Source organism: Cibotium barometz, chromosome 62 (assembly GCF_041138505.1).
Source record: "Cibotium barometz isolate CiBa-2024 chromosome 62, ASM4113850v1, whole genome shotgun sequence".
Lineage (NCBI taxonomy): Eukaryota > Viridiplantae > Streptophyta > Polypodiopsida > Cyatheales > Cibotiaceae > Cibotium > Cibotium barometz.
In genome coordinates, this window is record NC_141107.1 from 26,257,376 (window position 1) to 26,318,323 (window position 60,948).

Here is a 60,948-nt window from a genome sequence, read left to right on the forward strand (position 1 = left end):
GTGGAATAAGTAATGTGGATTGCATGAGGATAATGTGGAAAAATGAGAGTTAATATAGAAATTGTATTTGTAAACTGTTTGTAAATGCTGTTTGTAAATGGCTGTTTTATGTCAAGAATGCTGGGAAAGCATTTTGACCGTCTTGTGATTAAGGTCGTGGAGACCTAACTGATAAAGTTGCAACTGCTGACGGAGAGTCAATGGAGGACGTCTCGCGTAGCAAGGTCGGCCGAGGTCTTGACCAGCCTCGGTTCGATTAAAATGGTGAGCTTCCGGTACGGTGGATGAGGGACCAAGGAAGCGGCCTATGAGTGAAGCGCTAGGTCACCTGCGAAGGATCCTAGAGGGTGCTGACCATACGGTGCTCGGGCTCTGGGTCGCCCAGGATACCCACGCGTGCGTCGAGGAAGATATTGGAACAAGGAGTAAGAGTTGTTTTCTGGAACCGGGCATGGATCTGGTTGACTGACCTTGCTGGTCCTCAACGGATGAGTCCATGGCTCTTTTATATGGATCTGTTGGTTGATCTTGCTGATCTTCAACGAGAGTCCATCTTGATAAGTGATTATATTGTTGAGTATTATGGGCTAGGAACTATTGAAACGGCCCCTGTGTGGACAGGTGGTGAGCGTTCTAGTTGCCAATGATGCCATAGATACTCTGATGAAGGAATGATGGGAAATTATGAATCAACTGGATAATTTGGGAGATTGTGATCAGTGGTACTATGGTTTTATTAAAGGATTGTTTTAAAGTTAGCTGATGCTAAGAAAAAGGCAATTTTCATATTGGGTGTGTAAGTGGTGTGGCTAGTTTTATGTTTGCATGAAATTCCGGCTAGGGGGCCTTGGAACTCTTTTCCTTGGTACCCGGGACAAAACCTAACCAAATTCCAAATTGGATCCCATCACTACAGTGGTTGGGCGGTTGGCTAACCCATGGGATCGGATGGGGTTAGGCTGGACTGATGGATCCGTAAATCGAGACTCAATTTCTGTTATTACGATAGATAAAGTAAATCCCGGATAGTAATTGTTCTATGGATAGGAATCAACGGCTGTGCCTCCTTGGTGGGGAAAAAAGCGTTGATCCCATAGATCCAAGTGCAAGTTTCTTCCTTGATCTGACCAAGTATCTTTATAGATGCAGTCGGATCTGTTTGATCAGTAAGAGTTTTGACTACGTTAGAGTAAAAATTATCCTGGTGGAATCGCCCGTGCTTTCCGGATAAGGGAAGTTTTTCCGGGTCTGGTTTTGGAAAAACCGACGGATTAGTCTTTTGTCCGGATATCCGTGGACGAGGCCCCGAGTGTGGGACCCTGCCTCGCGCAAGAAGTGCTACTTCCGCTGCTACTACCCCGAATCCGTTGCGCGGTGGGAACAGGGATCTCACAATCCTCTTTGCTAGTAGCTTGGCCTTGGGGCCAATCTACTAAAACAACACCAGGTAGATCATGTAGATTTGTTGATGGTAGCTTGGCACTCGCACCAAGCTACCAGAAACAAAGAGGATGTAGATTTGTTCTTGGTATTTTGGCCATAGGGCCAAGCTAGATTCTCTTGCAAGGGTCACTCTTGCCATGCACATGCATAAATGGGCCCAAGGGCCATTCTAACATGCAAACTTGAGAGAATGGCTCTAGGAAACGTAGGAGAATCTAGCTACTACAGATAAGAGAATCTAGCTTGGCACTAGGGACAAGCTACCATCAATGAAGCAACACCATCTTTGCTGGTATCATGGCCCTAGGGCTAAGCTAGAATGGCTCTAGGGAACACAAGAGAATCTAGCTACAGCACACAAGAGAATCCATCTTGGCCCTAGGGCCAAGCTACCAACAAAGATGATGTAGATTTGTTCATGGTAGATTGCCCCTAGGGCCAAGCTAGATTCTCTTGCAAGGGTCCCTCATGCCATGCACATGCATAGATGGGCCCAAGGGCCATTCTACCATGCAATCTTGAGAGAATGGCTCTAAGAAACAAAAAAAAAATCTAGCTACCACACACAAGAGAATCTAGCTTAGCCCTAGGGCTAAGCTACCAGCAAAGATGGGGTTTCTTTTTTATGGTAGCTTGGCCCTAGGGCCAAGACAATCGTGGTTTGTGTGTGTGTGTGTGTGTGTGTGTGTGTGTGTGTGTGTGTGTGTGTGTGTGAGAGAGAGAGAGAGAGAGAGAGAGAGAGAGAGAGAGAGCGAACCTCATTATCATAGCCAATCACTGCATCGTGTCTGATGTATCACATATCATGTGCAAATGTTATATGTATCATGTGTCACATGCTTTCTCAAGAACTCCAAACTTTGTAAATGGGCGTTTTCCTCATGGCCTAGCAACGTGACACCTCAGCAGCTACTAGAACATGAATTTCTATAGAATGAAATCATGGTGTTACCTTAGCACAGCAGTTGGAAGCAATAGGAGGAGGTCATCATTCACCTGCTGCTACTTGAGAAACACCTTCCCCATGGCCATGACGGATTGTTAAGGAAAGTATCTTGTGGTTACTAGCACCATTGAACATATGGAAAACCTTTGGGCATTGATCTTCCGTCATGGCCTAGCAACGTGACACCTCAGCAGCTAGAACATGAATTTCTATGGAATGAAATCATGGTGTGACACCTTAGCACAGCAGTTGGAAGCAATAGGAGGAGGTCATCATTCACCTGCTGCTACTTGAGAAACACCTTCCCCATGGCCATGACGGATTGTTAAGGAAAGTATCTTGTGGTTACTAGCACCATTGAACATAATGGAAAACCTTTGGGCATTGATCTTCCATAACCTGAAAAAAACAAAAAAAGCTTCATAAAAAAGGCATCATGAGATGGGTGAGATATATGGGACAGTAAAGGACCAGACTCGAATGGACTACATTGGAGTTTGCAATAGATCACATGCTCTTAGATAGAGGAGTATGCTCTCCTTTGAGCTTTCACAGACCCTATCTAGACAAAATGGCCCAGTTCTCCTATCGTCAATGATGCCAAACAGATGCACGACTAGATCAGTTCTCATATTGTCACAATGATGCCAAACAGATGCACAATTGGATCACCTACTACTAGCAGAGAGTCTTCAATCAAAACAAAAGCTAAAGACTAATGAGATGGAGGAAAACAATAAGTACTTGACATTTGAAATTGGAAGTAAATGGCACTCTAGGGATCCCCTTATTGCTTGGGTCAAGTGCACAGAGAGGTTATGGAAAGCTATAGGTATTGTCAAACTAAATCTCTTACTCTCAAAGGTCCACAAGGGGTAGAATTAGTAAATGGATGGAACTAAATTCATATTGCCCTTTATGTAATAGAACCAATGAAGAATGAATGCACCTCTTCTAGGAGTGTCAAGTGGTGAAGCCAACTTGGTCAAATGGTCAAGCCAACTTGGTCAAGTGGTGAAGCCAACTTGGTCAAATGGTCAAGCCAACATGGAATGGACTCAAAAAGTTATTAAATACCAATTGATTGTCTGAAAAAATAACGCGAAATGGTCCCTCCCAGGGAACCCACCACAAAAAAGTATGTATCGTTGGATTAGGGCAATGACCATTAAACAATAAGGGAAGACAGGAACAATCTCGTGATCAAAAAGAAATCAAGAATACACTTCAAATTGGAAGGCTTATGAGGATATTTGAAGAGCTAACAACAAACCTCCTCAAGAGGGATCCAAGGGGAAATAAATTCAAAAGGATACTCACTAAAGGACAACTATGAGTCCCTAATCTATAGAGGTTAAACCAATTGTGATGTAATTCTTCATATTCATAATAAATCAAATTTAGCTTTCCTCACAAAAAAAAAGAGCCTCTCCAGGTCTTTCCTAAAAAAAAAAGAGGCTCTCCTTGTTCTCCCGAAGATATCACATACCAATTCTAAAAAAACCAAAGGTGGAGCCTCATACAAGACTTTGCCTTCATTTAAAGTTTTCCTCATCATTGTATGCATAAGAGAAAACCCAACTTGATTGGTTCGTCTCTCCCCTTAGTCCTATTTTTAGCAAAGCTTACCTCTACTTATGCGACTTACAAAGATAATAAATTTTGTATGATTAATGGGCTAAGTCGTATGCAAGGCTCCACCCTAAAATATTTCAAAAAGAAATGATGTAGGATCCACCTTGCCAAGAAAATAATTTTAATCTATTGGACACTTTCTCGATGTCAAAAACCTCTTGTAGTGCTTTATATTAGACACTATTTGACACTTTCTCAATGATGCCAAAACCTCCTGCAATCCTTTATATGGGGAAACACTTCTAAAGCTTTACAAATTGTACAAAGTAGGATATTGAAGAATTGACAATATTATTGGTACTTATCACAACATCTATGGATTGATATTCTTAGAAAATGCATAGCTCTTTTGGGGCCACTTATGAGTTCCTATTGAATTGGGGCTCATTGCCATAAGCAAGGCTCACATGCAAAACCTTGCACGTCAAAGTTGTTTTGTAAGGGTAAAGTAAATATGGATGTGAAGTATAAGGAGATTTTCCTAGTGAAAGGTGAGACTTAGTAAACGACTGCGCATTTTTGTTCAATGGAAGGTGTACAAACACTCTTGTTAATATGAGAGAAGTTGTGAAAATAGAATGAGTATGTCTAAGTAGAAAGAAGGCACTACTGGATACAAAGTGAAAAAGAAAATTTGAATTAATTGCTAATAGTTATGATTAGCATTGCAAAAGATCCTTTGTCTCACTATATAATTATTCAACATTTTGTTACAATCCTTAGCATTTTAAATGACGATAATATAATAGTGTGCATACAAGTGTACTTGTGTGTGCATAAGTACATTTGTATGTGCATGCATGTAGGCACCACATTACAAGGTCAAAAAAGGAAAGGCCAATATTTAAGATGACACCATAGTTAATTTCTAGTACATCCATGAAAATATATACAAGAAAATGTTACTATTCCCAATCAAAACACTCAAAAAACCTTCTTAAAACACGCACCAAATTAGATCATCTACCATGGTGATACTTTATAAGAATCACAAACCTAATTAGTACCAAGCATTAATTAGATTGTTGAACACTCTAACTAACGTTGTCCATCACTTTTGTAAGATGCCCGCACCATTTTTTTAAATACTTTATTATTCTCTTATAGCATGACACTGTGACTAGTAAAGCTGCCTGTTGTTAATCCTAATGCCAATGAAAGCCAATATAATTCATTGTTGAACACTCTAACTAACGTTGTCCATCACTTTTGTAAGATGCCCGCACCATTTTTTTAAATACGTTATTATTCTCTTATAGCATGACACTGTGACTAGTAAAGCTACCTGTTGTTAATCCTAATGCCAATGAAAGCCAATATAATTCATTGTATCATAGAAAAGGAACTAGAGGATTTAGTTAAGGAAAATTGAGGACTATTTAAGCACAAGGGTTTCACTAAAATAAAGGTATGATATAATGTGTGTGTGCATGACATCATTTTTAAAGAAAGTCCATTTACAATGTTTAGATTTATAGGAGAAGTCCTATTCTATTAGGTACTAGTGTATTTAACATGCAATAAGTGTTTGAAACATTCATATGAATAAAATGTATACATTCTATTAGATTTATAGGAGAAGTCCTATTCTATTAGGTATTAGTTTCACTAAAAGAAAGGTATGATATAATGTGTGTGCACATGACATCATTTTTAAAGAAAGTCCATTTACAATGTTTAGATTTATAGGAGAAGTCCTATTCTATTAGAGGTACTAGTGTATTTAACATACAATAAGTGTTTGAAACATTCATATGAATAAAATGTATACATTTTTTAAATGTGAAAAAAGTGTGCATTTTTAGAAAAAATGTATGCATATAGGGATTGATGTGTATATTCCTAAAAACCATGTATACGTACCTATTTTTTACTACCCTCTAAATGTAGAGTGAGGCCCCTTGGATTTTGAGTTTTGGTTAGTCATTGTATGAAAGTTGCTCCATAGTATTTAAAATATAAAAAACAAATGAATTTTCCAACCAACCTAAGCTTACCCATAGTAGAATCTTGCAATAGTGTAGGAGTCCAAAGTGATTTATAGAGCCAAAAAAGCATGCCACCATAACATATAAATCACTAAAATAAATTTACTTAAAAAAGTTCTAAATCATGCACACCATAAACATAAATACAATAAAATTTACATATATTCTATAAAACATAATGCTCATTTGCATAGGTGCATGTTGTGTGCAATCTTGTTTGTCTTAGTTAAGGTTGATGACTTAAGGGGTACTAAAGGACTCTTGTAGGGGCATGCTTACATGAACTAAAAGGCTCATGTTTATAGGCTTCATTCACATCTCTTCATTGGCTTTTACATTACTGTCTTCAATTAGCTTAGATGTTATGACATTCACACGTGCTTCTATGATAATGTCATAGGGATCTCAAAGATTCACATACTTTTCACTAAGTTGTGCTTCATCAATTTTTTAATTCATTAGCAACAAAATCTTAAAAGTGTCGTACTTTATTAAACATATGAACATAGTGTTTAGACTGGGTTTTTGGTCAGAGTTCCTTGCCTAGATGAGTAAAAAGAGATTGTAATCATGTGCATTGATATGTGTAATGCTCATCAAAGGCTATTATATATGTAATGTCATGAGTAAGTGAGTGGTTTTAAGAGCATTAGTTGTAACTCCTATTCATGTGGGGTGTCTCCTACCTATGATTAAAGTGTCCTATAGCCAAATTGGTAGGTCAAGGTTAGTGTCTTTCATTCTGTTAGCATGTAATAGTTGGAGGCCTTAGGCTAGTCCTTCTTCATGTAATTGAGTTGCACGACCTATGTAAGGAGGGTTCTAGGATTACTAGTTCAAGGTGGAGTGTTGAAAAAGTGACCTTATTTATGAGGACCCCATCACCTAAATATAGATAGCATGTACGCGGATTGCCACTATGTAGAAACTCCTTACACTAGGAAATGCATGTGATCCTCCTGTACGTGTCCCCTCCATGATTCCCGCAAGTAAGAGGCGGTCGGTGGCTCCCCGAGGCTCAACCAATGTCTTACTCCTTGATCATGAAGGAGACAACCTCTATTCCTTTAGGACTGACTCAACTCTATATTCTAAAACCCATTTCTCTAAGTTTTTCTTCGAGTCCACCCTACCACCACTTTTTGATAGTGTATCTATTATCTACTTTTACTAGATCCATAGGCACAACCTGGACCCCATCCAGTCCCCTAGATCTAGCCTGCCACCCTCCACTAGGCCCATGGAGCTAGTGTGAACTCACGCACCCATAATATATATTCTTGATTCATTACACACCCACAACGGGGTAGAATACGCAAATAGAGCTCACACATGCATCCCGTGGGCATACATTTCTTTCCTAATATAAAAACATGGCTTTAAAATTTAACTAAAACAATATCCAAATGACCCATAATTGATATTATTGATTTTTTACACACCCACAACACAACAAAAGATGCAAATAGAGTTCACACATGCATCCCGTGGGCATACATTTCTTTCCTAATATAAAAACATGACTTTAAAATTTAACTGAAACAATATCCAAATGACCCATTTTTCAGTGAGGGAATGGTTGACCCATTAACCATTCCTTCTCTCTTCACACCCATTGTAGCATGGCATCATAAGCCAGCTAGAGTGAGTTGAAATACATCAAGCTAGAAGAAGAAGAGGAAGACCATTTTACATAGTGGCATACAATGCCTGAAAACTTGGACCAAAGAGAAAAGGAAGACCATTTTATATGGTAGTAACAAATGTCCAAAAACACAGACCAAAGCTGGAATCGAGCTCTAGTGAAGCCATGCCTGCACTACCTTTACTAATTTTCTAAGTGTGGAGAGGATCTCACAGTTATTAAATGGCATCATGGCTATCACTGGTGGTACAAGTCTCTCACAATATGTATTTCTTGCATTCTTAAAGATCACTAATGTTATGCGTTTACAAGAAGCCTTAAACAATGTACAGGGATGGAATAAACTATTTATGGGCACAATAGATTTTGTGAGAGATGCACCATGTAGTGGTACAGCCCAACTCTTCAGTGTGCTGGTTTTCTTAAGTAAGGAAGATGCTTTATGCCTTAGTAGGTCCTGTCTTGAACGTAGCTCTTTTAAATCAAGACTATGACAGAGTGAAAGGTTTAGATGCCATCACTTATTTGCGATACAACAAGGCCACTCTCATCAATCAGTGTATTAGGTTGTATTGTATGCAAGATCTCATGCTCATTGATGCTTTCAACAATAGTTTTGTGTCAGGATATGCACTCAAAGCAAAAAGAGATTTGATATGCTTGGTTGACAATGTAGAAGGAAGTGAAGAGGTGAAATCAATGCAAAAGAGAATTTGTTTTTTAACTTGGGTAGCCTAAGATGCTTGAACAAGAGCAAGCAAAGATAGTAGACCAAGTGGAAATATAAATAATTATGTCTCCGTGCAATAGGCAATTTGCCTATATATATATATCTCCAACGCAAGTAGAGTGTGTTACCATATTATAGTAGTGATGTGTGTGAACACACTTAGGACCGCCGGGGCACTTTTTCCCTCACTAGGAGGTTTTTTCCCCCGTGCATTGTATATACGCCCATTATCTTCTAGGGCTTGTTATCTTTCATTTTTGGCACTCATAATACACTACTGTGTTGTGCTCAAGCTTCCTCATCTTCTTGAAGTTGTGTGTGCATTCCTGCAACCCTAATTCTAACAATTGGTATCAGAGCAGGCTTCCTCCTCCCGGGCAGCATCACCGACACCTGCCGCTTCATCTCCTCCGATTGCGACGAGGTTTCACGAGCGTCTGCAGGTTAGTATATGCCATGGGAAAGCCCGTAGGGCTTGGTCGTTTCAAAATTTTGATCTGAGGTCATTTCGCCCTCCGTTTTTGCATTCCAAGTACTGCGCAGGCAAAATCGTCCTACTGTGCAGATTCTCTGTCAAGATTGAAATCTGCAGGACAGGTGCCCATTCGTCTGTTTTGGGCTGTGCTACATAGCACAGGTCGATTTTATACAGGTTTACCTCTTACAGACAGCATTTACATCTAGTAGTACAGTCATTGGCCATGGCTGACAACAATGATGTATTCCGCATGTTGGCTGCTGAGGATAAGTTGGATGGCACCAACTATCCATTGTGGGCATATATGATGCGACATGTATTGGTAGCAAAGGGGTTATGGAACATTGTGCAGGGTATTGATGCACGTCCTATTGTGGCTGGGAATGCTGCAAACACATCAGAAACAGGTACTGTTGATGATGGTGCAGGCATAAGTGCTGTAGCAGCTGTTCGAGAACCACCACTTTCAGCAGAGCAGATTCGTTGGGATGGTAGAGATGCGCAGGCTCATGCCTTGATTGCGCTGTCTGTCAAACGTACCATTATCCCACATATTCGCTCCTGCAGGACTTCTAAGGATGCTTGGGATGTACTTGCCACATTGTATCAGGCAAGAAATGAGGCTCGTGTTGCTTATCTCCGAAAACAGTTGGAGAGTGAGCATATGAACGAAGGTGATTCTATGGATAGCTTTTTGACAAAGATCAAGGATTTCAAAGAGCAGCTCATTTCTGCAGATGAAATCCTGTCTGACAGTTCACTTGTGCAGACTGTTTTGAATGGTCTACCAGATTCTTATCAGGGTTTTGCTTCCACTCTTCGCTTGATGATGAAAGGCAATCCCAATGCCTTATCATTTGAGGAGTTAGTTTCTGTTTTGCTGCAAGAAGACCAGTCAAGGCAAAACAGGAATATTATGCGTGTCGCAGATCAAGCTTTCGTTGCTAGTCAGAGAAGCGGGAAAGGTAAAGCTGGCTTTTCTTCTAGTAAGCAGAAATCTGCAAATGCTGCGCAACCAAAGAAGGAAGACAAAGATGAGAAGAAGGGTGACAAACAGAAGACATTTTGCAAGTACTGTAAGGGAAATGATCATGTCATCAAAGCGTGTCCTAAGCTGGCTGCGAAAGAGGCTAAGAAGAAAGAGGCTGGTATGGCTGTTGCAGATGCCTCTCCTTCTAACAATGAATCTGCTAATGTTGTGCTAGATACAGAATGGGCATTCAATGCGCAGTGCAGTTATGACCCATCTTTGCATGACACATGTATGTCTGCAGTAGATTCAGATGTATGGTACTTTGACAGTGGTGCCACTAAGCATATCACCTCGCAGCGCAGTTTATTCACTTTCCTTGAGTCTGCTCCCACAGGGAATACTGTCACTTGTGCCAATAACTCCTCTTATCCCGTTGAAGGAGTTGGACAGATTGTGCTGAATGTTGCAAATGGCAACACCTTTACACTTTTTGATGCATTGTATGTGCCAGGGATCAAAAAGAATCTGCTGTCAGTCTCCGCATTTGCCAAAACAGGTTTGGTTGTAAAATTTGTGGATGACAGATGTACTGTTCATGATCTCTCTTGTGGTGACATCATTGTAGCATCTGGTTCACTATGTCGAGGGCTGTATAAGCTCAATATGGATGGCAAATGTGTAGAGGATTCAGCATGTGCTATTATGGATACGCAGGCTATTTCAAATGCAAAACTGTGGCATGCACGTTTTGGTCATCTGAATTTTGCAAGTTTGCTGCGCCTGCAGAAATCTGAAATGGTGTCTTCTTTGCCTAAGCTTGAGGCACCTGTCAAGCATGTTTGTGAGGGCTGCATATTGGGTAAAATGCAGCGTGCTTCCTTTCCCAAAGATGGATCAGTGAGAGCTGAACGCAGATTGCAGCTTGTTCACAGTGATGTTTGTGGTCCCATGCAAACTCCATCATTTGGAAACTACCTTTACTTCGTGACTTTCATTGATGATTTTACCAGGCATGCATGGGTATATCCTTTGAAGGCAAAGTCCGAAGTGTTTTTGTGCTTCAAACAGTTTTTGGTTATGGCTGAAAATGTGTCAGAAAGTAAGATGGGCACCCTCCGTTCAGATCGAGGGGGGGAGTATATGTCTTCAGAATTTAATGCATTTCTGGCTGAGCGTGGGATAAAACACCAATGTACAGTGCCGTATACACCACAGCAAAATGGTGTGGCTGAGAGAAAAAACAGGTCTCTCATGGAAATGGCAAGATGTATGGTTAAGAGTCAAAGTCTACCACATGGTTTTTGGCTTGAGGCTGTCATGTGTGCCACTTATGTACTAAACAGGTGTCCCACCAAAGCATTACAGGTTGTCACTCCATATGAGGCTTGGCATGGCCGCAAGCCATCTGTTGGCCATTTACGTGTTTTTGGTTGCCTGGCATATGCATTAGTGCCTGTGCAACATCGCAGAAAATTGGATGACAAAGCTGTCAAATGTATTTTTGTTGGATATAGTGCTGAGAGCAAAGGCTATCGTTTGTATCATCCACAGACAAAGCGCATTTTGGTTAGCCGTGATGTTGTATTTGTGGAAGATGCAGTTCAGCCCTTGGTTTCATGTACTAAGGAGACAGATATCAGCTCACGTGATGTCTATGATACATTGTTGCCTCTTTTCAGTGGTGCACAGTCAAGTGCAATACCTCATGAGGCAGTTTTTCAGCCTATGCAGGTTTTAAATGATGGCACAGATCAGCCTATATCTGATGCAGATGTGCATGATGCACTTGAGGATGAGAGACAAGAGATTGAGGGCTCTAGGAACATGCCTAGATGGCTGGTGCAGACTTTGCGTGACAGCAAGTTGGATGCCCCTTTGTCTAGTCGCACTCGTTCTGGCTCTCATGGTGCCTCTTATGCGTCAGATTGTTATGCATTGGCTGTTTCTAGTATGTGCGATGAAAGTGAGCCTGCTTCATTTGATGAGGCACAAAGTTCAGAAAATTGGATGGCTGCTATGCAAGCAGAATACGATGCTATTATGAAGAATGGTACATGGTCTTTATGTGACTTGCCTCCTGGCAAGAAGGCCATTGGCACTAAGTGGGTATACAAATTGAAGCGTAAGCCTGATGGCACAGTGGATCGCCATAAGGCTAGGCTTGTTGCAAAAGGTTATGCTCAAGAGAAGGGCATTGATTTTGATGAGACTTTTGCTCCCACATGTCGTATGACCACTGTTCGTAGCATCTGTGCATTAGCAGCTCATAATGGTTGGAATGTACATCAGCTGGACATAAAGACTGCGTTCTTAAATGGAGATTTGCATGAGGAGGTGTATGTATCGCAGCCTCGTGGTTTTGTTCAAAGAGGGCAGGAAAACAAAGTGTGCAGGTTAAAAAAGGCTTTATATGGTTTAAAGCAAGCTCCACGAGCTTGGTATGAAAAAATACATGCATATTTGACTGCACATGGGTTTCAGAATAGTCCAACAGAAAGCACTTTGTATGCTAAACGTGTGGATGGTGTACATCTAATCATTGCTCTCTATGTCGATGACATGCTGCTCACAGGACCAAATGAGAGTCATATTGCTGATTTTAAGGCTGATTTAAATGCCTCTTTTGAGATGTCAGATTTGGGGCATTTGCATCATTATTTGGGGATACAATTTAAGCAGTGTGATGGAGGTATTGCTTTGTGTCAGACAAAGTATATTGAAACATTGTTGCGGAGATTTGGCCTTGAAGACTGCAAGCCTATTGCTACTCCAATGGAGACAGGTTTGAAGTTGAGTCTTCATGATGCTGGAGATCACTTTGATGTCACACTCTATCAGACAGCTGTTGGTTGCCTCATTTATGTATGCATTACGAGGCCAGACATTCAGTTTGCAGTCTCACAGGTGAGCAGATTTATGCATAGCCCAGGCATTAAGCATAGGCAGGCAGTGAAGCGTATCTTTCGCTATTTGAGTGGTACTCGGCATCTTGGGTTGTTTTATCCCAAGGGGGGATCATTGCCGCCAGATTTACATGCTTTTTCAGATTCTGACTGGGCTGGTTGTTATGACACACGCGTGTCCACGAGTGGTTTTTGCTTCATGCTTGGAAGCTCATGCATATCATGGTTGAGCAAGAAGCAGCCTACTGTGGCCACTTCTAGTTGTGAAGCTGAGTACAGGGCAGCTTTCACAGCTACGGTTGAGTGTGTGTGGCTCAGACGCCTCATGGCTGATTTGGGTGTTGGGCAGCCATCTGCCACCACCATCTTCACTGACAGTCAGAGCGCATTGGCAGTTGCGCGGAACCCAGTGTTCCATGCTCGTACGAAGCACATTGAGGTGCACTACCATTATGTCAGGGAGAGACTCTCTGCAGGAGAGATCAGTTTGGCTTATGTGCCAACACAGGATAACCTTGCAGACCTTTTCACAAAGGCTCTGCCTCGTGAGAAGTTCGAAGCTTTTCGCAAAGCTTTGGGCTTACTCCCTTTTGTGGATTCGTCCACATAGCTAGACACTTCCCTATACATGAGTGCTAGCTCTTGTTCACCGCATCACTCCAGGGGGGATTTGTTACCATATTATAGTAGTGATGTGTGTGAACACACTTAGGACCGCCGGGGCACTTTTTCCCTCACTAGGAGGTTTTTTCCCCCGTGCATTGTATATACGCCCATTATCTTCTAGGGCTTGTTATCTTTCATTTTTGGCACTCATAATACACTACTGTGTTGTGCTCAAGCTTCCTCATCTTCTTGAAGTTGTGTGTGCATTCCTGCAACCCTAATTCCAACAGAGTGCGGGCTCTATCTGGAGAACAGTGAAGAAAGCACGAGCTGAGAAACTTTCAAAAGTAGAAGTGGACGAGATCGCAGTCAATGTAGTTGTGGACTCTACTAGAACAACAAGGGACAGCTATGGTACTTGAGAAAATAGATCTGGCACAATCGTTTGCCCTCCAATGACGTGCGGCAGGAAGAGAAATGGGTTTAATGAAAGAGATATCTGCTGCACTTCCACTACTGTTTGGAAATGATATGGTGCTTGGCAAGACTATGCTTGATATGTCTCTCGCTCTTCTTTCTTTATTGCCAAACATGTTCTATGTTCTTTATTCCCGAACATGTTTTATAGTTTTATGTTTGTTATAAAGTATTTTTATGTGTTTAATACCTTAGTGTGTGCACATAAATAGTGTTCAATACCTTAGTGGCAAGGCTGGTTAGAAACTTTTCAATTATCAGACCATTGTGTTTGATTGTAGAGTAAGCTCTAGAGAGAGAATATATGACCTGAGAGCATATTCAAATGTAAATTATTTTAGTAATTTGACTATATTAATCTTTAAACATCAGAGAAATGTGCTTGCAAAGTAAAGAACTTCATTACAGTTGCTAATATTAGGCTTTTAGTAATTATTTTAGTAATTTGACTATATTAATCTTTAAACATCAGAGAAATGTGCTTGCAAAGTAAAGAACTTCATTACAGTTGCTAATATTAGGCTTTTAGAGAGGAAATTATAAGCCTCGCTAAGAGTATACATTGTTTCCTCTTTGCAACCAAGAGGTATCTACATGTATATAGTGTTGGTATATAGGGTCATAAAACATGTTGAAAGACTAAGATACAAAGAGATTTTGCATAGCCTAAAGATGTTTAATTTGGATTTCAGCAAATGGAGATCTTGAATGATAACAACGGCTCAAATGCCGTAGTGGACGCATGTGGACCTTCCAATTCTGATGTAACTTTGTCTACCCTGCTAGAGCTGATGAATGTCCATGCTACAAAACACCTTGCTTGGTCAAGGTCTCCATCAGGATAGCTAAGCGCTAAACGTCTGCAGACTATTATGGACATATGCGAGCGCACTGAGAAAAATCATGTTGTTTGCAAGGAGTTCGTAGATGCCATTTGGGATGAGGTCTGTGGAAGTGGCACTTAAAGAGGAGATATAATGAGAGATGAGTTGACACATCATTTTCATCGCGTTCTTCATAGTAGCGATCGCATAGAGGCCAACCAACTAGACATAATTTCCTTTATGAAAAATTTGCATACTGAAATCTGGGAGCGTCTATGTGGATGTCCTAGGGAATGTAAACAACAAGCTAATTCTTTAAAAGGGCAAGTACAGGCATTAGGCTCAAGAAGTGTTAAGTCTAAAGATATCCGTTAATCAACTCAATGCTATTATGAAGAAGATGAGCCATATGTTGGAAATCAGGGTAGTTGCCTAGAGATTTTGTGAGAGTATGATGTTTTTATCTAGGATAAAATTGTATTCAACTTTTATGCTTTGACTCTCTGGGCGATATTAATGAATTCTCCATTTCTCAAAGTCTTTATATCTCCCTTTCTATTTTATTCTCTCGCTCTTTCTTTCTTTATCTCTCAACATACTTTATAGTTCTATGTTTTTTTCTTGCTCTCTCTCTCTCTCTCTCTCTCTCTCTCTCTCTCTCTCTCTCTCTCTCTCTCTCTCTCTCTCTCTCTCTTTGATGTGCGGAGTCTATCCTTAAGAGTAGGGTCACAAAAAAGAAAGGTGAGAGACAGAGAGAGGTTATCAACTAATTAGTAATTGATTGTAATTTAATGGAGTACTTTAATGTAAATGAAATCAAAACTATTGGAAGGTTCAAAGATGAGCAACATAGAGAATTCTATTACCCGAATCCACTTGGATTCGGGTAATAGAGCAACTCCTACTGCTATGGTTATTCAAGCACCTATCAATGAACATCCGAATATTCAGGCATATAGAGATATGGCTGAAGGCCCTATTTTATTTGATTTAAATGAGCCACCTATAATTTGGAAATGTGAGGTGTCAAGAAAGCTTCGACAATATGTAGGAAAACATTGTTACTAAGTGGGAACATCTCTTTATTGTTGCCATTGAAAAATCTTCCTCCTATATTGGTTGATCTATTGCTTGGTAATAATAATGCCAGTAAGGAATACAAGAAGAATATATACTCTTATAACAATGCCTTAGCATTCATTTCACTGGGAGATATATATGTGAGGAATACGCTCTTAGCAAGTCTTAACATTCATTTCATTGGGTGCTCATTTAGATAATCAGTTCACTAGGAGGGAGGTGTATTTAAAATTTGAATCCATGGTACTACCTATCATCGTGTTGGCTCTGTAATACTTGATGAAACACAAGATGCAACTCCTCAATTTTCCCAATTGTATGTGTATGACACAGAGCATGTATTGGAGAATATACTTCATGGGATGCCTTCTTTAAATCATAATGTGCTCGAAAGGTTAAAAATAATGATGTATGAACACAATCCGTATGCATGTGCATTTCGTAGAATGAGAAAAATGCTACAGTCCAGTCCACATGCAGATTTGAGAATGGTCATCTCATTGCTATCATGCCAGGTCAAGGAGATGATTTTCATGTAGGTCATAGAGATATTCAAATAATGTCTCACAGAGGTGCTATAAAAAGAATATCTAACTTGCATCGTTCATATATGCCTCTATTATATGTTCTTTTGTTTCCTCGAAGAGAGGATGGTTGGCATTTTGGAATTCCACTCCATGGTAGGAATATTTAAGGTTCAAATGAGAAGTCAAAGGCAATATTATGCATATAAATTATAGATAAAGGAAGATACAAATCCCTGGCTTCTGGGCGGTGGTCGACTTTTGCAACAGTACATTGTTGATACATACCTTTACTTGCAATTTTAAGTGGGATGAAATAAGTAATGCTTTATTGCCGGGTCAGGCTACCCAAGATCGACCTGACTTGATGGCACGTGTGTTCTATGAGAAGCATAAGGATATAATGCACTTATTGGTGAAAAAAGAATTATTTGGAAGGGTACTGGGATTTGTTTCTATTATTGAATTTCAAAAAAGAGGCTTACCACATGCATATATCTTATTAATATTGGAAAGTGGATGTAAACCGATTAAGATTGCTCACTCTGATATTTTGGTATGTCTAAACTTCCAAATAAGGTGATGTTTTCTAAGTTGCACAACGTAAACAGTCATTGTACTGGTTATGGACCATGTGGGGAGCTAAATATGCACTCTCCTTACTGGTTATGGACCATGTGGGGAGCTAAACAGTCATTGTACTGGTTATGGACCATGTGGGGAGCTAAATATGCACTCTCCTTACATGGTTAACGAGAGTTGCAAACATCGTTATCCTCGAAAGTTTTTCGAGACTACTATCGTTTGATGACAATGGGTATCCAACTTACATGCGGCAAGACGATGGTAGTTTCATCCAAGTAAAGGATCATAGGGTGGATAGTCAATGGTTTGTTCCTTATAACCCTTTTCTCTCTATAAGATACAAAGTGCATATTAACATAGAATTATACTCTACCATTACAGCATTGAAGTATTTTGACGAGGTTAGTCAATATTTGGATGCACGATATGTGTCTACGTATGAGACATGCTGGCGCTTATACCAATATCTGGATGCACGATATGTGTCTGCGTATGAGACATGCTGGCGCTTATACCAATATCTAGATGCACGATACATGTCTACGTCTGAGGCATGCTAGCGCTTATACCAATATGATTTGCATAATGAAAAGCCTGATATACAAAGGTTGCGTGTTCATCTTCTGATGCAAAATAATGTGATATTCAATGACCATGATGATTTGTGTGATGTAACTAGTTGTGACAGAAACCAAAGAACGACCCTCACCGAATGGTTTAGAGCTAATGAGTTGCATGCAGATGCTAATAGCTTGCTATATGTTGATTTCCCTTGCAAGTGGGTGTGAAATTCAGCTCTTCGATCATGGACTAAAAGAAAAAGGAAAAATATGATTGAACGTATATATAATGTTAGCTCGAGTGCAGGTGAGCAATACTACCTACGCATGTTACTCACAATGTGTAAGGGCTGTAAATCTTTTGAGGATGTACAAACGATGGATAGACATTTGTATCCCTATTTTAAGGCTGCATGTGAAGCCAAAGGAAGGCTGGAGAGTGATGAGGAGTGGTATATGTGTCTTTAAGAAGTTGCATTTCATAAAACAAGATTCCAACTGTATCAACTATGTCATTATACTGGTTTTTTATGAGCCTTTATCCCCCATACAACTTTGGAACAAATGATTTTTTTCATGGCTTATACAGAGGGCGTGTACTGATGTTAGTGTTTGTCTTTATATAGTAAAGAATCAAGCTCTATTGCACATGCAAGAGCTCTTACAACAATATGGAAAATAGTTACATGATTTTGAAGGGTTGCCTATTCCTGATAGATCAAGTGTTGCTACTAGAAGAGATGATGTTTGATTCAGTTCAACAGGCTAATTTGTCTATATCCATGGTTGTCAATCAAGGATATTTGATACTATCCTTGAGGCTATTTCTTTAAACAATGGTGATGTTTTTTTCCTTATGGACCAAGTGGATCAGGCAAACCATATCTTTATAATGCCTTTCCATCTCGATTACGTGGAGAGAATCAAATTGCTTTGGCATGTGTATCGTCTAGAATAGCTGCATTGTTACTTTCAAATGGTCGTACAATACACTCATGTTTCAAAATCTCATTGGTTCTCAATACTTCTAACACATGTGGTATCAAAGGTAATAGCCCATTGGCTGAGGTGTTGAAGCTTGCAAGGTTGATCATTTGGGATGAGCCTCTAATGATGCATCGATATGCCTATGAAGCAGTGGATAGGACTTAAAAAGACATTATGCAAAGTGATATTGTGTTTGGCAGGAAAGTTATGCTCCTTGATCGTGACTTTAGGCAAATCTTACCCATTTGTGGCAAAGGGTTCATGTGAGGATATTGTTGATGCAACGTTGTGCCAGTCATATATTTGGAGACATGTGAATGTTTTAAAGCTCACCCAAAACATGTGGGTCAGACAGAGTGCTTATGATTGTAGAGAACAAGAATTTGTCAAATGGACTTTACAAATTAGAGATGGCTCTATAGGACATCCAAACAATCAAGGCAGAGTGGTAATTCCCACCAAAACATGTGGGTCGTCAGACAGAGTGCTTACGATTGTAGAGAACAAGAATTTGTCAAATGGACTTTACAAATTGGAGATGGCTCTATAGGCCATCCAAACAATCAAGGCGCAGAGTGGTAATTCCCACTAAACGAATGTTGATCCCTGGGAACTCCCTTTTGAGTTTAGTTGAATGGGTGTACAAAGATAATCAAAGAGTGGAGGATTATGCATGCTTCTTCAAAGACCATGCTATTCTTGCACCACGAAATCTAGAGGTCAATGAGATCAATGAACTAGCCTTGAGTGCATTACCCAGTCTTGAAAGAGAATACCTCAGTGTAGATACGGTTATTTCTTCTGAGAATAAGAGAATATTATATCCAATTGAGTACTTGAATAGTTTGAATTTAGGTGGTGGATACCCTCCTCACCGCTTGCTTGTAAAGATGAATGCTCCTATCATGCTGCTCCGTAATTTGGACCCTCCACGGGGACTTTGCAGTGGTACCAGACTGATATGCAAGAAATTTCACTCAAAGGTGATAGAAGTAGAAATTATTATAGGTACAAACATTGGAGACATGGTCTTTATTCCCAGGATAACATTCATACCAACTATGCTTTAATTGCCTTTTAACATGAGAAGGAGACAATGTGGTCTTTATTCCTAGGATAACATTCATACCAACTATGCTTCAATTGTCTTTTGACATGAGAAGGAGACAGTTTCTTGTGAGGATAGATTTTGGTATGTCAATAAATAAGTCCCAAGGAAAAACATTGAGTGTGTTGGGACTTTATTTAGCCACACAAGTATTCACACATGGACAATTATATGTTGTTATGTCACGTGTTAGATTATCTGATGCAGTGAAAGTGTGTAAAGGGTATTGTGGAACATGAAAGCAGCATAGAAAGTTCAAACGAAGTTTTCATAGTCAATTTTGTCCACAAAGAGGTATTGCAATTGCCATGAAGAAGAATGTAAATATATTCTACGCCCAAAAGGTAGAGAATGAGCTATTGATACAGCAGCCAAAAAATGCCAGAGACTACATTCGTAGATATCTTTGTATTAGTCAATTAAGCATTTGAAAGGAGAATGTTTGCAAAGATGTGACATATGCAATCTATGTTATGGAAAGTGTGCATGCTTTTCAAGTTGACTGATGTTTCTTTTAGAACAATAATTATTTTATTGTGATGCGAAGACATGAAGTTTAATAGGAGTTAGATGGTAAAATTTCTTTAATTTATCTCTCACACTAGCGCTACCCTTGGCGGCGGTGATATTGAATTGATATAGAGGTAAAGCCACCATACAGATCCACAATACGGAGTGTTCCATCTATTGCTCAAGGGATGGTTCAAATTGTTGAGATGGCTGTAGGGGCTTGGTGAGTTCGTGTTTGTTTTTTTAAACATTTGGATAAGCAACTATTTTTCTTTATTGACTCGAAATACTGAATGCACATAGAGAGAGAGAGAGAGAGAGAGAGAGAGAGAGAGAGAGAGAGAGCTCAAAATCTTATGTAAATGATTAGTGTAATGTAGTGTCGTATTTCATATCATGGGTATATTGCTTAGGATGGATGTGGCAAGGAGATTATTTACATTTATGTATGGTGATGAAAAAGATATTGAAGGTATTCTTCTCGACGTTTGCTATAATATAGTCATCATTGTTTACCATAATCTAATTAATTTTCATGGCTCAATTGTACACCCATTTTGGAAAGGATAAGCAACACAATCTCTAATGATCGAACTATAGTATAGAAACTTGCTTTTTATGTAGCTTTTGTGTTTTATGTAAATATAAATTATTATTGATTTTTGTGTTAAAAGGGAGTATCTTTATTTTTTGGAACCTAGAATATTGCTAGGTTTGTATGGTCGAGACACTTATAATGACAGCTTTGGGCTCCTTGAAATTTATCAGCTCAGATTGCAAAAGATTACGGATCAACTTCATGTACACGTAATGTTTGTAGACTATCAAAAGCCTAATAAGTTAGATTTTCAGTGCATAGGCATTGGACATTACAAAATTTTTTGATTTGCTATCTACAAGCCTGTTCAAACGCCATTCGTTCTCAAATATTGATCCATTGAATGAATTTTGTAAGGTTTTATCTTTTTACTTTTTTCTCGGCATAAATTATATCTTGCAATAGATAATGTTATTTTATCTTAAACATATTTTTTGGATAGATGGAGGCGAAGGGTATAGGCTCGAAGATTGTTTTAATGCTTGCTCAAGTGTGTAATATTATCACCACTATATTGGGTTGGAATTCTAGATGTTATGTCAAGTTTGGGTTTGGTGTGCTCATATTTAGGTTGCCAAGTTGAGGACCATGAGGCCCAAAATGGCTTGCAAATATAAGGCTTATCTCCTACTCTCCTCTGAAGACGAGTTTTTTTTTAAAAACGCATGCAAGAATACTCTTGGCGTTAGCCACTAGTATAATCAAGATACATACTAATTTTGAAACCTTGTAAAAAACCTGCTTACCTCAATCAAATAGGTTTTCCTCTATGCAGGACCATGAGGCCCAAAATGGGCTGCAAATATAAGGCTTATCTTCTCTACTCTTCTCCGAGGATGAGTTTTTTTGTTAATGCATGCATGCAAGAATACTCTTGCCCGTGATGAGGGACGGACGGGTCATGCCACTAGTATACTGAAGATACATACTAATTTTGAAACCTTGTAAAAAATCTTCTTACCTCAATCAAATAGGTTTCTCTGTATGCTAGCCTTTGACTGTTTTTTTCTAGCACTGCATTGTAGCATGGCATCATAAGCCAGCTAGAGTGAGTTGAAATACATCAAGCAGTTAGAAGAAGAAGAGGAAGACCATTTTACACGGTAGCAACAATGCCCAAAAACCCAGACCAAAGCTAGAATCGAACTCTTAGTAAAGCTATTCCTGCACTACCTTTTCTATTTTTCTATGCAAAAGAAAATTTCCTTTTTCTCTATAGGTGTCTGTTTCCACAATCATTTGCCCCTGCCAGGTGACTGTGATATAGTGCATGATTGGTTTCGAAGTTTGGTGCAAAGCCGACTCGGGATACATCTCAAGCTCCGAGGCTTGTCATGTAGCGGTCGTGTGTCTAGGTCACCAGCGAGACAACGCCTATTTCCACGTCGGCAATCCCTGGAGCTTTTCCACGTTGGCAATCACTTTGCGACCGTGAATTGTGACCGCATCGCTTCGTAATGAGACGGCACCACTTCAGGATACATTTCGTAATGAGAGGCTGAGAGGGGTCCATTGGGATAGTGGGATAGGCGCCTATTTCTCTACTGTGAGAGACAACAGCTAGTAGAGGGCAATACACAGGCAATCCACAGCAGCTAGCAGAGGGCAATACACAGGCAATACAATAGCTAGCAGTGGGGTAGGCACCTATCTTCTCTACTGTGGAGACTACTGTGTAGAGGGTAATACACATGCCCAACAAACAACGCCTTGTACATTAATACTTATACATTAGAAATCCTTTGTGAAACTTTATAAAAATAATCATGAGGTGTTGTAATAGATTTGTGAGAGTGAGGGTAAGAGAAAGATCCCCACGCTTCAGACACATATTATTATTTTTACTCATATTATATAATCTTGATCTTTTTGTGGTTGCTTTAGGGTGGTGTAGTACCTTTCCTTGTGTGGGGTGGTGCGGTGAATCTGAACCACCTTACCTGCTGCTATGAGTCTAGTTTCGCTTTTGAAGAGTCAACCTCTGACCTCACGTGCTCACAAGCTCAATGTTCAAACACCTCCACCTGGTCCGTTTGATAAAAAAAATCTTGTATTGTGTGGGGTGGTGTGGTGAATCCGAACCACCTTACCTGCTGCTATGAGTCTAGTTTCGCTTTTGAAGAGTCAACCTCCGACCTCACGTGCTCACAAGCTCAATGTTCAAACACCTCCACCTGGTCCGTTTGATAAAAAAAATCTTGTATGGGAAACCTCTTTGAATCCTCAATCAAAATTTGACATCCAACAAATAGCATACATTCCTTGGGATCGCATGGCCGACTTCAAGCATGGCGAGTCTATCAGATCAGATGCCCCCACAAATTTTTGAATACATTGGAAGAAAAGCAATGAGGCAGGCTTATTAAAATTTCCGACCAAAGATAGTTTCTTGTCATCGATCGGGTAAGTTTCAAATTAATGCATAACTACACAGTTGTGACTTTCTTGGTTTTAAAAGTACAAAATCCAACTTTGTTTTTTAATAACAACTGCACCATGTGTGTTTCTATTAGATATTGGTGTGTCTTCGGTCCCGTGGATGCTCGTGATGACGAACCGTCTATGAGAGCCCGAAAGCAAAGAGTGGAATCACAATCCTACGCAGTTGGCTGCCAATGTCATTTTGTTGTTTCACAATTGTACTTATGGCCATGGGTATGTCGCTTGAATTACATACAATACCAACATGTCGATTCAAAGGGTAATGTATGCCATGGCTCGCAATACACGGGACCTTCCTCAACAAGTTGTGTTTCGCTCCATGGCTATCTGCAACAATGGAATCATGGATTTGTGACATGCTACATAAAGGATTCACCCCCCAAGTGTTGCAGCATCATTACATTTGGTGAAAAGCAATGCAAAGGAAGGGAACCTTCGGGCAACTTGGGATACTTTCCTTACACTGCGAGACATCCTTAATGTTGCAAAAGCAAGTTGGAATGTATCACACTCCAAACTGATCAAGATGATGCACGCAGTGTACACAACTGGGTATTGGCAAATAAGAGTCAAACTTTTTTCTATCAATTGTTTGATGAATCCAAGAGACAACCATTTGTTTTGGGAGTCCAAAATAGTTGGCAACTTCACATGATGAACACCCATGGTCATGATGGTTTATTGGCCATGGACGCTACTTTCGGAAACGAATAAGTACAAGGTGTGTACTCATCGTTGGGATTACAGTAATGCATTTCATAATACTTCAAATTTTCGTATTATTATTAACAAATGTTTGTTGTAGTTCCATTTATATACCTTATTGGTATTCGATGCTCATCGAAATGGTGTTCCAGTTGCATGGGCCATCACGTCGTCTTGCTCCATGGTTGATATCAAAATTTGGTTAACTGTTTTGAGAAACCGGATTTTTGATGCCAATAAGTCTTGGCAATAAGTCTTGGCAACCGGATTTTTGATGCCAATAAGTCTTGGCAACCCAATGCTTTTATAGTGGATGATGCACAAGCGGAAATCCAAGCTATCAAGTGAGTTTGGACATGTGTTTTTCCACTGTTGCAACATGTCTCTTTAACATGTGTTTTTCCACTGTTGCAACATGTCTCTTTAACATGTGATTACACACGTTTTGAGTAATGCAACTTGCTCTTCGTATGTCATATTTGGTGCAGGGAGGTGTTTGGGACACTAATCTACCTATGTCTTTGGCATGTTCGACGATCGTGGTTGAAAAACCTGATCAAGAAAGTGTTAGGTGTTTCCACTTGAGCTGAAATGTTTAGATCATTGGGAGTAATCATGAACATGCAAAGAAAAACATGTGGCACACAAGCAAGTAGTGAGAAGGAGGCCATGGGACATCTAGAGACATTTTTGGAAACATACAAGGACCAAGCATTATTCATCAAATACTTCAAAGAACAGTGGATGAATTCCACAGGTAATATATCATGCTTCAAGTTGTTCTAATGAAATGTTTCACATTAAATATTCATGTACCACTGTGTTTGTGTTCTTTTTATAGGGATGTGGGTCCGAGCAAGTAGGAATTTACCTCATTCTAACCAAGAGACGAATGGGAGCATTGAGTAATATCATGGAGTTCTTAAAACTCGATTCTTAACTAGCCACATGGTCGACGAGTTGACTGGCTTTTACTACAGAAGTTGCTTGGCCCTTGCCACTCATAGTATTGGTATCATGACATGCTAAAAGAGGCAGGCTTCAAGAAGAATTTCATCATTATTGATGTTGTATCTAATTCAATGCAACGTGCAAAAGCCATTTTCCTGATGAAGATGTTAAGTTCATAGATGAAGAGCGCAAGCATGCCCTCATTACGAGCCAAAGCAGGCGAGAAATCTGGCACAAGGTAGACAATGCTGATTGTGATTGGGCATGCTGCTCTTGTGAGTGGGCGATGAGAGGAAACCTTTGCAAGCACCAAGCAAAGGTGTTGATGGCAAATGGACTACAATCGAACGTGATTGCTAGATCTATGGGATTGTATCGTAGCAGTCATGGGAATACTTCATGTGAGTGTTTTTTTAAATTTATTTTTTGATGTCTTACATTGGTGTGCGATCATTAAACTGTTATATTTTTCCACCAGGCCATGTTTTGTCAATGGGGATTGATAGTGCTACTGACATGGGTAATTCCAATTCGCCTCCTAGCCTTGGCAATGACAAAACTAATGGTATGTTATCCAACTTTCGTATGTGAAACCATGGGATTAAACTATTGTGCCTAATGTTATCTTCTTCTATAGGCAGACAATCATATCATGAGGATTTATCTAAAAGAATACAACAAATTATCAGTGAAACCCTCTTGATTTGTGGTATGTGTGGATGCTTTATCTGATCGACAGTCTCCATACATAACATATGAATGAACTAAACCCATGTGTGTTGTTTCAGATGGTGATAATGATCTTCTAGCATTAACTAAGCACTTGGCTCTTCAAATGCATGCGTCTGTGCAACAAGCCAAAGCATCAAGGGCCTTGTTGGTGACATACCCACCCCATGAGTTACGAGCTCGAGATGACGGGTTTGGGAATTCACTTACCCGTGCGAAGCCATTCTTTGAGGCTGGCCGTCGCAAGAAGGTTTGTAGAAGGAAAGAAGAGGTTAAAGCCTTGCCCAAATTCCCAAAGGGAGCAAAGAAAAAGAGGATGACGATGCAAGCGAAGCTTGACCATGCTTTGTATTATTTTTTAAAGATTAAAATTCTTCTTGGAAACACGCATTTTGAGTTACGAGAAATTAAGTGCTATGGCGAAGGTTAAGTGTCAATCATTAGGAGCAAATGTTCATTATATTGTATTTAATGTTGATTGTGATTGGGGTTGTTGCACATGTAAGTGGGCAATGAAGGGAAACATGTACAAACAGGTGCCCAAATAGGGCTACACATACTATGTTTCATAGTATTATTAAATAGAGTCCGCACACATGTTATCGTAGTAGGAAGTCCTATCTATGGATGGATCTATATTAATTGTGAATGGATTGTTTATATTTTCATCCATAAAAACTTTTTCAAGGATATGGCTTGTGAATCTTACATGCATTAAAATCAAAATTTACAAATGGCATACTTTGAAACTAGATACAGTGACGCACTAGCCCTATACATTATTGGATCAATGGACCATAGGCCTTCCTAGCTATCTGGTACCTCGAGACTCAAAACGTTTCACCATCCTCGATGAAAAGGCAACAAAAGAGATACAACTCCAAGGATTTCAATAATAAGCAAATTGTAGAGACCATCATCAACCAATGTATGCTATGTACCAAACCTAGTTGCCCCTATGAAAACAAGTATCCTTATGAAAACAAGTATCCTTATGGGCTCTTACACCTTTTGTGTGGCATACCCCTATGCACTAGTTCTTGTTCTTTTTAACAGGTAACTAGCTTCTATGAAGAGAGAGAAACTGCACACCACATAGCTTAGGAAGAGAGAGAAACAGCTTAGGGGTAGTGCCCTATGTAGGCATTTGGGACTTCTACGCTAAATCACGGGGGCATTGAAAGCTTATACTATTGTCACAAAAACTTTCCTCTTGTAGGTGCCACATAATGGAACGGTGCTTGTTGTGGCATTCCACTAGAAATTTTCATAGCTTAGAAAATGAGTATAGTTGATTAGGGTTGTGCCTAGTTGGAAACCATAGGTGCTTACATAGTTGGTTGAGGTAATGGATAATCTTGCACTCTAGGCTGCACAAAAGTGAGGGAAGCCTTTACAATGACGATTGTCTTACCCCTTTGTCTAATCCATGCCCTAAGGGATACAATGCAATTTGGATAGTTATAATGGTAGGCATAACTACCTAATGGGTGTGTGTTTGTGGGCTCTTGGTATGGTCATTGTGGCAAGTTGAGTTTTAGTGAAGGTCTATATTCTGTAGGTCTAAATTGATCCATCCTTGGCAACACTGCTTAAGCAAGAAAGCAAGACAAACTAGGAAATGAAAAAAGTTCAAGGATACAGGTTGGAGGATGACTACTTGTCTCGTTGCTAGTACTAGATTCTACATGCCTTAGGTTTAAAGGTTGATTTTATTCCTATGCTAACAATGCTTCTGCCCTTTGCTCTTGCCACTCCTTCCTACTACTAACCCATGCATGAGAGAATCTTTTGAGAGAGAGAGAGAGATGCTTTTCTTCATAAGGGAGGAAAAGAGGGAGGGGGGAGGAAGGAGGGAGGGAGGAAGGAGGGAGGAGAGAGAGAGAGAGAGAGAGGGAGGGAGGGAGGAGGGAGGAGAGAGAGAGAGAGAGAGAGAGAGAGGGAGGGAGGGAGGAGGGAGGAGAGAGAGAGAGAGAGAGAGAGAGAGAGAGAGAGAGAGGGAGGGAGGGAGGAGGTATTAACGTCGGTAGAATGCAACACGAGGGCATATACGACCAATGGTGGGACTTGAACTCGGGTGGATCTGGCCTTTATAAGGGCCCTAGAGAGAGAGAAGAGACTAGGTACATTGGCATTGCATGATGCATCAAAGTGACTACATCTGTCCACTAACCAACTCCATCGGACAACCATATCGCATCAGCACATTTTGATATACCTTTGATCGTTTTGGATGTAGAATCATGTAGTCTACAAGTAAATCATTGAATGGCAAATTCTTTAATTTTTTTTAAAAATCATATAGAAGCTTTGCATAGTGTGTATCGATAGTATGCGCCCATGGTTAGCTGCTTGGCATTAGGAAGGGGGTGGGGGTGCGCACAGGAGAGAGAAAGAAGGCACGTAGCACGCACGTGCAAAGTAATTGCTGACGTGGAAAAACTCCAGGGATTGCCGACGTGGAAATAGGCGCCGCGCCGCTGGTGGGACGCGGCCGCTACACAACAAGCTTCGGAGCTTGATATGCATCCCGAGCCTGCAAAGCCCAGGTTGATGGTTGAATTCAAATCATCATGGAAAGCTGCAGAAGCTTTGCGTGTAAGTCATTGAAATGTTGGTTACATGCACAAGGTTGAACTCATGGAGGAGGAGGCCCTTCAAAGCATGGTACTCATGTACATGCAAGGAATGCGTCTGCTTCCTAGCCATGTCTGCCGCCTCCTTCGGGGCTTGAGATCAAAGGAAGATTTGGCACATGTCAGGTCCCTGCACTCCATCATCGCCAGCATGGAAATAGCCTCGTTGGCCATTCTAGCAGACCATCTCATTCCTTTGTTTGTACTGAATGAGAGCTTCTTGGAAGCAAATCTAGTGTTTTGCAGGGTCTTGGAACCTAGCATGCGCACTTACCATGCAGTAATTTCAGCACATGCCAGGCATGGAAATGTGGCCGGATCTTTTGAGTTGTATCATAGGATGCTAAAGGAGGGCATACAGCCCAATGAATTCACATTTCCATGCATCTTGAAAGCTTGTGGCAACATTGGAGCCTTCGAGGAAGGCCAACTGTTACATAACGAGATCATCAATAATGGACTTGAATCAAACGTTGTGATCGGCAACACACTTATTGACATGTATACCAAGTGTGGCAGCTTAGAAATGGCACGCAAGGTGTTTGATGAACTGTCAAATCGCTCTTTAGTTTCATGGAGTGCAATGATTGCAGGTTATACCCAGCACGGCCATGGTTTTCCTGCCCTTAAGCTTTTCCAGGAAATGGAGCGTGCAGAGATAGAGCCAGATATGGTTATATTTTCATGCATTCTGAAAGCATGTTGCATCTTGGGAGTCTTGGGGCATGGCAAGTTGATACATGCTCAGATCATTAAAAGTGGACTTGCATTAGATGTGGTAGTTGGGAACACTCTTATTGACATGTATGCAAAGTGTGGGACGTTGGAGGATGCCCGGAACGTCTTTGACAAGCTGTTGACCCCAAATATGCTGTCATGGGGTGCAATGATTGCAGGATATGTGCACAATGGGCAGGATCTTCTTGCTCTCAAGGTTTTGGAGAAGATGCAAAATGAAGGCATTCAGCCAGACAAAGTCATGTACCTGTGCACCTTGAAAGCATGTGGTGGTTTAGGAGCCTTTAAACACGGCAAATTGATACACAATCAGATAATTCGAAGCAATTTAGACTCTGATGTGGTCATTAGGAATGCCCTCGTTGATATGTATGCAAGATGTGGTAAGCTAGATGAGGGATGTGGAATCTTCAGCAAATCTGGGAATCAAGATGCTGTGTCGTGGGTTACGATGATGGCATCTCATTCTGAAAATGGACTTGGCCTTTCTGCCCTTGTGCTTTTTGAGAAAATGCAGCAGCAGGGCATAAAGGCAGACAAAGCTTCTTTGTCGTGTGTTTTGAAAGCATGTGGCCAAGTGGAGGCCTCTCAGGAGGGCAGGTTGATACATAACCAGATTTTAGGTAGCAGTTTGGAACTGGATTTGGTCATTGGGAATAGCCTCATTGACATGTATGCCAAATGTGGGAGCTTAAAGGAGGCACGCAATGTCTTCGATCGATTGCAAAGTCGAGATGTTGTGTCATGTGGTGCAATGATGGCCGGATATGCCCAGCATGGACACGGCTTTCTTGCGATAGACCTGTTTGAGAAGATGCAAAAAGATAACATCAGGCCAGACACTTATGTGTTTTCATGCACCTTAAAAGCATGTGGCACAATAGGTGCCTTAAGTGAGGGCAAATGGGTTCACAATCAGTTGGTCGGAAGTGGACTCAAGCTGGATGTGGTCATTGGTAGCAGCCTTGTTGACATGTATGCCAAATGTGGGGACCTCGAGGAGGCATACAAAGTGTTCGGGGATCTAGAACAGCGAGACATATCGTCTTGGGGTGCCATGATTGCTGGATGTGTTCTGCAAGGTAATGGCTCTCTAGCCCTTCAATTGTACGGCAAAATGCAACAGATAGGTGTTGAGGCAAATCAGTTTATCATGTCTTCCATCTTGAAAGCATGTGGCTCGATAGGAGCCACATGTCAGGGCAAGCTTGTACATGATCAAATTATCAGAAATGAACTTGAATCAGATGCATTTGTTGAGAACGCCCTGGTAGATATGTATGTAAAATGTGGGATCACAAAGGAGGCGTTTAATGTGTTCAAAACTTCACGAAACCAGAGAGTTGTGTCGTGGGGTGCTCTGATTGCAGGGTATGCACTATGTGGGGATTCCAATCTTGCTGCTGAATGTTTTGAGAATATGCAGCTACAAGGCTTGGTACCGGATGAGTCGATTTATGCAAGTGTCCTCTCAGCATGTGGGCATGCAGGTCAACGTGATAAGGTTTATCACTACTACAAAAGTATGATTGAAAACCATGGTGTCACCCCAAGTATCAAGCATTACAACTGCATCGCTGATACGTATGCCCGCACTGGGTATCTAAAGGAGGCAAAGCAGTTACTTCAAAGTATGCCAAGCCCACCTGATATGTATGGGCAGGCCTCTTTGCTATCTGCTTCCAGCCTGCATGGCAACATGGCCCTAAGAACCAGATGCATTAATCAATTTTTCTGGCTTGATGTAAATAATGATGCTGGCTAGTAGTAGTGCTGGCTTAGCGCTGGTATTCAAAATGCACATGTGTTCATTTCTGTAATTGTGCACACAGATCAATGAACTGTGCCAATTCAAGAAAGAAGCTTGGGAGGGCCTGAAATGAGTGTTGTTGTGGGAGATCAAGCTGCTTGCAATATAAGTCAAAGTACTTGCTCAAGGCATTCGAGCTTTGCCATGGTGAAACCAAGCTAAGGGCCTTCACAGATATCAGGTGGCTCATGGGGTGGGCAGGGCATTGGATGAATAAAATTGCATGCCTATGGTTAATGGGCAGCCAGGTATGGCCCCACTCATGGACAGTTGTTATTGTATAAGAAGCCTTGAATTCCAAGGGGAACTTCACCCAAACGACACTATTCAACAGCAAAAGCATTCTGCAGATGCTGACCCAGGCAAGATTGCAGGTATACTGAAGTGGTCAAAGAGAAGATTGTACAGGTCATTTCTTACTACTTTGATTTGTTGATGCGATATTGAAGTCATGAAAATGGCAAGGCCCTGGTCTGTGGTATTCCAATATTTGTGTTTCATGTTTTTTTTTCTTCAGGATCTATACAGGGCGAGGTGTTTGGTCCCAGCACTCCTCTTGCGACTTGGAAAGCCCCCCTCCACCCTCTTCCCGTGACAAATGTGAAGGATCGGCTCTAGTGTTTGGTAACACTCGTACATAACACTGCAATCAAGATCGTTTTTCAATAATGTTTTTGAAGTTATCTCATTCGATCTGGGGTAAATTATTTGAAGGAAATCCCGTAGGTGAAGCTATGGATCTTAGATTATCAAAGGCTAGGTGTTCCTTAATTTCTTGCTGAGACCTCTAAGTGTCTATTTATGGCTGTTACATGTGTGTGGAAGTGTGCTTGATTATGCCTTAATTAAACACAGACTAGAAGGCTAATCAATGCTAATTACAGGAACAATCTGAAAACGCACAGTAGAAGAGGAGAGGCTTGCATTACAACCTAATCTATGATGTATATCGCTGATGAATATATACAATGATTACAATGCTGGAAACCCAGATCTAGACTCCTAAACCCTAGTGTTAATGTTTACAATGCATGAACAAAAGATGACTTACTGTTCCAAGACTTGTGCAACTGTGAACGTTGCTATTGCTGATTCAACACTTGTTTTTGTTGCTCTAGGACCTGGCATTGCAGAACTGGCTTTGGATGAATGAGTCGACCCTAGCCCATCCTTAAATAGGTGCACATTTGCTGGTTGGCGAGTCAAGGATTGGTGGGCAGCACACATCACTGTAGTTGGCACTTCCAACTGGCCAACTGTCCAATCGTCTAACTGGCTCCACACCTGTGCTCTTGGTCTTGGCTCTTGGCTCTTTTGGGGTCCTTCTTGGGTGCGTTAGCTGTTCCAATTCTGCCCCAAAAATTACCCTTAAACGTGCTAATGCTGAGAATCATGTCCATGTGGCATCCCATCAATTGATGCACATGACATCCACTCTTGCTTAACTTGGAGCACAAGGAAACATCCATTCACTGTTGCTCCAATTCCAAGTGGGTTATACACTCCCTGATTGTGACCTTGCGCGGCACTTACCTATTGGAATCCAGAGTGATCACACATGGTGGCACAAAATGCAACATGCTTACCATCACATAACTTGTGGAAAACTGGTCATTATAACCTGGGGCTACAACTCCCAAAAAACTGTCACAACTAACAGAGTTGATGAGCATCTTCCTCCTTGTGGTCCGATTGTAGGCTTAGCATTATCTCTTCAGGCTCCTTGTCCAACTGTGTATCTAGATCCAGCCAAAGTGGCCGAGAGAGTCAATTGGGAGATTCCGCAGACTGCTGATGACATCCGGTTATTTGTGGGTATATTGAAAAGCTGCAGGGGAGAAGAGAGCTTCAGCTCTTGCAAGCACACACACACTCACACAAACCTTAGAAGAGAACACACAAGGTGAGGCTGAAAATTCTTCTTCTTCTTCACACAACAAAAGAGATCTATAAAGAAGATAAAGTGACTAATACACATAATGGAGTATATACAAGCGGTCCATAATGTGAACACACTAAGTGGAGTGGGTAGGTGTGGACTAGTCGGTGTAGTCCACAACTGTATACTGCTAAGATTGTCACAATATATGATAACCTTTCTCTCCACATGCAACCCCAAATTAGCAAGTAGCTTGCGTAACCAAGCTACCTCACATGCTGCCACTGCAGCTTCTCTATACTTTACAAGGCAACTGTGGGTTGCTTCTTGCTGCTCCATGTCACAGCAGCACTCTCCAATGAAGACATAAATCTTCTGGTAGATCTCCTGTCTGAGATGCTACCTGCCCAATCTGCATCTGTGTACCCATATAGCTCCAATGGTACACTTGCTACACAAAACAATGCATAATCAATAGTGGCCCTTAAATACCGAAGTGTGCGTCGTACACTATCAAGATGTGGTTTGCACGGAACCTGCATAAACTGGCTCTCTAAGCCAACAGTGTAACTCAAATTTGGCCTGTTGATCATGACATAGATCAAACTCCCCACAATCTTCCTGTATATAGTGGGATCCTCAAACACATAACTTGCATCCGCACCAAGCTTACTATTTTGATCTAATGGCACTGAGATTGACTTATAATCAGCCATCCCATACTTGGACAACATGTCCAATGCATACTGTCTCTGTGACAGGTAAATACCATTAGATGTGCAAATGATCTCAATTCCCAAAAAGTAGCATAGATCTTCCAGATTCTTCACTCAAACTGCCTTTTGAGAAGACTTTTCACATGTTCAATCTTATCCAAGTTGTCACCCCCAACAATAAGATCATCTACATAGATGGTGATGATCACAATACCCTTATCACTCTTGCGCACATACAAGGGGTGATGTGCATCTGCCATATGAAAACCAATAGTGACAAGATACTCAGCAATCTTGTCATGCCATCCTCGTGGAGCTTGCTTCAGTCCATATAAAGCCTTACGAAGCTTACATACATACTTTGGGTGACCTGTATCCTCAAAACCAGGTGGCTGTTCCATATACACTTCTTCTTGCAAGTCACCGTGCAAGAATGCATTTTTTACATCCTTGCAGCCACCGTAATCACAGCTCTCACAGTTGCCATATTTGCAACCGGGGTAAATGTCTCCTCATAATCAATTCCATGTGTTTGCACATATCCTTTGGCTACTAATCTAGCCTTGTATCTGCTTATGCTACCATCACTATTATGTTTCACCTTATACACCCACTTACAACCAATAGCTTTCTTGTCTTCAAGCAATGGCACCAAATCCCAAGTCTCATTTCCATACAATGCATTCATCTTCTCATCCATAGCTTTCTCCCAACACACATTTCCAATAGTCTCATCAAAACATGTGGGTTCTACAACATGCACAACTTTTGTCATATAAGCATAGTGATGTGTCACATAACCATCATAAGTCAACCTTTGCATAGGTTTTTGACTCTTCCAGCTCTTCGTAACTTTGCATTGATGGCTTCCTTAGCCTTCTTCACACCAAGTGTCCTCATTGCTGGAATCCCAAGCTCCTCATCAAGGCTCCTCTCCGAGCCACTAGACTCTCCATCAACAAGAGAATGCCCTGCAAAAATATCAGGCATACCAAGGGGCTTAACAACTTTTTCTTTGCCTTTATGTGATGTACCAACTACATTTCCGGGACTAGTATTATGACGCAGCTTGCCACTCCATGGTCTATCAATAGAACCGCTGGATGAGGACTCTCCTGGTCTACTCAATGACTGTGATTGCTGACTTGCATTCTGTGCAACCACATTTCCACTTACATCAGTCCCAACAGCATCTTTTTCAGCAGCATACCAGCTACTCATCTCATCAAATACAACATCCCTGCTTACCCTCAATTCACGTGTAGCAGGATTATAGTATCTATATCCCTTTTGCTCAAGGGAATACCCAATAAACACACATTTTTCTGCCGTTGGATCCAGCTTAGTACGCAACTTATCTGGCACATGCACATATGCAATACATCTAAAAACTTTCAAGTGAAACAAATCAGGTTTCTTGCCAATAAACTTCTCCTCTGGCGTTATGAAACCGTCCTTCAGAAATCTGACAGGCGGTGGAACAAACACTCGCACACAAAACACTTCATCACCCATGGGAACCTGAAAAAGGAAACCAAACAGGGGAGCTAGAATGCTCCTGCAAATAGTACAAGGACACCGATTGGTCCCATCACTTGCGGTGTTTCTTTACTTGATCAAATATGAGTACAAAGTACAACTTGTCGAATCCTTTACCAATAGGATCCCTTTTTGCTTTTCACCCAGGACTTTTCCCAATAAGAACTCTCGCTATTACAGCAAAGCATTCCATAGAGAAGGCACACCTGTACAACCTCTCCCTGCTTGAAAAGGTCTTCTCCATCTTAATAAATTCCTTCTTGACGTCTGCCTGGCTACCCATTTGGTTGCCTGCTTGGCTGCCCTATACTGCCCGTCTGTAGTCCACAACCGTCGGTAGCATCACACCTGGTAGGGCGGCAGCAGCGGCACACTTGGCGGTAGAAACAGCAACTGGTGGCAGCATTGGCATCTGGCGGCGGCGGTAGCAGTTGGCGGCAGTAGCACATGGAGTAGTGGTGGTAGCCACAGTAGTACCCGGCAGCAATCCATGCGCTCAAGTACAACATCACCCGTCAGTAGCAGCACCCACCTGAGCGCAGCAGCAGCACTCGGCTGATTCCTGCGCAGCAGCACCACCCGCCGCTTATAACCCATGCGTAGCGGAACTGATTCCCACAGGCGACTCCCACGCGGCGATCTCCACACACGGCCACCTATGAATCTCCGCCACCTTCTTTATACAAAGAAACGATGCATTTTTTTTCTCAAAAACGCCAAAATCCAAGGTTTAAAAACGCATGCTTTTAAAAATAAAAATAAAAAAAATATTTTTAAGCATCAAAGGTTTAAAAACCTTATAAACAATAAAATTCCCTTTTGTCCCCTTTCACACTTGGGCTGGCCACCATATAGGGGTTTCCTTTTCACATTCAAACTGATGCCTGTCCACATTGTGCGTCCCGTGCCCGTGCCCACCTACTTGTTGTCTAGAGGGAAAAAACACGGGGTCGTAACATACCCCCCTCTTGAAAAATAGCAAGCGTCCTCGATTGCACTCAATAACACAGTAAGCATCCAATGAAGAAAGAGTCCCCATATGACCAAAGCAATGCCCCTCCAGTGCATCTGGGTGATGAAACAATCATCCTGAACAATAAGGCCATAGCGTCACATCGAAGTGACAAACAACTCTTGCTTGTTCCTTCAGAATTTGTGGCAAAAGTTTAAAACCAAGTGGAAACACGTAATCTGTGTTAGCCAAAAACAAAACCATGCATCATTCTACATATGACAAACATATGCATGACACATATATGCATTCGCAAACAATATGCTCCTCAAGATGCTCTACCCACTCCAAAATAAGAGTCTCAAGGTTGCTTGCAAGCCTTACACCCATGAATATCCACGACTGGAGGTACAACATGAGCATATGAAAGCATTCACTAAGTACTTCCCACATATTTCCCTCTTGATGCTTTACACACTCTACACATGGCCATCCCGTAGGAGCCACACTCAGTGATACACCATGAACATGGTAAAGTACCTGATGTATCATTTCAACATACATGCATCTCATCTTGACACATCCAGAGTATTACCCCGTGTATTCCCAAGGGTACCAAGATCCAGTGGCACCAAAACACCATAATACCTCAGAAAGTGTATAAATACATGCACATATAGAGTTCAATCAATATATCCATGAAGAACCAAACCAACTCTAGGACTGCTCGCAAGGGCCCCCCTCTTTAGCATGAGGCAATGCTCCAGACCCATGCTCTGCTGAACCTGAATGAGCCGTCGCAAGAGTCGGCTCCAACTCAAAGGCGTCAAGATAAAGCTGCAATACCTGAGGTGAATCTGCTAAGTCACCCTCCTCCATCCTCTTCGCATCCATCAGTGAATAGTTATTTAAACTTCACAAGATAGCGACGGGAAACTTTCCCTTGTACCTTTCCTTCCTTATGTGCCAGTATCTGCTCTGGAAGAAGAACCTCATCAAGTTCCTCTGCTTCCAACTGAGCCTCATCTGATACATCCTCAGGCACCCAAAACCTGCTTGCACAACTCCCTAATGAAGCATAGTAGACCACCACTGCTAAACATAGAAAGAAGCTGCCTCATGAAGTTTCCGTGAAGATACCACTGGTGACAAAGTGTCGAAAGCCATAGCCTTCAACCCATCTCTTGCACCATAACACTTCAACTGCTTCTTGTTCGTGGCTGACTACTTCCTGTCCTTGATGTCTTTTCTCCTGAGCTTCATCTTTAGCTTTTGCTCTTCACCTCATATAGGCAAAGACACAATCCTGCACTGTCTCCTGTACTTCCTTTCCACTTTCCTCATATAGAAGCTTTTGATGTGACAACCACGGGCTCGCCTCCTTGAAGAAGTCGACGATATCCCGGCAATGGAATGCTGCTGCAAATAGTACAAGGACATCGATTGGCCCCAAAACGCAGTGGCGCCCCTTGCGGTATTTCTTTACTTGATCAAATATGAGTACAAAGTACAACTTGTCGAATCCTTTACCAATAGGATCCCCTTTTGCTTTTCACCCAGGACTTTTTCCAATAAGAACTCTCGCTATTACAGCAAAGCATTCCATAGAGAAGGCACGCCTGTACAACACCTCCCTGCTTGAAAAGGTCTTCTCCATCTCAATCATGGATTCCCACAACCCTTCCCCAAATAGCAGGAGGGCTGTACCAAACCATATGTCCTTCCTACAGTCACAGATTGCATGTAACCTCGAGAAAACTAGAACCTGTTCACATGAATCTAGATTTTTTTCTCAAAAATGCCAAAAGCCAAGGTTTAAAAACGCATGCTTTTAAAAATAAAAATAAAAAAATATTTTTAAGCATCAAAGGTTTAAAAACTTATTAACAATAAAATTTCCCTTTGTCCCCTTTCACACTTGGGCTGGCCACCATATAGGGGTTTCCTTTTCACATTCAAACTGATGCCTGTCCACACTGTGCGTCCTGTGCCCGTGCCCACCTGCTTGTTGTCTAGAGGGAAAAAACACGGGGTCGTAACATACCCCCCTCTTGAAAAATAGCAAGCGTCCTTGATTGCACTCAATAACACAGTAAGCATCCAATGAAGAAAGAGTCCCCATATGACCAAAGCAATGCCCCTCTAGTGCATCTGGGTGATGAAACAATCATCCTGAACAATAAGGCCATAGCGTCACATCGAAGTGACAAACAACTCTCGCTTGTTCCTTCAGAACCTGCAGCAAAAGTTTAAAACCAAGTGGAAACACGCAATCTGTGTTAGCCAAAAACAAAACCATGCATCATCATATGACAATGTCATGTGCATCACAGATGCCATGGACATTCTCAGGGCTAGAACCAGAAGAGGCAGCCAGATAAAGAGTAGAATCAGGATGATAGAGCACAGATCACCTTGGGCAGTGAAGACTGGAGACAGGCATGGAGAGCAAACTGAAGACCAGATGGTTGTCGGCTGCAGGAAAGGGTGTTGCTGGCTGCACACAGGGCTGTCGGCTGCACATTGGAGTGGTCGGCTGTACCAGAATACAAGGCGGCTGAGAAGCGCATGCATCAGGACCAGTCGGCAGCATTAAACATGTTTTATGCATTTATGACTGGCCGACCAGCAGTCGGCCAGCATAAAATATGTCCAAGACCCCTATATAAAGCATAGATGCTCATCATTGTAAGCATTCCACCCACTAGGGGTGTGGGTCACTTAGAGGTCCCATAGGGGACAGAATTTAGGGTTAGGAACCTTTTTATGAAGGCAGCCCATGGCTGTACAGATTTGTACCTTTTTTGTACATAGTATATACTGAAATTCCAGCACTTCTCACTCTCTCTCTCTACTCTCTCTCTACCTGCGTTTTTGCATCATGGTGCGTTTTTGCATCAGAAGGTCTTCAAGAGTGTTTAGGGCTGAAAGAAGACTACCCAGAGCTTCCGCGCGTTACATTGGTATCAGAGCATCAGGCTCAGCCAAGCTAAACACTGATTCAGTCCCATATGATGGTGTACAGGTCCAAGGTACAGGAAAGTACACGGATTCGAAGCCCAAGGCGGGAACACAGATCGGGAAGAACTCCCAGGAGGTTTGTTGGTGGTGTTCCACAGTGCCAGATGGGGATGGCAGTTCCGTGAGCCAGATGGGTTCTAAGGGAACGGTCCCAAGGGAGGTTGATCCTCCAAGGGTGATGTGAGAGTGCCAGACTCAGTTCCAGACCAAGACCGTGTTCAAAGCCAGGGGCAGGAATGGATTGTGGACTAGAGGAAGACCAGATGCATAGATCTTCATCAGAGACAGAGTGGTTTGGAGAACAGAACGGATTTTCAGAGAAAAAAGGTTTGCCAGGGATGGATGATGACAGAGGGACTTCGGAACAGGATTGGGATGATGACAGTCATCCAAGAGCAGGTTGGATTCCCGTCATCAAGTTTAGCAGAGGGGGATGTCATGTGCATCACAGATGCCATGGACATTCTCAGGGCTAGAACCAGAAGAGGCAGCCAGATAAAGAGTAGAATCAGGATGATAGAGCACAGATCACCTTGGGCAGTGAAGACTGGAGACAGGCATGGAGAGCAAACTGAAGACCAGATGGTTGTCGGCTACAGGAAAGGGTGTTGCTGGCTGCACACAGGGCTGTCGGCTGCACATTGGAGTGGTCGGCTGTACCAGAATACAAGGCGGCTGAGAAGCGCATGCATCAGGACCAGTCGGCAGCATTAAACATGTTTTATGCATTTATGACTGGCCGACCAGCAGTCGGCCAGCATAAAATATGTCCAAGACCCCTATATAAAGCATAGATGCTCATCATTGTAAGCATTCCACCCACTAGGGGTGTGGGTCACTTAGAGGTCCCATAGGGGACAGAATTTAGGGTTAGGAACCTTTTTATGAAGGCAGCCCATGGCTGTACAGATTTGTACCTTTTTTGTACATAGTATATACTGAAATTCCAGCACTTCTCACTCTCTCTCTCTACTCTATCTCTACCTGCGTTTTTGCATCATGGTGCGTTTTTGCATCAGAAGGTCTTCAAGAGTGTTTAAGGCTGAAAGAAGACTACCCAGAGCTTCCGCGCGTTACAGACAAACATATGCATGACACATATGCATTCGCAAACAATATGCTCCTCAAGATGCTCTACCCACTCCAAAAAAACAGTCTCAGGGTTGCTCGCAAGCCTTACACCCATGAATATCCACGATTGGAGGTACAACATGAGCATATGAAAGCATTCAATGCATCTAAACTATACATCCACTAAGTACTTCCCACATATGTCCCTCTTGATGCTTTACACACTCTACACATGGCCATCCCGTAGGAGCCACACTCAGTGATACACCATGAACATGGTAAAGTACCTGATGTATCATTTCAACATACATGCATCTCATCCTGACACATCCAGAGTATTACCCCGTGTATTCCCAAGGGTACCAAGATCCAATGGCACCAGAATACCATAATACCTCAGAAAGTGTATAAATACATGCACATATAGAGTTCAATCCATATATCCATGAACCAAACCAACTCTAGGACTGCTCGCAAGACTTATGCCCTTCATAGAGTCTTGAAGTGTTAGCTCAGGTTGCCGCAGCCTTTGAGCTCAACCAAACCATGCCATTCCAAAGGAGACCAACTCCACAAATAGCATCATCTCAGAATCCAATTGACCGATCCAATTGACCCATCCTGTGGTCAAGAACAGCCAGAACCATATGACAAAGATCAATCTTCCTCAGTCATACCTTAGTTCCAAAGGCAAAAACCATCCATAGTTGTAGTTATAGTTCAAGGTGCGGCCGACTGTGAACCATACCCAATGGTACGATCTCATGTGACTCGTACACAATATCATAGAAGTCCCATAAGCAGATGTACTGTCAGCCTCAGTACCTTCGGGTGAATACAAAGATGTCACCAAGCGACTCCTAGATGAAAAACTGAGCCTGTCTGTGTAACAAGGGAGTGGAGGTGCTACCCCCCTCTTTAGCATCAGGCAATGTTCCAAACCCATGCTCTGCTGAACCTGAATGAGCCGTCGCAAGAGTCGGCTCCAACTCAAAGGCGTCAAGATAAAGCTGCAATACCTGAGGTGAATCTGCTAAGTCACCAATTGGGGACACTGAAAAATAATTTTCCTTAACGAGACTCTCGGCTCGTTGAATCTCCCGCCCCCCTCCCTGCTCGCGCTACCTGCACACCTGCGCCCCCCCGCCTGCCTGCCTGCTCTTTCCTCGCGCCCCCCCTCATTCCTCGCGCCTCCCCGCCGCCCCTCCTTTTGCCCCCCCCCCCCCCCCCCCCCCCCGCCTGCCTTCGCTGATGCGCCCCCCTCCCTCGCTGCATTGCCCGCCGCCCCTCCTCGCCTTTGCACCCCCCCTTCTTTCGCGCCCACCCTCACTCTGCAGCGCCCCGCCCCCCCCCTCCGCCCGCTCTTTCTCCACCCCTCCCCTCTTGCGCGCAGCTCCCGCCCCCCCCCCCCCCCCCCCCAGGGTTTCTCCTTAGCCGCTTCACCCCCCCTCCTTTTTCTTGCTGACTTCCGCCCCCAGGGGGTTTTTTCTCCGGCCTTCGTCTTCCGCCTCTCTGTGTGCAGCTCGGTTCTTGCAGGATTTCCGCTTTCGCCTCGCCTTCGCCATAGCTTCAGACACTGATGGAGGCTCCTCCCGCCCCGCCTCAGAGGGACTGATCCGCAGCCCACTCGCCCGCCCCTGAGGACATCCCCATCAGGCTTTCTCTTTCGCCAGAAGAGGAAGCGAGCCTCACCGCAGAGGTGGAACGCCTCCAGGCTCATTCCACCATCTGCACTCGCCCCAGCAGAGGGGAGATCCGGGATCTTCTCCAGGCCCGCCTTCTTGCAGATGTGGGCAAGATCCTGGACGTACAGCTATTGGGCCGTGGACATTACCAGATCGAGTTCGAGTCCAGAGCGTGGCCAAGGTCCTTGCCATGAGTCCCCTTGACATCAGGGGTGCTCGGGCTTTCTTCAGACCTTGGCAGCATGGCTTTGACCCAGCAGCGGCTGAGTAGGGAGAGCGCCTTTTTCATGTTACAGTTTGCTTCCCTGGACTCCGCCAGGAGTATCTTCCGCTCCTCTCTAGGCTAGGAGCATTGGTGGGCTCGGTACTAGAGACTGGCTCCACAGCAGCTTCAGTGGTGGCCAGAGCAGCTGGGCTACCTTCGGTCAGAGTTTTGGTGTCTGACATCTCCTCCCTTCCTAAGGTCATTCAGCTACCTAGGATAGGGGGGGGATGGATTGATCAGAGAGTGGAGTTCTCGGGGCTCCCGAACCAGTGCTTCATTTGCAGGCAGGTCGGTCATCTGGCTAAGGCCTGCCCTCGCAGGAGACCCCGACCCTCACCACAGCAGCAGGCCCCTGATGGCCCGCCCCCAGATGCGGCTCGGCAGGCTGCCTCCGGGACACCTGCTCAGGCCACAGAGACCTCGGAGTGGCAGCCTGGACAGGGGCGCCGCCGAGGGAGACAGCCGCAGCAGCACACTCAGAGACCGCTACAGCAGCAGCCACAGTCTCAGCCTCACTGGGTTCCCGTGAGGAACAGCTTTGCTCCTCTCCAGGAGGAGACCCCTGCGGCGACGACTGAGGACCAGGAGATGCCAGCACCCCCTCCTTCACCCCCCCACCCCCGTCCCCTCCCACCGCCTCGCTTCCACCTTCGCCTCATCCCGCTCCGGTTTCGGCAGCGGCTCCATCTCCACCCCCCTCGCCCCCCCCTCCTCCCCCCCCCGCCTGCCTCACCTTCCCGGGAGGCCCTGGCAGTCCCCTGGCGCTCACCTGCAGTCCGGAGGGCGCTGAGCACCGACCTCGCTCGAGCACCACAGAGGAGACCTACCATGCCGATTCGGGCTTCAAGGATATCATCTATCCGCAGTCGGCTGAGTCGCCTCGGCATTAGACAGCGCTCGGAGGCTTTTGATTACGCCTTCACACGGCTTTTTGGAGCAGAGGGCCCCCATGAGCCAGCACCCATCCGAGTTCATGTAGTGATACCTCCGGCCCGCGGGGAGGAGGCACTTGATTCAGCGGTGGCCTTCTCGTTCCCTCTATGTGGCCCTTGCGACCGGGAGTGGACTCTAGAGCTCGCTCTTAGTACTTTGAAGACTCAGGCAGTTGAGTTTTCTCATCATGTGAGCGATCTGGAGGTGACAGATGTGATAGGCCGACTATGGGAGTTGGCTTATTTTTTCTTGGATCCCGGGAGTGTGGATGCCTCAGGGATTCGTCATTTGGTCGTTCGCATAGTGGCAGACTTAGCACGCGACCCTGGATATGTATGCATACACGAGGTTGCTCTGTCAGAGCGGGAGGCAGTCGCCATGGGCCACAGCCACTGGCGCCTGATCCGTGATTCTTGCAGTACACCAGGTGGGCAGATTCGCAGCCGCTCGGATGGGGACTACTCTCCATCCAAGCCGCTTGCGAAGGCCCGCCGTACGGCTGAGACAGCATCCACCTCAGCAGGTCATCCATGAGGATCATCTCATGGAATGTACAGGGCCTTGGCGGAGCACATTTTATACGCTATCGTGGTTGCTTGAGGCAGGAGCTTCAGAGATGCCTGGTTGGTGGCAGCATTGATATTTTGATGATGCAGGAGCACCACTTGGGTGAGAGCAGGATCCGGGGATATGGTTCGGTGATGCCTGGTAGATGGGACACCTTTTGGTCTGCAGGGTTTGGTCCTTTGGGTGGACAGGGAGGAGTATGCATGGTCATTGCAGATGTACGGCGGCAGGCCATTGTGGATCGAGGGATCATTGTGCCTGCTGGTAGAGCACAATATGTCATTCTGAGGATGCATGATGAGCTATTGGGCGTGCTCAACGTCTATGCGCCCAATCGTGCTAGTGCCAGAGCAGAGTTCTGGACCCAGGTTACGGATGCATTGCCAGAGGCCGCACATTGGTGTGATGGGGGAGACTTCAACATGCTTGAGGACCCGGCCGATAGGGTGGGAGGAAGTCATGTTACAGTGCACGGCACGGAGCTTGCAGCTTGGGACCGGTTTTGCATGTCACTGAGGATCACTGATGCATGGCAGCATGGGGCCTTCTCCCGCTCTCAGGACAGTCTTAGTTCCTCTCGGTCGGATCGCCGGCAGGGAGGGACTAATCTATCACGGATTGATCGCTTTTATGTGGGCGATTGGTTAGGGGAGCGAGGGGGCTCCGTCGGCATTCTCGCTGGCACATCATTTTCAGATCATTCGCCAGTTATCTTGACATTGGAGGAGAGGACACGGGAGCCCAGCTTGCAGTTGAGGATCCCAGAGAGGGTACTTACAGATCCCAGTCTTGCTGAGGACATTGAGAGGATTTGGCATGATAGTCAGTGCTCTGACCAGGATGCAGCAGGCCAGTGTGCCCAGGGACTCATCGAGCTTAGCTCTTTTTTGCACGCTGCAGCTTTGACACGGCTGGGAGAGATTCGCGAGCGGGAGCATCGGCTGAGACGCAGCCTTGCTTCGCTACAGCGCCTTCAGGAGCAGCAGCCTGCATGTGAGTGGGAGGCGTCACAGCTGAGCCAGGCACGCCAGGAGGTTAGAGAGGCAGAGGAGCAGAGACATGAGTTTTACTATCGTCGTTAGGCCTCTCAGTGGACGCAGCTTGGTGATAGAGTGACTGGGGAGTTTTTTGAGATCACTGGACACCGCCATGCTCGAGCAGGAGTCCGTCAGCTTGGTAGACCGGATGGATCGGTAGCTACTGAGCCCGAGGAGATCAGAGCCATTGCCACTGCATTCTATAGAGACCTGCTTTCAGCAGAGCCAGCCACTGAGGATCGAGATGCTTGCAGACAGGCTGTGTGGGCCCATGTGCAGAGGAGGGTCACAGATCGTATGCGTACAGTTCTTGGTGCGCCTCTTTCAGAGATTGAGCTTGCCGAGGCCTTGAGGGTCCTGCCGCGACATAGTTGCCCAAGGGAGGACGGACTGACGCCGGCCTTTTTTATGCGCTATTGGGACCTTTTGGGGCCAGGCCTCCGCAGGGGCTTTCAGTATGTTTTGGACACTGGGGTGATGCCACAGAGCTTTTCAGAGGGCTTGATCTTTCTTATCCCCAAGGGGGAGGGAGTATCAGATGATATTCGGCATTGGAGGCCTATTACGCTCCTCAATACTGTTTACAAGGTCTTAGCAAAGGCCTTGAGTTTGAGGATCCAGCCCTTCCTGGGGGAGTTGATTCATGCTACCCAGACAGGATTCGTCAAGGAACGCAGTATCCTTGACAACATCTTTACTTTCTGGGGGCGACGGCCCGAGCTAGATTTCTTGGCGAGGACTTGGTCGTGATGCTTCTCGATTTTGAGAAGGCATACGATAGAGTTGATTGGGGTTTCTTAGAGGGCACTATGCTTCGCCTGGGCTTTGAGCCAGGATGGATCAGAGGGGTGGCGGCTCTGTATTCCACAGCTCGTAGCCAGGTGTTGATTGCAGGAGGACGGGAGCCGAGGTTTGAGCTGACCAGATTAGTCCGTCAGGGGTGTCCCCTCGCCCCTTTTCTTTTTCTCTTCTTTGCGGAGGCTATGAGCATGTATTTGACGGCAGAGGAGGTTGGTTTGAGAGGACTCCAGCTCCCAGTCAGGGGGGAGGACCTGCTCGATGCAGAGTTTGCAGACGACACGGGCTTATTTTTGCATGGCCAAGAGGCCAATCTTCTTCGGGCAGAGCAGTCGCTCCAGGTTTTTAGTGCAGCTTCGGGAGCATTGATCAATTGGCGCAAGACAATGGCCTTTTGGATCAGTAGTGCTCCCACTCCGGCATGGAGCCCGGACCCCGGTTTTAGATGGATTCCTCCTGGCACAGCAGTGCGGTATTTGGGATGCCAGATTGGACTAGATTTTTCACCTGAGCAGCAGATTGCCCCGCTTCTTCTGAGCATTCGGAAGAAGCTTTTGTATTGGAGTACAGCTCGACTATCCTTGGCTGGGAGGGTGGTGGTGGCAAATCAGGTGCTGTTAGCGACCATGTGGTACATTACGTCTTGCTGGATCTTCTCGAGCTCTTGCATCAGCCAGGTACAGAGGCTGATCAGGAACTTTCTTTGGTCTGGGCGGGACGGTCAGCCAGCCCGGGCAAAGGTTGCATGGGCAGTTATTACACTTCCGTTGGCTCAGGGAGGCTTGGGCATTATAGATCCAGTCGATCAGAGTAGAGCCTTATTGGGGAAGCTTATTGTTCGGGGGCTGCTTCCAGGCGCTGAGCGGTGGAAGGAGCTTCTCTTGCACCGGCTGCAGGCTCGGGCTCCCCCAGCAGGGGGCACTTGGGCACCAGAGATTCGCTGGATCTTCATAGAGATGAGGAGGACGGGCCTCAGTAGAGGATGGGAGGACAGATTTGCTTTGAGCATCCTGAGAGCTTGGGAGCTCCTGAGACCGGGGCTCTCTCAGCGGCCTCCTTCTTGTGATGAGGAGCGGGCCAGACAGCCGCTCATCTGGAGCCCAGCGGTTCGCACAGAGCAGGGTCATATGTTGGGTTCTCGGCCTCGTCTAGCCTGGGGACCTTTAGCGGCAGGCCCAGCACGTAATTTTGGAGACTGGCAGGCCTTCTGCAGTCTCCCAGAGGAGATCCAGGTGGAGAGGCTGAGTCACTTCAGAGGGGGGTTGATTATGAGGGATGATATTCAGGAGGCACTCACAGAGGAGTGGTTCACGCTTTTCGAGCTAGTGGCCCCACGGTGGATGGGAGCCTTTACACAGTTGGAGATCCTGATTGCTGTCAGAGCTTGCACTGAGGATGGAAGATGCCTTTACTATGAGATTCAGGACGAGGGCAGACTTCAGAGAGTGGAGGTGGAGTCGCCTTTGGTTGCAGAGTGCACCTTTCAGAGGATACGGGTAGTGGCCGCCGCTTCTCGGAAGTGGCATATTGATCCCGACCCTGTCGATGTGCTCCCGGATTGGCGCATATGGGCATATGCAGCGCGCCCCTTGACCCGGCTACAGTGGGACCCTGGGGAGTACGAGTGGCATGATCCTTATGCATCCCTTGAGGCCACAGAGATCACCTTTTTCCAGTATACAGTTCGGCTGGGGCGGCATATTTTGACGGCGAGGAGGATGGTCTCTCCAGCTGAGCGGGGCATTGGCGGCTACAGGGACTCTCACAGGAGTTCCTGAAGGATTTTTGGGCTCGGCTCTGGGCTAGTCGACAGGCCCGCAGGATCTCGACTTTCCAGTGGTGGCTGGTCGCCCACACGGGCTCAGTAGTTGGCACCTGGCTTGTTTACAGCGGTCTTCCGGCGGCCTGCGTCCGATGCGGCCACCCTATGGAGACACAGCGACATTGCCTTTGGGATTGCCCTCAGGCGCAGCAGATTTGGCTGCGGATGCTGCGTATTCTGGCCCCCCTCTCTCCAGAGGGTATGTTTACGTGGGGTGCCGTTGCTTGGTCGACTTCGTCAGGGCCTGCTATGGGCTATGAGATGGAGCAAGACAGTCAGGCCATCACATTCATTAGGGGCCAGCCTCGCCTGGTTCCGGCACCGGATTTCTCGTCCGCCAGCTGGACATAGGAGAGGGATTTACAATGGGAGCTCCTCAGCAGCCTCACCATCTGGTTCACCTGGAGGGCCCGGTGTTTCACGGCCTTTGAGGGGAGACTGGAGCCACCAGCAGAGACTGTACGGGGGATTTGGCAGGAGTTGATCCACACCCTGCGAGGACAGTATGACCGCATCCGGGGCGACTTGGATGAGGCGATCTTGCGGCGCCAGGCCTTTCACACCACTTGGCGCAGCAGCCCCTTCTATACCTTACACACGGGATCCCCCCGTTGGCATTACAGGCCACCTGTTTGGCTTTTCCCCCCCCCTATCGTATGATTTAGCCCTTCAGTCCTTTGTACTGATGCTTGTATTTTGCAGCACCTAGGGAGAGTCTCCCGGGCTGCCTTGTTGTATTCACTGCTCTGCTTCTCTTATGAGCAGGAGAGATCTTTTGTAGCCCTACGGGCGTTTTTATATAACTAATGAAAGGATCTTTTCTCGGAAAAAAAAAAATCTGCTAAGTCACCCTCCTCCATCCTCTTCGCATCCATCAGTGAAAAGTTCTTTAAACTTCACAAGATAGCGACGAGAAACTTTACCTTGTACCTTTCCTTCCTTATGTGCCAGTATCTGCTCTGGAAGAAAAACCTCATCAAGGTCCTCTGCTCCCAACTGAGCCTCATCTGATATATCCTCAGGCACCCAAAACCTGCTTGCACTCCACCCAAGTGGTAAGCACAAGTCCCTAATGAAGCATAGTAGACCACCACTGCTAAACATAGAAAGAAGCTGCCTCATGAAGTTTCCGTGAAGATACCACTGGTGACAAAGTGTCGAAAGCCATAGCCTTCAACCCATCTCTTGCACCATAACACTTCAACTGCTTCTTGTTCCTGGCTGACTACTTCCTGTCCTTGATGTCTTTTCTCCTGAGCTTCATCTTTAGCTTTTGCTCTTCACCTCATATAGGCAAAGACACAATCCTGTACTGTCTCCTGTACTTCCTTTCCACTTTCCTCATATAGAAGCTTTTGATGCGACAACCACGGGCTCGCCTCCTTGAAAAAGTCGACGATATCCTAGCAATGGAACCATGAGACCGGCCTTCAAAAATCTGACGTGCGGTGGAACAAACACTCGCACACAAAAAACTTCATCACCCATGGGAACCTGGAAAAGGAAAACAAACAGGGGAGCTAGAATGCTCCTGCAAATAGTACAAGGACACCGATTGGTCCCAAAACGTAGTGGCGCCCCTTGCGGTATTTCTTTACTTGATCAAATATGAGTACAAAGTACAACTTGTCGAATCCTTTACCACCAATAGGATCCCTTTTTGCTTTTCACCCAGGACTTTTCCCAATAAGAACTCTCGCTATTACAGCAAAGGATTCCATAGAGAAGGCACACCTGTACAACACTTCCCTGCTTGAATCAATCAATCAATCACGATGCGAAAAAGCTTGAGAGAGAAAGATAGAGGACGTGTCAAGCAATCCCTGAATACACATAAGTCCAAGATGAAGAGCAACACACATCTCTTCCAAGAACATCATCCTGTGTTTCTTAACTTGATCCTCTGTATCCAAAGCTCGTAAACAAAGCCTGCTTGCGAAGAGAGAGAGAGAGACCCCTTGGCTGTTAGTCCCTCGGTGCGTCCTTCAGCTCACCTTCTTCAAGAGAGAGAGAGAGAGACCCACGCTGACTGCTTCCACACATGCAGCCACTTGGCGTAGAGAGCCTCCCATCTAACACTCGTCTGGTTGCCATATTGTCTGCAGAGAAATTCCTTCTTGATGCCTGCCTGGCTACCCATCATTGGTTGCCCATCTGGTTGCCTGCTTGGCTGCCCTATACTGTCCGTCTGTAGTCCACAACCGGCGGTAGCAGCACACCTGGCAGCAGCAGCGGCACACTTGGCGGTAGCAGCAGCAACTGGTAGCAGCATTAGCATCTAGCGGCGGCGGTAGCACATGCAGTAGTGGTGGTAGCCACAACAGTACCCGGCAGCAATCCATGCGGTCAAGTACAGCAGCACCCGATGGCAGCAGCAGCACTCGGCGGCAGCAACAGCACCACCCGCCACCTGTAGCCATAAGTGCAGCAGCGCCACCCGCCGCTTATAACCCATGCCTAGCGGAACTGATTCCCACAGGCGACTCGCACACGGCGATCTCCACACATGGCCACCTACGAATCTCCGCCACCTTCCTTATATAAAGAAACGATGCGTTTTTTTTCTCAAAAACGCCAAAAGCCAAGGTTTAAAAACGCATGCTTTTAAAAATTAAAATTAAAAAATATTTTTAAGCATCAAAGGTTTAAAAACCTTATAAACAATAAAATTCCCTTTTGTGCCCTTTCACACTTGGGCTGGCCACCATATAGGCGTTTCCTTTTCACATTCAAACTGATGCCTGTCCACACTGTGCGTCACGTGCCCACCTGCTTGTTGTCCAGAGGGAAAAAAACACGGGATCGTAACATACCCCCCTCTTGAAAAATAGCAACCTCGATTGCACTCAATAACACAGTAAGCATCCAATGAAGAAAGAGTCCCCATATGACCAAAGCAATGCCCCTCCAGTGCATCTGGGTGATGAAACAATCATCCTGAACAATAAGGCCATAGTGTCACATCGAAGTGACAAACAACTCTTGCTTGTTCCTTCAGAACCTGCAACAAAAGTTTAAAACCAAGTGGAAACACGTGATGTGTGTTAGCCAAAAACAAAACCATGCATCATTCTACATATGACAAACATATGCATGACACATATATGCATTCGCAAACAATATGCTCCTCAAGATGCTCTACCCACTCCAAAAAAACAGTCTCAGGGTTGCTCGCAAGCCTTACACCCATGAATATCCACGACTGGAGGTACAACATAAGCATATGAAAGCATTCAATGCATCTTAACTATACATCCACTAAGTACTTCCCACATATGTCCCTCTTGATGCTTTACACACTCTACACATGGCCACCCCGCAAGAGCCACACTCAGTGATACACCATGAACATGGTAAAGTACCTGATGTATCATTTCAACATACATGCATCTCATCTTGACACATCCAGAGTATTACCCCGTGTATTCCCAAGGGTACCAAGATCCAATGGCACCAGAATACCATAATACCTCAGAAAGTGTATAAATACATGCACATATAGAGTTCAATCCATATATCCATGAACCAAACCAACTCTAGGACTGCTCGCAAGACTTATGCCCTTCATAGAGTCTTGAAGTGTTAGCTCAGGTTGCCGCAACCTTTGAGCTAAACCAAACCATGCCATTCCAAAGGAGACCAACTCCACAAATAGCATCATCTCAGAATCCAATTGACCGATCCTGTGGTCAAGAACAGCCAGAACCATATGACAAAGATCAATCTTCCTCAGTCATACCTTAGTTCCAAAGGCAAAAACCATCCATAGTTGCAGTTATAGTTCAAGGTGCAGCTGACTGTGAACCATACCCAACTGTACGATCTCATGTGACTCGTACACAATATCATAGAAGTCCCATAAGCAGATGTACTGTCAGCCTCAGTACCTTCGGGTGAATACAAAGATTGAGCTTGTTAACAAGGGAGTGGAGGTGCTATAGAAGTGGAGTGTTCATCAGGCAATGCTCCAGACCCATGCTCTGTTGAACCTGAATGAGCCGTCACAAGAGTCGGCTCCAACTCAAAGGCGTCGAGATAAACTGCAATACCTGAGGTGAATATGCTAAGTCACCCTCCTCCATCCTCTTCGCATCCATCAATGAATAGTTCTTTAAACTTCACAAGATAGGGACGGGAAACTTTACCTTTTGTACCTTTCCTTCCTTATGTGCCAGTATCTGCTCTGGAAGAAGAACCTCATCAAGTTCCTCTGCTTCCAACTGAGCCTCATCTGATACATCCTCAGGCACCCAAAACCTGCTTGCACTCCACCCAAGTGGTAAGCACAAGTCCCTAATGAAGCATAGTAGACCACCACTGCTAAACATAGAAAGAAGCTGCCTTCTGAACCCATGAAGTCTCCGTGAAGATACCACTGGTGACAAAGTGTCGAAAGCCATAGCCTTCAACCCATCTCTTGCACCATAACACTTCAACTGCTTCTTGTTCCTGGCTGACTACTTCCTGTCCTTGATGTCTTTTCTCCTGAGCTTCATCTTTAGCTTTTGCTCTTCACCTCATATAGGCAAAGACACACAATCCTGTACTGTCTCCTGTACTTCCTTTCCACTTTCCTCATATAGAAGCTTTTGATGCAACAACCACGGGCTCGCCTCCTTGAAAAAGTCGACGATATCCCGGAAAACAAATAGGGGAGCTAGAATGCTCCTACAAATAGTACAAGGACACCGATTGGCCCCAAAATGCAGTGGCACCCCTTGCGGTATTTCGTTACTGATCAAATATGAGTACAAAGTAAAACTTGTCGAATCCTTTACCAATAGGATCCCTTTTTGCTTTTCACCTAGGACTTTTCCCAATAAGAACTCTCGCTATTACAGCAAAGCATTCCATAGAGAAGGCACACCTGTACAACACCTCCCTGCTTGAAAAGGTCTTCTCCATCTCAATCATGGATTCCCACAACCCTTCCCCAAACAGCAGGAGGGCTGTACCAAACCATATGTCCTTCCTGCAGTCACAGCTTGTAACCTCGAGAAAACTAGAACGTGTTCACATGAATTCAGAGACATGCTTTCCACACGAAACCAAAGACTTGTATCTGATAAACCATAGACTTGTATCCATAAACCATAGGCCTGTATCCTTGTTACCAAAGTCCTGTTTCTTCATGAAAGACCAATGTCCTGTTTCCATGATAGATAAATCCACATATGCACCATCAATCACGATGCCAAGAGTCTTATGACTTGGCTGATTTCATTGTTATTGGGGTTTCACAACCGGAGTTGGAAGACGGGGAGTTACCCTCTAAACGGAAGGAACGGGCGGCTTAGGCATAGTTATGGGATCGTGTTAGTGCCTACGTTCGTTCTTTCATCTTCTTGAATTGCACACCATAGGTGATCAATCACATAAAGCATATGACGCTGGCCAGAGGGATTTGGCAACATTTGGCTTCTCTGTATAACAGGGTATCACCCATGAAGAGGATCTCCTTGGAAGTTCAGATGTGGGTGATGAATCCTGCAAAGTCGTCGACGATGTGGGAGCACATCAACAAGTTGCAGGCTCTTCAGCAAGAGGTTCTCCAGGCAGGGAAAGAGATATCATCAAAGGATATGGCCATCACGTTTTTGTCCCATTCGCCCTCTTAGTACTCAAGATTTTACTCCTCTTTGATCACCAGTGGCAAGCTCAGCACCATCACATGGGAGGAGCTTGTGCCAATGGTCTTGGACCAGGAAGAGTGATTTACGAACCATCCACAGGGCGGAGGTTTTGAGGCCTTGACTGGCCAACAGTCGAAAGGCCGTAACAACAACGCCAAGGGCAAAGGGAAGACTTCATCGGAGAAGTCTTCTGAGAAGATGCTCGATTCAGACTGTGAGAAACTGAAGGCCGAGCGGGCCTGTAACGATTGTGGTGAGAAAGGCCACTATTGGAGGAAGTGTCCCAAGCAGAATAACGGGAGAGTGTTGATTTTTCAGCTTCAGCTGCAAAGACTCTAGCCTTAGTGCACTTGGAGATTTTGGACACAGATGCTTCATCTTCTTCGAGGAAGGAGGCAATTGGCTTCACCGCCGCCAGGGATACTCGGGAGTGGATTCTTGATAGTGGTGCTTCCAAGCACATGACTCCTTCCCATGATTTCTTATAGGATCTTAAACAGCAGTCAGGTCGCATTTTCATTGGCGACAATTCCACCATACCAATTCACAGTGAGGGCGGGATGGAGATCATTCCCGATGGCAGAGGGGGGAAGCATTCCTCTTGTCTTCTTTACGTCCCCGCACTTGGTTTTCATCTGTTGTCAGTGCATGAGGTTTGCAAGACTGGCTTCTTCCGAGTGGAGTTTGAGGAGCATTCTGTTGCTCTACGGGACCGAGAGACGGGCCAGGTTGTTTGGGAAGGCGGAGTGGAGAACGGTATATACAAACTCTCAACACTCTCCTCACTTACAGGCTCTCAGATTGGTGACTTGTGGCACTTTTGGTTTGGCCCCTTGAATGTGGATGCGCTGCAGTGAGCTTTTCGAGACCAGATGGAGGTTGGCTTGCCAAATGTTAGCAGCAGGCAGGGACGCTGTAGTTCTTGCATTCGTGATAAGTGGCACAGGGAATATTTTCCAAAGCAGGCTTCCAGGCGGGCTTCGAAACCTTTGGAGTTGGTACACACTGACTTGTGTGGACCTATGCAGACGCCATCCTTGGGAGGTTCTTTGTATTTCATGCTGCTTGTTGATGATTGTATCAGATTCACTTGGGTTTATTTCCTTTCTCAGAAGGACCAAGCTTTTGCTCGATTCAAGGAGTGGCATGTGATGGTGGAGAAAGAGTCTGGCTTGCAGATAAAGACTCTTAGGGCTGACAAAGGAGGGGAGTTTTCTTCCAATGCATTTGTGCAGAACATGGCATCAAGCCGGGAGCTGGCCAATACAGGTTTGCCTTCAAAGAATGGAGTAGTTGAGCGTAAGAACAGGACTGTGGTGGAGATGGCGAGGACAATGTTGGAGCATCGTGATCTTCCTCATCCACTTTGGGGAGAGGCTGTGGCTACGGCTGTCCATATCCTCAACCGTTCTCCAACGACTTCAGTACTGAACATGACCCCCTTTGAGGCGTATTTTGGTAGGAAACCAGATGTCTCCCATTTTCGTGTGTTTGGGAGTGATGCATATGTTTACATTCCAAAGAAGCAGAGGGGGAAGCTTGACTCAAAATCCCAAAAGCTTGTTTTTGTGGGATATAACTCTCTTTCCAAGTGATACAGGTTGTATGATCCAGAGCGGAACGAGGTTGTCATTAGCAGAGATGTGGTTTTTGATGAGCATGTTTCAGTTTCCACCGTTGATGAGCCACCACTTCGTGGAGAACGAGATGATTCTGATGATGATTCCCAGTCGATTGTTCTAGCTGGACAACCTTAGTCAGTTGAGGAGGTTGAGCCCCCGGCTGGAGCTGAGCCCTTGCAGCAGCAAGAGGCTCCGTGTTCTGTTCGAGTACCCAGGTGGTTGTTAGACACTCTTTGGGAGTTAGGTGTTACGGAGCTTTCCCTCCGAATGAATCACAGAGGACGGACCTCGACGATCGCATAGAGTTCGTGACAAAAGTCATTCAGCAGAGCTCTTATAGGTAAACTATGCTTTGATGTCTCGTATCATGCGAGACAAAGAGCCCACTTTCGTCAAGGAAGCCCTTGCACAAGATACTTGGAGGAAAGCCATGCAAGTGGAACTGGATGCCATAGAGAAGAATAAAACTTGGGAGTTGGTTCTGAGGCCATTTTGAAACGGTTTGTCATTGGTGTCAAGTGGGTCTTTAAGACCAAGTATACGTCAGATGGGTCGGTGGACAAACATAAAGCCAGACTTGTGGCTAAGGGTTATGATGAGCGGCCAGGCATCGACTATGAGGATACCTTTGCACTGACAACGCGGACGACCACAATTCGGACCATTCTTGCCCTTGCTTCTTCTTAGCGGTGGCCTGTATATCAGATGGATGTAAAATCCGCGTTCCTTAATGGTGACTTACAGGAGGTGGTGTATGTTGAACAGCCTCCAGGCTTTGAGGTTCTAGGATCAAAAGGGATGGTTTACAGGTTGCGGAAGGCCTTGTATGGTCTTAAGCAGGCTCCCGGGGCTTGGAATCAAAAGATTGATTCCTTCTTTCTACGGACTGGATTTTAGAGATCAGTGCAGATCCTAACTTATCTCTTTCAAGAACGCTTCATGGTCACGTTGATCATCCTTTCTATGGATGACCTCATTCTCACTAGCGGTCATGTGGAGCACATTGCAATGACGAAGGCTGCCTTGTCAAAGGAGTTTGAGATGACCGATTTAGGCTTACCCCACTTCTTCTTGGGATTGCAGATCTGGTAGACCTAGAGGGGGTTCTTTATCTCTCAGCAGTGGTATGTCCATGAGTTGCTTGAGGCCTTTGGGATGGAGAACTGCAAGCCTATCACGTCACCGATGGACCCAAACACGAAGCTTATAGTGAATGATCCCTGTGAGCCAGCTGACGCCTCTCTGTACTGGAAGCTGGTTGGTTCATTGATATGGTTGCTGAACACTAGATTGGACTTGAGCTTTCTTGTGGGACTGTTGAGCTCGTTTATGCAAACGTCGTTGAAGTATTATTGGGACACAGGATTGCGGATCTTGCGGTATCTGCAGGGTACGAAGGATCTTGGACTCTTGTACGACACTGGAGGTGAAACGAAGGACCGAGTTCGACTCCAAGGTTGGAGTGATTCAGATTGGGGAGGAGATCCAGACACGAGGAGATCTACATCAGGCTACAGTTTTACCCTCGGCTCAGGAGCTGTTTCATGGAGCAGCAAGAGGCAGTCGACTATTGCCTTGTCGTCTACAGAGGCAGAGTACCGGGCTGCTTGTAGTGCTGCTTGCGAGGTTGTGTGGCTGCGCAGGTTGCTTGGCGAGATTGGGTTTCCACAAAAGGAGCCCACGGTCATCCAGTGCGATAACTAGAGCTGTATCGCTATTGCTCGGAATCCAGTCTTCCATGCCCGGACCAAGCACATAGAGATACAATATCACTTTGTTTGTGAGAAGATCTTGGCTGGTGACATCTTGCTTCTTTGTTGTTGGACGGAGGACAATGTGGCGGACCTCTTCACGAAATCTTTACCTCAGGCTATGCTCCGGTGGCACTCTAGCTTATTGGGGTTGGTTCCACATCCAGGAGCTGAGAGGGGGTGTTAGCAGTCATCTCCTGTGTGTACACTATACTTGGGCCTCTGTTGTGGGTGTGCTTGCTCGTTTTTGGGGTTTTCCCATTTTTCCTCACTCTCCATGTATTTTCCCCATATTTCCTGAGGTGTGGAGGGTTGTCGGTTGTCCTCAGAAGCTGGCCAACTGCAGTTCTTGTACTCGACCTGGTCAGGTGTCTGGCCGACTGTTTCAGTTGCTGGTCATGGGCATTCCAGGGCTGGTCGTGTTGCTGTCGGCTTGTTTAAGGCTGGCCGACTAGTAGCATGGGGCCATATAAAATGGCCCCCTTGCCCCCACACTTCACATTGTAGATTCCGGGATTTTCTTTGGTGTATATAGCAGAGTTACACAGCTTCTCTCTCTTTCATCTGTGTCTTGCTCTCTACAGCAGTTGTTTTTATTTCCGCTGTGCATTCTGAGAGATTCTACCAATTAAATGTCCCTTGTAAAAAAAACATGAAACATGGAATTGAAAACTGGTATAAACACACCTCTAGCGCTCTATTATAAAAGCCCATCTTTCCCAATGGGCATGTCTGCTTTCCTACCATGACAACAATGTCTCAAGTGCAGAAATATTACTTTCCTTGGCATGAACAACATGTAGTAGACCAAATTGTCAAATTATGTTTGATGTGCTTAGTAGCCATCTTTGATTAGGGCATTTTTTTCGTCGATGACACATCACCTTATGTTCCTCTTGGAACTCTAGCTTTTATATATAAAGGAGTGTGCTAGACCATACTTTGTTTCTAATGAAACGATCAAGATTACTCCTTGCACACCATTGAACATAATTCTAATAGCATGCTAATTTGCATTGGCCTCGTCAGCCATGAAACCCTTGAATTATGCATGCGAGAATCCAAATTTTCTCATCACATTGTTTAGTAGTGTTTAGAGCTCAAGTTGAGCTTGTATGTTCTCTACTTTGAATTCTTAGGTAGTGATTTTGAGGACATCCCTAAAAATGTGCTCCAAATACACGTGCTTCCATTGTTATCTAGTCTCTTTTAAAGTGAACATGAAAAAAGTGGATTCATTGCTCCCCAATATTGATTCTCAGATGTAAGGTCAGCTCCAAAACCTAGCCCAATTAAAAACATTTTCAACACATGAGGTTTTGCATCTAGCTATCTAGGGAATAATATGCTATGGAAGAATATATCTTTTAACCTCTTTTTTAATTCAAGTATAGCTTCCAATCCACTGTGTCTATCCTTGCAACATCCCTTCTAGCCATTTGCATACGTCTTTCAATCTTCAAACCAACAAATAACTAGTTTTAGTATGTAATAAGATTGATTCCTTGTGTGAATCAAGAGTGATATGAATTAGACAAGCGTCCTCTTATTTTTGGTTACCACTTTCTCTTAGACAAAGGTTTGTTATCTATCAAAACCTCTTAAAATTTATCATCATCCATAGTCTCTTTGTCTCTACCACTTGTAGACATGAGTATCATCTCAAGATTAATAGAAAATTCAATAGTTTTGGACCAGGAGTGTGTATTCACTTCTACACATTCAAGAAGTCAACTTTTGAACTATATTTTGCTTGGATATGGACTCTCCTTCCCAACGAGGTGATCATGCACCCCCAAATGAATCACAAATCTAGTTATGTTCATCCTTTTACTAGGATAGCAATAGTATATCTCTATTTAATATACGTTCACAGATTCTAGTTGCATGTTGCAATAAAGACATGCAAGCAAACCATGTGTAAAAGGTAGTAGTGCTATGTTGATTATTCTGTTTAATTTTCCTTTCCATTGATGTTCGATTAAAGTCTTTGAGCAAATTTATTTGTGTAAATTCTGTGTCCATAGCTTTTGAAGACTCCTTTTTGGGTTTTTTAAATACAGAAATCCAATTTAGACACAACGGCAGAGAAGAGAAACAACATAAAAACAAGCTATTTGCAGCCCCTAACCCTCTCACACATAAAACACCATCCATTGACTCAATTAGCACCTCTAGTTCAAAACAAGCCATTTTATGTGCATGCTCAGTGTCTCAACAAAGAATCCATAACACACATTTTTTGACAATAAATCCTAGCATTACACTTGCATGAATAACAAAAGAAAGCCGTACGAGGGCTATAAATAGGGCATGCTCGTGCACCGTAGTCGTGGCCCTTTAGAGGGCTTTTTGTTTTGTTGTTTGAGGCTCCAATATTGATAAATATTTTTCGACCTTTGCTCCACTTAGCAATTTACGTTGCTCCTTTCTTTTTACTCTTTTGCTCCTTGCACTAGTGAAGAGAAGAAAATGACAAAAGCATATGTGAACAAATGAAAATGAAATGGAACATGATTTTTTTAAAGTTAGGGTTTTTTAAGTTCAATTCATTTGATTTTGTGTCGGGTTAACTTGGTTCGTTTTTAGTTGTTGAGGCTACAATTGACAAATTTATTACATGTATTCTAAGCATATCATGGGCATGCATTGTTCTTTAATCATGATTAAATCTTTATTATTTATTGTTTTGTTCTAAGCATATCATGGGCATGCATTGTTCTTTAATCATGATTAAATCTTCATATAATTCAAGACATTTATTTATTGTTTTGTTCAAGTTAAAATTTGATACTACTTTTCCATAAAACCAATTATAGTATTTCAAATAAAACTAATTATAGTATTTCAAATAAACCTTTGAAATTTTTTATTCACATACATTGTTGAATATTTTAATATGATGTTTTTAAAACAAAAATAAAAAAGGACTTTGTCACTAATCATGAGAACCACTCCATTTCTGCTTTGAGCTTTATTTCTATCTTTCTTCTCCCTTTGAGAGCACGAGCTCTTGTTCCATTCAACACGCCCTTGTTATGACCCCTAGAGGGCTTTTATATCATGCAAGACCATGGCTTGAGAGAGAGAGAGAGAGAGAGAGAGAGAGAGACTTTTTAGCATGGGTAACATAATGTGGGAGAGGCCAAGAGGTACATCATGTGATATGGTGCTTGGGACATCGCGGACATATCAAAGCATGGGCTCCCAAGATTAAAACTTAGACTACTAGGGTTGCTAAGGACAAGTTTTCATAAGGCTTAGGGTAGGTTGATTGTGCCATGGCCCACCACCACCACACGAGTAAAAGCGAGACCCTAGTGCCTGTATGGAATCAATCCTTGATCACTTCAAAAGAAGTTATATGCCCTTCCCACTCTACTTGTGGCATTCTGCACTCAAGCCAACATTACTGGCAGCTTTTATACATGGGGAAGAAGTATAAGCGTTTCAGTGAGAGACCAAAATGCACACAAGGAGAAGGTGTGGTTAGGGTTGTGGTGAAAAGATGAGAGAAGTTGTGTGTGTATGTGTGTGTGTGTGTGTGTGTGTGTGTGTGTGTGTGTGTGTGTGTGAGAGAGAGAGAGAGAGAGAGAGAGAGAGGCAATTTTAAGCACTAGAAAATTACAAGTTCATCGTAAATCATTCTAAACTATGGATTGTGACTCATTATCAAACTGGGAGTGAAAAATTGTGATCTACATTACTTGTGTAGCAATCATCACAATTATTTTCTATCTTCCCAACCCAAAACCAGTGCTAGATTAAAGAGACAACATGATATCATTATTCATGCATTTGTGTGTGTGTGTGTGCGCGTGCGCGTACGCATGTGTTTGAGAGAGAGAGAGAGAGAGAGAGAGAGAGAGAGTCCATGGGAGCCAAATACAACCTTGAAAATTGATTTTATCAATTCATTGATGTTACATGAGTCTAGGATTGTTGAGAGAGCATCCAAATTGAAAAAGTGGAAGACTTGTTTCAAACTTTGTCTAGGTGCTTGTGTTTTGTTACACTCTAAAACACTAAAACATACTTAAGAAAATTAGAGACACAACACAAACATTCCATGTACTCATCAACCTATTTTTGTAATAAACTCAAAGAAAAAATAAAGTGCCAAAATATAAAAAATGACAAAATATAGTCCTTAGCAAAACCCATAACATGAAGTCATAGATTTGGGGTTATAAGTTTATTTTTTCTTGTTTTGGCACTCTAAGTCAATAGACCAATTGTGACTCTTGCATCCCCAAAAATATTAATTAAAAATCGAAAAAAGAAAGCCATACCACACATGCGCATCGCCTACAATTTGCTCTCCATCCCAATAAACAACCCACGATATATGTGCTATCATTATGCATTTATGTCATGCATCAACGGAACTAATATGCACCCCAAAACTTTTTTGGTGTTGCTTTTACTAATTTATTATTTTTTATATTTCTAAGCTTAGCACATGTATATCTACCTAAGGTTTGCATGCATTGATAGCTGTTTCCTCGCGAAGCTGTCTCAGTGGTGTGTTTCCTCCCGCTCGTCGCTTCTTACACGTTCCTCGCGCGAAGCGATGGCGGTGGCGTGCATTTGGATGGCTTTCGCTCGCCGCTTCATGCATGTTCCTTGGCTATGTTAACCCTTGTCAGAGACTTCTATGGCGTCAACACTACATCGTATTATTCTTCACCTTCTTTGGCGACATGCGTCAGAATGGTCGGGATTCACATTATTGGTTGTATCATATATGTTGCGTGGTTCTCATGATTAGTGACAAAGTCTTGTGATACCTGCATGAAAAATGATTCAACTAGTAAAATGTCCCTTGTAAAAAAAACATGAAACATGGAATTTAAAAAAAGATATGCATGCATGTTTCAACCCTGGAGAGCTAAAGATATGCATGCATGTTTTAACCCTGGAGAGCTGAATCATTCAAGAATTCAAGCAAAACAAGGTTATATATATTTTTATTTTTATTTTTATTTTTAACCAACAAGCGCAAGATTTAATTAAGAGAGACAAAAATTACAAAGTCTGGCTGGG

At 43.9% G+C, this 60,948-nt stretch overlaps 1 protein-coding gene across 3 annotated transcripts; it reads left to right on the forward strand.

The window, feature by feature from the left end:
- The first annotated feature begins 27,693 nt into the window (after positions 1-27,693).
- LOC147604299 (pentatricopeptide repeat-containing protein At4g18520, chloroplastic-like) lies at positions 27,694-58,287 on the forward strand. 3 transcript variants are annotated; one of them, XM_086795377.1, is made up of 3 exons: positions 27,799-31,019; positions 31,129-31,235; positions 57,966-58,287. In XM_086795377.1, the coding sequence occupies exon 1, from the start codon at positions 28,050-28,052 to the stop codon at positions 30,564-30,566; it is 2,517 nt and encodes an 838-aa protein (XP_086651503.1). In that variant the 5' UTR covers positions 27,799-28,049; the 3' UTR covers positions 30,567-31,019; positions 31,129-31,235; positions 57,966-58,287. The 3 variants fall into 3 exon arrangements, with proteins under 3 accessions (XP_086651505.1, XP_086651503.1, XP_086651504.1); XM_086795378.1 differs by having other exon boundaries at positions 27,799-30,985; XM_086795379.1 differs by lacking the exon at positions 57,966-58,287 and having other exon boundaries at positions 27,694-31,019; positions 31,129-31,299.
- Positions 58,288-60,948: the final 2,661 nt, after the last annotated feature.

Bases quoted from the DNA above. Each gene is read 5' to 3' on its own strand.
- LOC147604299 (XM_086795379.1), top strand. From the start codon at position 28,050: ATGCACAAGGTTGAACTCATGGAGGAGGAGGCCCTTCAAAGCATGGTA.